We start from the raw sequence: 60,948 nt of genomic DNA, 5'->3' as shown, positions 1-60,948 counted from the left end.
ATGATGTCTAGGAGAGGAGGAGAATAATGTCTAGGAGAGGAGGGAGATAATAATATCTAGGAGAGGGGGATAATGATGTCTAGGAGAGGAGGAGATAATGACATCTAGGAGAGGAGGAGATAATGATGTCTAGGAGGGGAGGATGATAATGATGTCTAGGTGGGGAGGAGGGTAATGATATCTAGGAGAGGAGGAAGATAATGATATGTGAGGAGGAGGATAATGTTGTCTATGTGAGGATGAGGATTATGGCGTCTAGGTGAGGAGGATAATGTCTAGGCCAGCAAGCAGTATATGGAAAATATGAGGTCTTAATGCATAAAGTAGTTAATCCTGTAGTAGTTCATTTCATAGTAGTTCATTTCAAGCTCTAAGCCATTCTCTGTTGCTCGCTCTCTTTCTCTCCATCTCTCTCGTGTGGCCAATGGCCATCAGTGCGTAAAGAAGGTCACTTGTGTTTAGTAACACTTCAGAGTGACGCCTGTGAGTGAAATGTTCCTCTCTGGACATACACGCAGGCACAGAGGCTGGTATCCTAAATGTTAATGTTACCACATGGACACCTCTGTGCCCCCCTCTCACCCTAACCCCAGGCCCTTTCTGTCCCCTCAAACTCGGCACCTGCGACTTTATTGGTCAAATGCCAGCGGATAAAATAATGGGCATTTTTCTGCAGAGAAACTCTGCCGTCTGTGTGTGTGAGCGTGTTTAGAAGAGTTTAGGAGTGTGTGACCTGATGGTTTGGAACTCCTCAGAATTTGAGCACCGTGTTTCTGTGTGCTTTTGTGATGTTAGTCCCTGTTCTGCTGTGTCTGTCAGAGCAGAGGGCCAACACTAGAGGGCGATGGAGGGCCAGACACATCTCTATCAGGACAGTGACCCTAGAAGAGACTAGCCCTGTCTGAGGAACACACTGCACACACAGACTAATAAAACGAGTCATTTACAGTAGTGATGTTGTTTTATTGAACAATCGTGTAGTGTGTGCTAATAGACAGTAGAGTGTGCTAACAAAGTGTGTGTTGCATCCTGGGATCTGGTGCCAGAAAACTATGTTCCGCATTCCAACCCCAATATAAAGTAATAACACAGTGAAACAACACTTCCTTGAGTCTCTGTGCCATTCGGCATCTCTCATTGGAATCCAATCAGGACCGCGTGTAGTTTATCATGTGAGGGTCCCTCTCTTTTCCACAAAATAGGACATGAGAGAGACCACCTGACCGAAGGGGGTGGGGGAGAGCGAGAGGGGGGCAGGAATGTGACTTACCCTGTGTGATGTGATTGTTTGCAGAGAAATGGGTTGACCTTGTCCATTGCTACCACACAGACATACACACAGTCACACACACACACACTCATTCCCTTTGGTCTGGCTGTAGGTGTGTGGGACAAAGCTGTGGAGTGCTGGAACACTTGGAACCACTTCCTCCATAAAGACCTAGCGGTTAGGAGCGTTGGACCAGTTACTGGCGTAACCGAAAGGTCGCTGGTTCGAATCCCAGAGCCGACTACTTGAAAAATCGGTTGATGTGCCCTTGAGCAAGCCACTTAACCCCAATTGCTCCTTTAAATCGCTCTGGATAAGAGTGTCTGCAAAATGACTAAAACGTTTTTTTTTATGACTTGATAGAGGAAATGTAGAAGTAAGGATGGGACAGTGTAGTCCAACCATGGCCACAAAAAGGCATGTATTTTACCTCTGTCTATGTCTCTCTCAGCTTCTTAGTTCTATAATGTTAGTTCTAACATGGAGCAGTTTGTTTGGTTACTCAGCTTCTATACTCTCACTGTTGGAGAGTTGAAAACATGCCTACTGGAGTGAAATGACAGGCCCTATCACATAGGCCTGACCTAACCTTCTATTTATCGACTGAGATTATGTTCTAGAAGTCTTAAGTAAAATATAAATATGGCAAGTTCAAAACAATCATTCTGTTTGAGACAAATATTTGTGATAAGGTCAATAAATAATTTGAATTGATTCATTTGCCTTTTTTTTTTTCAAACAATGTAGGCTTCAACTATTAGTGTACTTTATTCGATTTCTACACACAGAGATGAAATATAGGTTATATTATCTGCAATTATAAATTCCTAAACTAAAATCTCTTTAAAATCATAGTATTTTAGATGTTGCTTAAGACAACTAAATTGTACAAAACAGCACGTGATGAGTATTAGAAAAGATTTTTCAAAAATGTTAAGTGGTATTCAAGTTAATAGGCTTTCTACATTTATGATTTGGTTATGGGATGTTTCACTCTCTGCCAGTCAGTTTAAGATTAAATAAATACATTGCATTAATATAAACCTAAATCTGAAAATATAGCCTACCATTGAAAAAAAAAGAAGTTTAGGCTTAATTCCTAATCTGATTTTATTTAAGATAGCTCTTTGAATTTAGTGATAGGCCCCTACATTCGTTTATAACAATCGGATATATTTGGTACATTGAAATTATAAAGAACAACAGTTTTCGAATTATGCCATTTATTTGTTTTATAAAACACATTATTAAAAAGATGAATTGGAAATGCGCGTCCCTCAAGCCAACACGCATGTCAAACTATATCCTACCAAAAAATATTCTCACAAATAGTTGCTGTTCGTAATGAATGTTTTTGTTCGAAATTAGATCAGAATGTGATTACACACGGAGGCCTACAATTATAGCTATGAAAGTAAACCATCGGTCTAGAGAGTACTGAGAAAGAATCAGACTTTATTTCATCTGAATCATACAAATCATACCCGTTCACAACTGCACATGCAACCGCAGCCAGAAAAGACGACCGACCATCACTTGACCAAACATGAAAATGCCTATTCTATAAATATACTGTGTAAGTGTAGGCCAACTATCTCGAAACGATTGTTTAACGGAATTCAAAATATTATACACAAAATATTTCAATTTTTTTCTATATCACACCGAGGCTGATGTTTCTGATTCGCAGCGCAGGATTATGATTGTAGATGTTAGTAGGTCTCTATCTTTTTCTCTCTTTCTCAGGGCCCAAGGCCCCAAATATAAAAGAGAACACGTACAGGTCAGAGGGCGTGAGGAGAGAGGGGCGAGACAGAGGCCTGAGTTCCACTGCACTTTACGTTTAGAAACAGTTGTCGTCTGATATTCGCAGAACACTCTCACATCACCCGGTTATCAATAGAATGTTGATCTTTGTCCATCAGTCATTTCCATTCATTTCTCTGGCAGTTGAAATGCCACATACTGGTGGCAGTATAGTGTAGGCTTAATGTTGACTTTATATCTTTGTGATTATTCACAGTGGGGTCAGTTATGTGAGCAGTGACGTGTGTGGTGCACGCAGCGACGGAAATCAATGCCAACTCAACAAGAGCCACAATCTCAATGCCACTACACGACAGCACATGCTCTAGGCATATGTGCATGCCCCGAAGCACATACGCATGGATTGCTTCATATGAGACCATTGAGGACTGTTGACACACTAGACCTCCGCTACTGACCGAATAGACAGTAAATGTCCCAGCGCGGAACTGCCAACTGAACACGGTAAAATACAACAATTGTTGAAATAACCTACTACTGATCTGTTTTGGAGACCATGCTTGATCGACTGGCTATAGGTGTTTGTCTTTTTTTTTTTTTTATAGTGTCAGGCCTTTTACTAATATGCCTAATATTGGCTTAAATCATATGCTAGGCTATCACTTTAGGAAATAATTGTTGGATTGAAGAAAACCTTGCGCTTTAGAGCACTCGGGACACTGCATGCGTAAAAGCCAAAATTCTGGTGACAATCCTGTAATAACGAGTTTATTGCTGTGACAAATGACCGTTTTGAGGAACAAGAGCATTATCGAAGCAGAATGTCAAGGCTACAGAGTCATCGTCGGTAACCTATGAGCCGTAGCCAAGAACATGTGTGAAAAGCAAATCAGATTAGGTTATAATTAGGCTATGTTTACGCGATGTTGGACTATTTTCTTACACCAATGAGTCCAGGCTATAATTTCACACTAAAGTAATAGGCTATATTGCTGCAAGCCTATCCTATTTCAGTGTGTGTGTGTGTGTGTGCTCGTGGATTGATTATTTTATTAAAATCAGAGTCAAGTATATTCCACCTAACGGAGAGAGCAGAGCTCAAACGAGCGCCTGTTTACCTCATGCTGACCCCTTCAACTCCGGTTGACTCTGCTCAAGAGCTGCACTGTAATGGATGCGACCGGTTGATTATCTCGATTCTTAATACAGACGCAGCGCCCTGCAGTGAAATGCTGTGTGGAGGATGGTAGCCTTTGAGATAATATACATGTAGGTTATCCTAGCTATTATATAAGAAAGGGAAAGAGTATAATTAAGCAATAAGGCCCGAGGGGGTGTGGTATATGGCCATTATACCACGTTTAAGGGCTGTTCTTTACACACAACGCAAAGCGGAGTGCCTGGACACAGCCCTTAGCCGTGCTATATTGGCCATATACCACAAACTCCCGAGGTGCCTTATTGCTATTATAAACTGGTTACCAACGTAATTAGAGCAGGAAAACACATATTTTGTTATCTCAGTGGTATAGGTCTGATACCACAGCTGCCAGTCAATTAGTATTCAGGGTTCAAACCACACAGTTTATTATAGTATTTATATCCTGAGATCATGCATGCATGTATTTACAGAAATTGCTCCCCTCTTAAATAGGGATAATAGTACCTTCATGCTCTTTACATCAAACCAAATCCTCATAAACCGACCTCCATTTTCTTAAAATAATCCCTGACCATGCAGGAAATAAATTAATCTCTCTCCTCTCTCTCTCCTCTCTCTCTCTCCTCTCTCTCCGTCTCTCTCTCCGTCTCTCGGTCTGTCTCTCAGATTCATAGCATCTTTATTAGCATGAATGACAAGGCCACTGTTGCTAAAGCTCTCTGTCTCTCTCTCTGTCTCTCTCTATCTTTCTTTCAGATTCAGATACCATAGCATCTTTATTAGCATGAATGACAAGGCCACTGCGCTCTCTGTGTCTGAGCGAAAGGGGGGTGGGGTGTGTGAGGGTGGGAGGGAGGGAGAGCAATCTTATAGGCCTACATTATTTCAGTAACTGGCTATGACGCGAGGGTATGATGGGGGGTGGGGGCTGAAAAACGTAGGGGGTGCCTTGAAATGGGTAATTCCTGATTTGAGGGTCAAACCGAGCTCCAGCTCCGCACACGATAGACTGCTGCATGGAGATAGAGGGAGAGGAGTGGGGAATGCGGGAAAAGACTGGGGGTCTCTGGTGGACCAGGCTGGCTTCGGCAACCGTCAACGGTTAGAGTCAGACATAGGGAAATTCATTCAGACGCATGGTACAATCCAGTTTTAAAATAGTAAACGTATATAGCCTAACCTTCGTCCGGTGTGATTATTCCCCATAATAATGCGTTACTGACGGAGGTCTGACGGAGTGTTCTATTTAATTCGGTGAACTCTGTGGGTCTGCGTGTTTGGAGAATTTCGGATTAGGTGACACAGCGACTCTGGACCCTGATCTAACAAACACACACACACCAGGATGACCGTGGAACTCTGGTCTCCAGGACCGAAACAGAACAGCGCATGAGGTACACAGACCCGAAGAGTGTGTGAGGAGTGTTTAAGTGAATGTGTGCGGCTGGATGAGGTGTTGTTTAGATTCAACGGCTTGGCTTTAGACGGCTGTCTCTATGTCTTCAATATTCGGGTCCAGAGTTAATGTAGAGTGCAGACCTGTGTTCAAATTTTTTGAAAGTAATTGAAATAGCCTAAAGACATTTCGAAGTAAGTATTTGGATCATTTTTATTTGAAAATATAAGTAGGCTAGTTGAATATTGGAATGTTTTTGGAAACACTTGGAAAGTGTTTGAAAATACACAAATACACAGACAAGTGTATTTTCAAATACAAATATTTAAATAGCATTTTAACCAAGGTCCGTTTGGTCCAAGGGGTATTTGAAATAATGGAAACAAGTATCCTATTTCAAAATAGTGTAGTTTCGGGCTATTTACATGAATTTACTTGCAAATACTTTCAAATAATTCCAATATAAGTAGCTAATTTGGCCACATTATTTGAAAATACTCAAATACAGGGAAAATAAGTATTTCAATAACAAATAGGCCTAGTAAAAACGCATGTATTTGAGGCCAGGTCTGGTACAGTGAGGTGCAGTCCGGGATTTTACCAACAATAAGCCAAACTGGACCCCTCTTCGCTCGTCTATAAACATTGTTTGGATTTAGTGTCACTGTAAATTTTATTGTCAATAATTTATAGAAAACAAAACAATGTTTTACCAGTGGGCCCTGATCATTCACAGCTATAATAATAGCATCTTTATATAACCGTCTATCTATTAGCTTACTAATAGCATATTTAATCACTAGTAGGATATTGTTACGCGTTATTAGTAACGATATGCTACATACATTATTATGATCACTAAGCCTATTCCTATTATTGTTATCTTATTATTAATTAGGACTGTTATTCTATTATTATGATGATGATAATGATTATTACTATTGTTATTATTACACGTTGTTAAATATGCCCACGCTGTGATTTAGCCAAAACACATTTTTAAATAATAGATTAATAATAGATAAAGCCTTAGCCTACTGATATTTAACAAGACTACATGTTGCAGATGACTATCTAAATCAGAATTATATACATTTCATTAACTATCTAAATAGACATTTAAATGTTTATTTAAATGTATATTTTAATTGTGCTTATTTTTTCTCATTTGTTTCATTTGATTATCTAGACCATTTATGTATGAGCTTATTTCTTTAGGCCCAAGATGTTTTCAAATGCACAACACAGCTTATTTTGTAATATAGTTTTAGTTTGAATCTTGTCATATTTTCTGTGAAATTTTGACTGAGGTTTATATTGAATTCAAATCATTATTATCATCTCTGTTATCCCAGGCCTGATAGGTTAATAATAAAGTGTTAACATACTGTATTTTAGGCCTATCAGATAATAGTGTGTTGTGTTGTGTTGTGTTGTGTCGTGTCTATCCCGTCAGTGTGTCCCTTGGTGTCAGGTACTGTAGAGTGTGTGATGGCTAACGGCGGGGACCCGTTCGCCATCCCAGAGCGCATGGACACAGACACCGAATCACCGAAAGAGAACAAACCCGAGAATCACACTAGCTCCAGCTCTCCACCGTCACCGGAGACCTCGTGCACACAGCAGGTAACTTCCAGTTTGTGAGTGTGTAAATGTAACATTTTTCAAAACATGAAAACGATGCACTTGTATCTTTTTTAAATTGTGGGTGATCACGATTTATGCATGATTTTCTCTTCTAAACCGAGGTGTGAAAGTAATTGTTGAAAATAATGTAATTAAGTTAATAGTCTATAGTAGGCCCATAGCCTATTGAAGAGAACAAATTAAAATACTCTGAATAATATAGGCCACTAATTTAAACGATTATTCGCCCAAATTAAAAACTAAAGTCGACGAAGTAGCGCATTTAATTTCAAAGCAGAAACAAATAGCCAATTTTAGGAACGCGGGGCTGAATATGACCTAGATTTGGTTTCTAAACAGTGGGTTGGTTACCTAGAACATGCCCAGAGCAACACTGACTGACTGACTCTCTGGTTAAATCTGTGTCAAACTCAGTTAGTGAAAATATCGGGCTTTTCCTATAAATGTGAAACCTTCAGTAGCCTAGTGTAGGCCTATGCAGCATCTAATAAATAGGCTTACAATAGTTATTGTTATTAATATTAATATATGGCCAAACGTATTGTCATTTTAATCAAACCGTTCCAATAGTTCAACAGTCTCATTAAGATAAAATACATTGTTATTGGTCAGGCTGTAAAGGCTTACGTTTGTTTGTTTTTTAAACTGTTTTTACAATGTTCAGTTAAGTTTATGTAGGCCTATCGGTAGGATCGTCCTTCAAGGAGGGATCGGGACTTTGGTTGAAATATTTAGTATATATATCTCTTATCTCATCTGTTCTCTGTTCTCAGGGGATGGAGGGAATAAAAGTCTACCTGCACGAGCGCGAGCTGTGGGAGAAGTTCCATGAGGTCGGAACAGAGATGATTATCACTAAAGCGGGAAGGTAAATGCGTGCTATATGTGTTCTTGCATTAGAGGAGAATTAACATTCGTGTCCATTATAGGCTACAATTAAGCCTATAAACTAGTACATATGGTTTTCTGTCTTTTTACGTTAGGCTTAGGCTATAGGTTTTTTGAGCTTCCGTTAATTAACACTGAACATTTAGGGAAAATACAAATGTGTCCACTAGGCCTAGACCTGTTAAACATGTAACATTTGTGTGATTAGGCCTACTGTTTGTAACGTTTTGTATTTATAATTAGGCCCATAACAAATAGGCTATTGGCCGGGTACACATTATCAAGTAATACAATTTTCTCATTAGCCTAATAAATGATTGGGGAAACCTCTTTCTCAAAGCTACGCCTCCAAATCACCTCCTGTACGTGTTATTCTACGCACATATTTTTTCTTGCTACTCACACTTCACCCCCCCTTCACGTTTCTCTCTTTACTCACCCTCTTTTCTGATCGAACCATGATGATGTATCCTCCCACTGGACACAAACTGGTTGGTTGAATCAACGTAGCTAGTAACTTGTCAATGTATTGTGACGTGGAATCTACGTTAAAATACATAGGATTTGAACAAAAATTCATCAACTGTTGTTTGGAAGGTGACATTTCAACCACAGGATTATGTCATCATTGTAACCAGTTTTCAACATAGACAAACTTGTATGAAATATGTTGAATTTGTACCTTTGACACAACATGATATCTTCAACACATAGACAAACCCTGTTTAAAATATGTTGAATATGTACCTTTGAAACAGCTTTGGAGCTTCAATTTACAGTGAGCTCCAAAAGTATACAGCAATATCAATGGAATACATTTAACTCTGAAAGTGTTAAATGTACACTAATTTCAGTGAACATATGAGTCCCACTGAACTAGTGTTAAAATAACACTTTTGAAAGCTTAAAGATTTAACTCTGTTACAGTGTTCCCAATTTAACTCTTAAAGTGTTCAAATGAACTTGGTTGTGGTGTTTGCATAGCTCTACTGTAGAGTAATATGCAACACCTACAGCGTAAAACACTTCATTTAGAGTAAACTGGACTCACTTTGCTTAGTGCTGATGCTGTTAAACCTTCTCAGTGTAAGAAATGAACACCTCTAGTGTTACAGTAGATACTTTTTAGGTGTTGTTTTAACACTATGGTGTAAAGCCTAATTTGCATATTTCCCGGGTGCCTTTTCTTTGAGTGAATTGTAGAGTTTCCACCCATGACTGTATTTGTTAGTGACAGAGACATGGTTATTTCATTTTAAAGGCCTGTGGCATTCACCAAGTGAGTACCTAGTCATATGTGATCATTCAAATTAAACTCTATGACAATACAATACATATATCATAAGGCCTTACTTTGATGGCTTACCCGTACACAGTGGTGTTAGGATATTCCTGGTTTACAGGCCACATCAGGCCTGCAAGTCACATTATGCTGGCTTGCAAAGTGATGTGTAATTCCTATTGGAATCCAGTCAGAGTTAGGATATTCAACAGCTGGAATTTTTTAATCACCTGCAACCTGCATTCAGAATGACTTTCAGGTTTAGGAAAGTTGAGAAGAAGACTACCTAAACCATTTAAACTGGAACAACCATTTCAGTAACAGGTACAATAAATCTAACTAATTGATTGTATGTTATTTATCTTTGTGTAGTTTAAGATTAATAAATCAATCAAAAGCAAAAACACAGATATTAAAAATAATCTTAAAAAATCTACCTGCAGTAGAGCATGCTTGGAGATATGATAACGATAAGCGGGGTTTTGGTGGGACTGTTTTACTCTTCACACTGTACAAAACAACTCTGGTTATTAACACCAACGCTGGGGGTTCTTTTACACCACTTAGGGTTAATTTCACTCCTACAGAGTGAGTTTAACTCCTGAATCAACAGGAACATGTTTACACTGAAAAATCATAGTTGGCCAATATGCTGTGTATGAAGACTGTGACAAATCTTTGTTGTTTTGGCTCTGTGCTCTAGCACTTTGGATTTGAAATGATATGATGACGATGAGGTTAAAGTGTAGACTGTCAGCTTTAATTTGAGGAAATGTTCATCCATATCGGGTGAACCATTCAGAATGTACAGCACTTTTTGTACATAGTCACCCAATTTTAGGGGACCAAAAGTATTGGGACAAATTCACTTATGTGTATTAAGGTAGTCAAAAGTTTAATATTTAGTCCCATATTCCTAGCACGCAATGATTCCATCAAGCCTGTGACTCTACAAACTTGTTGGATACATTTGTTGTTTGCTTTGGTTGTGTTTCAGATTATTTTGTGCCCAATAGAAATTACCAGTAAATAATGTATTATGTCATTTTTTACTCACTTTTATTGTAAATAAGAATATGATTCAAAATACTTCTACATTCATGTGGATGCTACCATGATGACTGATAATCCTGAATGAATTGTGAATATTGATGAGTGAGAAAGTTACAGAGGCATGACTACTTTAATACACATACATATAAGTTCATTTGTCCCAGTACTTTTTGTCCCTTTTGGAGCTCACTGTATATCCTTCATCAGAAAAAAACAATAGGCTGAGCAGCACTTCCTACTGGAGAGTTGTTCTATCTAAGAGCTATTCATTTGTTCTCCCATCCAGAGTTTTAACCAAGCCCTGCTTAGCTTTGATATTTATCACTGACTAATACCAATGTACTATTGTGAGAATGGTTATTGAGAGGTCTCTAAATAACAAAATTCACTATAGCTATCAAAGTCATTCCAAAGGGTAGGTTTAACAGAGCAAATTAAATTAAACTGTACTTTAGAGATCATCAATGATACTATTTAGGCCTATATCGCATTTGCAAAGTCATCTAGAGCTATGTTTCAATTCAACCCAGGGTTCAACAGAAAATTGACAATACATACAGTGCCCTCAAAGTATTCATTCCCCTCAACTTTTTCCATATACAAAGTGTGATTAAATTGTCATTTTTTTGTCAACGATCTACACAAAATAATCTAATGTCAAAGTGGAAGATTTAAAAAAAATAAAACACTAAATAATTTTGATTAGTTAAGTATTCAACCCCCTGAGTCAATACATGTTAGAATCACCTTTGGCAGCAATTACAGCTTGAAGTCTTTCTGGGTAAGTCTCTTAAGAGCTTTGCAAACCTGGATTGTACAATATTTGCCCATTATTATTTTTTTATTCTTCAAGCTCTGTCAAGTTGGTTGTTGATTGTTGCTGGACAGACATTTTCAAGTCTTGCCATATATTTTTCAGCCGATTTAAGTCAAAAATGTAACTAGGCTACTCGGGAACATTCAAAGCCATCTTGGTAAGTAACTCCAGTGTATATTTGGCCTTGTATTTTAGGTTATTTTCCTGCTAAAAAGTGGATTTGTCTCCCAGTGTCTGTTGGAAAGCAGACTAAACCTTTAGGACTTTGCCTGTGCTTAGCTCTATTCCTTTTCTTTTTATCCTAAAAAACTCCCTAGTCCTTGCCGATGACAAGCATACCCATAACATGGTGCAGCCACCACTATGTTTGAAAATATAAAGAGTGGTTTTCAGTAATGTGTTGGATTTGTCCCAAACATAATGATTTGTATTTAGGACAAAGAGTGTATTTATTTTCCACATTTTGTGCAGTATTACTTTAGTGCCTTATTGCAAACAAGATGCATGATTGTAATATTTTTATATTCTAAAATACATGTAGGTTAATATTGTGGAGTAACTACGCTGTCGGTGATCCATACTCAGTTTTCTCCTATCACAGCCATTTTAATCTGTAAAATCACCATTGGCTTCATGGTGAAATCATTGAGTGATTTCCTTCCTCTCCGTTAACTGAGTTAGGAAGGACACCTGTATTTTTGTAGTAACTGGGTGTATTAATACACCATCCAAAGTGTGAAAAAATCATATTAAACAACATTATTGCACACAGAGTTAGTTCATGCAACTTATCTGACTTAAGCACATTTTTACTCCTGATGTTATTTTTGCTTGCCATAACAAAGGGTTGAATACGTGTAACCGATGTGAAATGGCTTGGTAGTTAGCGGGGTGTGCGCTAATAGCGTTTCAATCGGTGACGTCACTCGCTCTGAGACCTTGAAGTAGTTGTTTTTGTGGAGTGATGGGTAACGATGCTTCGTGGTAGGAAGCTGTTGATGTGTGCAAAGGGTTCCTGGTTCGAACCCAGGTAGGGGCGAGGAGAGGGACGGAAGCTATACTGTTACTTACGTATTGACTCAAGACATTTCAGCTGTTCATTTTATTTATTTGTAAAAATGTCTAAAAACGTAATTCCACTATGACCTTATGGGGTATTGTGTGTAGATCAGTGACATAACATCTAAAGAAAGGTTCATTCATTTTAAATACAGGCTGTAACACAACCAAATGTGGAATAAGTAAAGGGGTGTGAATAAGGCACTGTATAGGCACAGTATAGGCACTGTATAGGCACGGTATAGGCACTGTATAGGCACTGTATAGGCACGGTATAGGCATGGTATAGGCACTGTATAGGCACGGTATAGGCACTGTATAGGCACTGTATAGGCACATTATAGGCACAGTATAGGCACGGTATAGGCACTGTATAGGCACTGTATAGGCACAGTATAGGCACCGTATAGGCACTGTATAGGCACAGTATAGGCACGGTATAGGCACGGTATAGGCACTGTATAGGCCTAGGGTTTCAAGCTTTGGTTGATTTCAAATGTAATCTTCAAATGAATCATTGGATTCAAGTCTCCATCTTAACCAAAAATCAAGGCAAACGAATAGGACTAAATCAAACTTTATTTAAAGTGCATTTAAAGTTTGATTAGATTTAGTCCTATTATTTAACTTAGATTTTTGTTTGAGGTGAAGACGTCTATATCAATTATTCATTTGTAGACTATCTGGATATTGAATTGTGCCAACGTAACCAAATATCAACATTTGAAGGAGATGTATCTTCTGCTTGGATAGTTCCATCTGTGCCACTGACTAATTCCAGTTTTTCTACAAATTATTCATTGATATGTTGGATCCACTTCTGCATCTCAAACAAAAATCTAAGTTAAACAATAGTACTAAATCCAATCAAATTTGAAATACACTTTAAATAAAGTTAGATTTGATTTAGTCATGTTCTTTAACTTTGATTCTTTGTTGAGATGGAGATGTGAATCCAATTGATCAATTAATAATTTGTAGACAATACTGGAATTAAAACCAGTCTAAATCAGTGGCACAAAATATACAAATGTTGATATTTAGTTGCATTGACAACAAAACACAATTCAATATCACTTTTGTAATGCAATAAATAGCCTATTAACTTGTTGACAAGTTAACAAATGATCCTGAAGTTTGGATTCACATCTCCAACTAAACCAAAAAATAAACTTTAAAGAATAGGATTAAGGCTGTGGCTCAGATGAAACTATCCAAGCATTCAATATCCTTTAAATATTGATATTTGGTTGCGTTGTCAATAGCCTAAAGCTAAAACTATTTTAGAAACTAAAGTAACAGAAAAAATACTATCTTAAAATGGCCACATTTTGAGCTTAGCCTAACGTAACTATACATTTATTTTGATGTAATCTTAGAAAGCGTGCATGATCAAGATAGCATGCAAATGTTACAGGTCTGTGGAGATATTTACAATTGCTATAATAGCCTGCGCAGAATCTCGGAACAGCATTGATCACTTGCACTATGTACTTTTAATGTAATCTCAACTGCAATCCAGGTAATTTGGTTGTGCTATGTGATCCAAATACAAAATATCTGACATTGCATTCCCATTTGAACTTTGTTGTTTTTTTAAATGGTTGAAAGTGCAGCGATAACACATGTAGATGATCACTAAACCAAAAATCTGACATTGTTTTTCCATTGGAATTTGGCTCTGATTTCAGAAGTTTTGAAAGCATAGTGATGACACATTGGCAATTCAACAAACTTCTGTCTGTCTTTTTGAGTGGGTGAATAAAGGTTGAAATCTCATTGATCAACACCTCAACCAAATATTACCCACATTTCCACATTGAAGTGACATGGTGTGCCCAGCGGGCTATGTATCTGCCTCATACTTCTGAACAGTTTAAATAAAAACTCTGCAGTGATTTATGAAGACTGCCTACAACCATATCTGTCTGTTGTATTGGATATTGCACTTGCACAAGAGGGACACAGTCCCTACACATTGCATTGGAGAAAAAACAATCTGCATGTTGTGTGATGATGGAGGCTAATCTTTGTAGTTGTCATACGGAAGCCACTAGCCAGAGTTGCTGAAGAAAACACTGCTACTTTGACTGCCTGTCTGCTTCCTGCTTAGCCAATGTTTACAATGATGATTGAAAATAACTTTAAATCGCTAATTGGACTGTGACTGTGTCTTGCTTGTGTTTGATACGCTGCCTAGATAGCTGCATGCAACTCCCCACTTGAGTTTGTACGAACATGTTGATCATGTGTTTTGTGTTCAACATGTAAATAGCTGCATGTAGCTTAACTCCTCTCCGGAAAAAAGAACATGAAATCATGCTTATGCTTAATATCCTACTGAGGCATGGAATTGAATAGAGAGAACATGTTGACCATATCCTTTGTGTACAACATGAAGTTTGTAGGCTACGCCAGACAGTCGTTCATCGCCGATTTAAGGAGGGGGAAGCGGCTACAGAGCAGTGGGCAGCAGCTACATATTTTTTTAGGAGGGCAGAAATCTCAGTATCTTTAGCCAGAACAAATTGGGCCTCCAGAAAATGTGGAACTGCAGCCACTCCGTAAATTGTTTAGATGTTTCTCGTTTTGTTTCGGGTTTTGCTCACAACTGCAGCAATGGCTGCTATGCCTCAGTGATAGGCTACTGATATTGCTATGATCCTGACTGTCTGTTGTGTTGCTGTCTCGCCAGGCGGATGTTCCCCTGCTACAAGGTGAAGGTTACGGGCCTCAACCCTAAAGCCAAGTACATCCTCCTCATGGATATCGTGCCAGCGGATGACCACCGCTACAAGTTTGCAGATAATAAATGGTAAGCTAGCTATATATCAAAACTTTGTATATTTAAATAGCCTACATTATGTGTTTTGAGCTGCTAAAACGAAATAGTAAAACATTTTAACAGCATTATAGAGAGAGAAACATAACACAGAGCAGGGACGTGGATGTTTAGGCCTGCTTACCCGCTGCCGTGACGTCACAGTCCCTCTCAGTGCCCTGTGCTCTGTGGCCTAGTTTCCTGTGTAAGCCTGCTGCCCGCGCATCACACCTCCTGCCCCTGACTGTCGGGTTCAGTCTCAGTACCATGGGTTCATGTGGCGGGCAGATTAAAGGCTAGGTTTCACTGAGGTCAGCACCAGGCTGCAAGGGAGATGTGGGATACTCATAAATTCAGACATTTCCAACTTGCTTACTCATTGTAGAAAGATCTTACCCGAGTTTCCCTCCTGGGAAGTATCAGATACAACCAATATGAATTTCTATGCAAATAACTTACGCTCATTTTAACTAGGAGCTCCCAGGTTTCCAACATGACTTGAATGCGGCATAAACCCTCTCGTGCTGCGTATGTCTCCTCTCCCTGGTCACATGATGGAGCCCCTTGGCACCCTTAAGGACACGTCATTCATCTGATACAATAGAAGATGGGCGCTCCATTTTCAGTCATATGTTTAGACAAGGGACTATGTTAATGCCTAATGTGAATGTTGTTATGCATGGGTAGATTATTTGTTTGTAAATATCAGCGGTGCTCTGTCATTTCCCTGCCATATTTGACAGAAGTGGAATAACTTCAGCGAACATGTTTGCCAGCTCGGTCCAGTTGTTGCCAGTTGGAGGGCATTCTTCTCTGACAGATTCCAACTTAAGGAGTCATACACATGACAACAACACGCACACACGTTATAGGCTATTGTCATTAAAGTGACAAGGTTGGGATCAATTCAATTAAATTCCAGTCAATTCAGGAAGTACACTGAAATTCCAATTGTCGTCAACGCTTTTCAATGAGGAAAATGTGGAATTGGAATTTGGTTTACTTTCTGATTTGCCTGGAATACTATAAAACAAACCAGAACATTTAGCATGTTTTAAATATACTGAACAGAAATATAAACATGCAACAATTTCAATGATTTTACTGAGTTACAGTTCATTTAAGGAAATCAGTCAATTAATTAATTTGGCCCTAATCTATGGATTTCATATGGGCAGTGGGGGTGGGCCTGGGAGGGCATAGGCCCACCCACTGGGGAGCCAGGTCCGGCAATCAGAATATGTTTTTCCCCACAAAAGGGCTTTATTAAAGACAGAAATCCTCCTCAGTTTCTTCAGCTGTCCGGGTGGCTGGTCTCAGACAATCCCGCAGGTGAAGAAGCCGAATGTGGAGGTCCTGGGGTGGAGTGGTTACACATGATATGCGGTTGTGAGGCTGTTGGACGTACTGCCAAATTCTCAAAAATGATGTTGGAAGCGGCTTATGGTAGAGAAGTTAACATTAAATTCTCTGGCAACAGCTCTGGTGGACATTCCTGCAGTCAGCATGCCAATTACACGCTTCCTCAAAACTTGAGACATATGTGGCATTGTGTTGTATGACAAAACTGCACATTTTATAGTGCCATTTTATTGTCCCCAGCACAAGGTGCACCTGTGTAAGGATTATACTGTTTAATCAGCTTCTTGATATGCCACACCTGTCAGGTGGATGGTTTATCTTGGCAAAGGAGAAATACTCACTAACAGGGATGTAAACAAATTTCTGCACAAAATATGAGAGAAATAAGCTTTTTGTGCTTATGGAACATTTCTGGAATCTTTCAGCTCATGAAACATGGGATCAACACTTTACATGTTGCGTTTATATTTTTCCTACATGGTTTTTGGAAACATGTTCACATGCATGGAATTTGCTTGTACCTCATTGCTCTGATTAACACCTGTATTGGTATGAACATATCCTGATGTAACAGACAGGGGCCAGCGGTGTCTCTTTGTAATAAAAGCAGTTGAAGTGTGAGGAGGATGTTGGTCTAGTAATAATAATAGATACAGCCAGCGGCGCACCATGGCATGTCAGATCTATGTCTCTCCTGTGACAGCACGACGAACACAGTAAATAGCATGGCCAGGTTAGTGTGTGTGTGTGTGTGTGTGTGTGTGTGTGTGTGTGTGTGTGTGTGTGTGTGTGTGTGTGTGTGTGTGTGTGTGTGTGTGTGTGTGTGTGTGTGTGTGTGTGTGTGTGTGTGTGTGAGAGCGAGACACACAGTACGAGGGCCAGGTAAAAGGTCAGACCAGGGCCAACTGACTCTCACATTAGCATCCAATTGTGATTGATATTTGGTTGAGTTGTCAATGTGTGAATTTTGTGTGTATGTGTGTGTCAGGTCTGTGACGGGGAAGGCGGAGCCGGCCATGCCAGGGAGGTTGTACGTCCATCCTGACTCTCCGGCCACCGGAAGCCACTGGACACGTCAGCTTGTCTCCTTCCAGAAACTCAAACTCACCAACAACCATCTGGACCCCTTCGGACACGTTAGTCCTCAACCTCTCTACCCTGTGTGTGTGTGTGTGTGTGTGTGTGTGTGTGTGTGTGTGTGTGTGTGTGTGTGTGTGTGTGTGTGTGTGTGTGTGTGTGTGTGTGTGTGTGTGTGTGTGTGTGTGTGTGTGTGTGTGTGTGTGTGTGTGTGTGTGTGTGTGTGTGTGTGTGAAGGGATAGTGCTGCTGTCTGCTGTGGTTCTGTTAGAACAGTGGTAACCTTAATAATGATGTTAGGTACGTTAAGGGTCATTAGCTCATCCATGCCTGGTGGGACCGTCACACCAATTAGGATTAGGCCTCTCGATGAACGCACACGCACGTGCACACACACACTATTATCTGCTTTCTGCTAGGCCTATTATCTGTTAATACTTTACTATTACACACGGAGCATGGCTACCAGAGAGGGAACAAAATCACTGACACGACAAACATATGCACAGTGCATTGGTACATAAAGACACACATTTGGAAATAAACTATTTAGCTTCAGCATAGCATGCGCTCAGACACAAGGGCACATTTATGGATATTCCTATTGAATATATCCTTCTACAAGTGGGATGGAGTTAGAGCATTGGTTTAATGTATTTGTTTTTGTCCTATTGCAGATCATATTAAACTCCATGCATAAATACCAGCCCCGCCTCCATATCGTCAAAGCAGACGAATACAACAGGTTTGGTTCCAAGAACACTGCCTTCTGCACGCACGTGTTCTCAGAGACCGCCTTCATCGCCGTGACATCATACCAGAACCACAAGGTACCGAAACACTGAACACACAAAATCATTTATGATTAAAAAAATAAGAATTTAAAGTCACATTTTTGTTCATCTTATTTGATCAGATATTTCTGGATTCTTTTGGCATAGATACAGTTCAATTGTCCAGGTCCTGTTGTACAGGCCAGAGTTATCTTATGGGTATATAGATTTGTGTTAGCCATGTGAATCAGTGCATTTTCCCCCGCGATCACTGTTCTCAACTCAACATGTCCAGTTTGATTACATCCCAGTGTTTACGCATCACAGGGCAGCTCTGACCTGTTCCTTTCCTTTGATCATATATGTTATTGTTCCAGCGCCATAGTGAAATCACTCTCACACACATACAGGTAACTGCCAAAATAAAGGAAACACTTGAGTAAATGAGAGATACGAAGTATATTGAAAGCAGATGCTTTCACACAGGTGTGGTTCCTGAGTGAATTATGCAATTAACATCCCATTATGCTTAGAGTCATGTATCAAAATGCCCAGTTGCCTGTTATTTTGGCTACCATGGCTAGAAGAAGAGATCTCTGTGACTTTGAAAGAGGGGTCTCAAAGGAGCATAGGGGGTTTAAATGGTGTGTGTATGTGTGTCTCAGTCACCAGATCTCAACCAAATTGAACACTTATGGCTGTTTATGGAGACAGCGTTTTCCACCACCATCAACAAAACACCAAATGATAGAATTGCTCATTAAAGAAAGGTGTTGCATCCTTCCAATAGAATTCCAGACACTTGTATATTCTTCACCAAGATGCATTGAAGCTGTTCTGGCGGCTCGTGGTGGCCCAACGCCCCATTGAGGCAGTTTATGTTGCTGTTTCCTTCACAGTGCATTCGGAAAGTATTTAGACCCCTTCACTTTTATTCACATTTTGTTATGTTACAACTTTATTCTAAAATGAATTTTAAAAAATATATCTCATCAATCTACACAATTACCCCAAAATGACAAAGCAAAAAGAGGTTTTATATTTTTTGGGCAAATTTATTACAAATAAAAAAACGGAAATATCACATTTACATAAGTATTCAGACCCTTTGCTTAGTACTTTGTTGAAGCACCTTTGGCAATGATTACAGACTAACGTCTTCTTGGGTATGACGCTACAAGCTTGGCACACCTGTATTTTGGGAGTTTCTCCCATTCTTCTCTGCAGATCCTCTCAAGCTCTGTCAAGTTGGATGGGGAGCGTCGCTGCACAGATATTTTCAGGTCTCTCCAGAGATGTTTGATCAGATTCAAGTCTGGACTCTGGCTGGGCCACTCAAGGACATTCAGAGACTTGTCCCGAAGCCACTCCTGCGTTGTCTTGGCTGTGTGCTTAGGGTCGTTGTCCTGTTAGAAGGTGAACCTTCACCCCAGTCTGAGGTCCTGAACGCTCTGGAGCAGGTTTTTGTCAAGGATCTCTATGTACTTTGCTCCGTTAATCTTTCCCTCGATCCTGACTAGTTTCCTAGTCCCTGCCGCAGAAAAACATCTCCACAGCATGATGCTGCCACCACCATGCTTCACCGTAGGGATGGTGCCAGGTTTCCTCCAGACGTGACACTTGGCATTCAGGCCAAAGAGTTCAATCTTGGTTTCATCAGACCTGAGAATCTTGTTCTTTAGGTGCCTTTAGGCAAACTCCTAGTGGGCTGTCATGTGCCTTTTATTGAGGAGTGGCTTCAATGCTGCAGAAATGTTTTGGTACCCTTCCCCAGATCTGTGCCTTGACACAATCCTGTCTCTGAGTTCTTTATTTTTTAATTTTTTATTTCACCTTTATTTAACCAGGTAGGCTAGTTGAGAACAAGTTCTCATTTGCAACTGCGACCTGGCCAAGATAAAGCATAGCAGTGTGAACAGACAACACAGAGTTACACATGGAGTAAACAATTAACAAGTCAATAACACAGTAGAAAAAAAGGGGCAGTCTATATACAATGTGTGCAAAAGGCATGAGGAGGTAGGCGAATAATTACAATTTTGCAGATTAACACTGGAGTGATAAAAGATCAGATGGTCATGTACAGGTAGAGATATTGGTGTGCAAAAGAGCAGAAAAGTAAATAAATAAAAACAGTATAAAAACAGTATGGGAATGAGGTAGGTGAAAAGGGTGGGCTATTTACCAATAGACTATGTACAGCTGCAGCGATTGGTTAGCTGCTCAGATAGCTGATGTTTGAAGTTGGTGAGGGAGATAAAAGTCTCCAACTTCAGCGATTTTTGCAGTTCGTTCCAGTCACAGGCAGCAGAGTACTGGAACGAAAGGCGGCCAAATGAGGTGTTGGCTTTAGGGATGATCAGTGAGATACACCTGCTGGAGCGCGTGCTACGGATGGGTGTTGCCATCGTGACCAGTGAACTGAGATAAGGCGGAGCTTTACCTAGCATGGACTTGTAGATGACCTGGAGCCAGTGGGTCTGGCGACGAATATGTAGCGAGGGCCAGCCGACTAGAGCATACAAGTCGCAGTGGTGGGTGGTATAAGGTGCTTTAGTGACAAAACGGATGGCACTGTGATAGACTGCATCCAGTTTGCTGAGTAGAGTGTTGGAAGCCATTTTGTAGATGACATCGCCGAAGTGGAGGATCGGTAGGATAGTCAGTTTTACTAGGGTAAGTTTGGCGGCGTGAGTGAAGGAGGCTTTGTTGCGGAATAGAAAGCCGACTCTTGATTTGATTTTCGATTGGAGATGTTTGATATGAGTCTGGAAGGAGAGTTTGCAGTCTAGCCAGACACCTAGGTACTTATAGATGTCCACATATTCAAGGTCGGAACCATCCAGGGTGGTGATGCTAGTCGGGCATGCGGGTGCAGGCAGCGATCGGTTGAAAAGCATGCATTTGGTTTTACTAGCGTTTAAGAGCAGTTGGAGGCCACGGAAGGAGTTCTGTATGGCATTGAAGCTCGTTTGGAGGTTAGATAGCACAGTGTCCAATGACGGGCCGAAAGTATATAGAATGGTGTCTTCTGCGTAGAGGTGGATCAGGAAATCGCCCGCAGCAAGAGCAACATCATTGATATATACAGAGAAAAGAGTCGGCCCGAGAATTGAACCCTGTGGCACCCCCATAGAGACTGCCAGAGGACCGGACAGCATGCCCTCCGATTTGACACACTGAACTCTGTCTGCAAAGTAATTGGTGAACCAGGCAAGGCAGTCATCCGAAAAACCGAGGCTACTGAGTCTGCCGATAAGAATATGGTGATTGACAGAGTCGAAAGCCTTGGCAAGGTCGATGAAGACGGCTGCACAGTACTGTCTTTTATCGATGGCGGTTATGATATCGTTAGTACCTTGAGTGTGGCTGAGGTGCACCCGTGACCGGCTCGGAAACCAGATTGCACAGCGGAGAAGGTACGGTGGGATTCGAGATGGTCAGTGACCTGTTTGTTGACTTGGCTTTCGAAGACCTTAGATAGGCAGGGCAGGATGGATATAGGTCTGTAACAGTTTGGGTCCAAGGTGTCTCCCCCTTTGAAGAGGGGGATGACTGCGGCAGCTTTCCAATCCTTGGGGATCTCAGACGATATGAAAGAGAGGTTGAACAGGCTGGTAATAGGGGTTGCGACAATGGCGGCGGATAGTTTCAGAAATAGAGGGTCCAGATTGTCAAGCCCAGCTGATTTGTACGGGTCCAGGTTTTGCAGCTCTTTCAGAACATCTGCTATCTGGATTTGGGTAAAGGAGAACCTGGAGAGGCTTGGGCGAGGAGCTGCGGGGGGGCGGAGCTGTTGGCCGAGGTTGGAGTAGCCAGGCGGAAGGCATGGCCAGCCGTTGAGAAATGCTTATTGAAGTTTTCGATAATCATGGATTTATCGGTGGAGACCGTGTTACCTAGCCTCAGTGCAGTGGGCAGCTGGGAGGAGGTGCTCTTGTTCTCCATGGACTTCACAGTGTCCCAGAACTTTTTGGAGTTGGAGCTACAGGATGCAAACTTCTGCCTGAAGAAGCTGGCCTTAGCTTTCCTGACTGACTGCGTGTATTGGTTCCTGACTTCCCTGAACAGTTGCATATCACGGGGACTATTCAATGCTATTGCAGTCCGCCACAGGATGTTTTTGTGCTGGTCGAGGGCAGTCAGGTCTGGAGTGAACCAAGGGCTGTATCTGTTCTTGGTTCTGCATTTTTTGAACGGAGCATGCTTATCTAAAATGGTGAGGAAGTTACTTTTAAAGAATGACCAGGCATCCTCAACTAACGGGATGAGGTCAATGTCCTTCCAGGATACCCGGGCCAGGTCGATTAGAAAGGCCTGCTCACAGAAGTGTTTTAGGGAGCGTTTGACAGTGATGAGGGGTGGTCGTTTGACTGCGGCTCCGTGGCGGATACAGGCAATGAGGCAGTGATCGCTGAGATCCTGGTTGAAGACAGCGGAGGTGTATTTGGAGGGCCAGTTGGTCAGGATGACGTCTATGAGGGTGCCCTTGTTTACAGAGTTAGGGTTGTACCTGGTGGGTTCCTTGATGATTTGAGTGAGATTGAGGGCATCTAGCTTAGATTGTAGGACTGCCGGGGTGTTAAGCATATCCCAGTTTAGGTCACCTAACAGAACAAACTCTGAAGCTAGATGGGGGGCGATCAATTCACAAATGGTGTCCAGGGCACAGCTGGGCGGATACAGGCAATGAGGCAGTGATCGCTGAGATCCTGGTTGAAGACAGCGGAGGTGTATTTGGAGGGCCAGTTGGTCAGGATGACGTCTATGAGGGTGCCCTTGTTTACAGAGTTAGGGTTGTACCTGGTGGGTTCCTTGATGATTTGAGTGAGATTGAGGGCATCTAGCTTAGATTGTAGGACTGCCGGGGTGTTAAGCATATCCCAGTTTAGGTCACCTAACAGAACAAACTCTGAAGCTAGATGGGGGGCGATCAATTCACAAATGGTGTCCAGGGCACAGCTGGGAGCTGAGGGTGGTCGGTAGCAGGCGGCAACAGTGAGAGACTTATTTCTGGAGAGAGTAATTTTCAAAATTAGTAGTTCGAACTGTTTGGGTATGGACCTGGAAAGTATGACATTACTTTGCAGGCTATCTCTGCAGTAGACTGCAACCCCTACGTTCTACGGACAATTCCTTCGACCTCATAGCTTGGATTTTGCTCTGACATGCACTGTCAACTGTGGGACCTTATATAGACAGGCATGTGCCTTTCCAAATCCTGTCCAATCAATTGAATTTACCACAGGTGGACTCCAATCAAGTTGTAGAAACATCTCAATGATGATCAATGGAAACAGGATGCACCTGAGCTCAATTTCAAGTCTTATAGCAAAGGGTCTGAATACTTGTATAAATACTTATGTAAATAAGGTATTTCTGTTTTTTAGTTCTTTAAACGTGTTTTTGCTTTGTCCTTATGGGGTATTGTGTGTTGGTTAATGAGGACATTGTTTTATTTCATCCATTTTAGAATAAGGCTGTAATGTAACAGAATGTGGAAAAAGTTAAGGGGTCCAAATACAGTGCCTTGCGAAAGTATTCGGCCCCCTTGAACTTTGCGACCTTTTGCCACATTTCAGGCTTCAAACATAAAGATATAAAACTGTATTTTTTTGTGAAGAATCAACAACAAGTGGGACACAATCATGAAGTGGAACGACATTTATTGGATATTTCAAACTCTCTCCAGAAGTTCAGTGAGGATCTCTGAATGATCCAATGTTGACCTAAATGACTAATGATGATAAATACAATCCACCTGTGTGTAATCAAGTCTCCGTATAAATGCACCTGCACTGTGATAGTCTCAGAGGTCCGTTAAAAGCGCAGAGAGCATCATGAAGAACAAGGAACACACCAGGCAGGTCCGAGATACTGTTGTGAAGAAGTTTAAAGCCGGATTTGGATACAAAAAGATTTCCCAAGCTTTAAACATCCCAAGGAGCACTGTGCAAGCGATAATATTGAAATGGAAGGAGTATCAGACCACTGCAAATCTACCAAGACCTGGCCGTCCCTCTAGACTTTCAGCTCATACAAGGAGAAGACTGATCATAGATGCAGCCAAGAGGCCCATGATCACTCTGGATGAACTGCAGAGATCTACAGCTGAGGTGGGAGACTCTGTCCATAGGACAACAATCAGTCGTATATTGCACAAATTTGGCCTTTATGGAAGAGTGGCAAGAAGAAAGCCATTTCTTAAAGATATCCATAAAAAGTGTTGTTTAAAGTTTGCTACAAGCCACCTGGGAGACACACCAAACATGTGGAAGAAGGTGCTCTGGTCAGATGAAACCAAAATTGAACTTTTTGACAACAATGCAAAACGTTATGTTTGGCGTAAAAGCAACACAGCTCATCACCCAGAACACACCATCCCCACTGTCAAACATGGTGGTGGCAGCATCATGGTTTGGGCCTGCTTTTCTTCAGCAGGGACAGGGAAGATGGTTAAAATTGATGGGAAGATGGATGGAGCCAAATACAGGACCATTCTGGAAGAAAACCTGATGGAGTCTGCAAAAGACCTGAGACTGGGACGGAGATTTGTCTTCCAACAAGACAATGATCCAAAACATAAAGCAAAATCTACAATGGAATGGTTCAAAAATAAACATATCCAGGTGTTAGAATGGCCAAGTCAAAGTCCAGACCTGAATCCAATCGAGAATCTGTGGAAAGAACTGAAAACTGCTGTTCCCAAATGCTCTCCATCCAACCTCACTGAGCTCGAGCTGTTTTGCAAGGAAGAATGGGAAAAAATGTCAGTCTCTCGATGTGCAAAACTGATAGAGACATACCCCAAGCGACTTACAGCTGTAATCGCAGCAAAAGGTGGCTCTACAAAGTATTAACTTAAGGGGGCTGAATAATTTTGCACGCCCAATTTTTCAGTTTTTGATTTGTTAAAAAAGTTTGAAATATCCAATAAATGTCGTTCCACTTCATGATTGTGTCCCACTTGTTGTTGATTCTTCACAAAAAAATACAGTTTTATATCTTTATGTTTGAAGCCTGAAATGTGGCAAAAGTTCGCAAAGTTCAAGGGGGCCGAATACTTTCGCAAGGCACTGTACTTTCCGAATGCACTGTATTTTGGCAGTTACCTGTAGTTTCTCTCTCTCTCTCTGTCCTCACACACACACACAGACACACACACACACACACACACACACTGAAACACACACTGAAACACATGAAATACAAGTTCAAATTATGTGCAATACAAAATTCTAAACTATTGAATGCAAATTGAATTCCTGACCACAAATTTAAAATTGTTTAATTCAGTTGCTGTTGGCATTTATATCGCTCCATAGTGAAAGCCCACGTGCGCTGTGATAAACACATCACCACGTTTAACAAGAAAAACACAAACCAAGGGCAAGTTTCCCACCGTGTCATTGTCAATGAAAATACCTATTTTTCACCCCAAATGTTCCTAGAACAACTAAATGTTCCTAGAACAACTAAATGTTTCTTAGAACAACTATATTTCACTTAAGGACTTTAAAGCTGGAGTCCTTGGTGAAACTGCTATGTTCATTTGGGATATTACAACAACAAAGGAATTACAGCATACAACTAACTTAGTTTAGTTCTTTTCCCCTCACCTCTGTTTTGTCCATAAAACAATAACAAAGGTGCTGGGGGCCAACAGCGGCGCTGTTTCTCCTAATGTGGATTCCATCTTTAGACCTGCCAACTGTTTAGGGAAACAGTTTACACTGCGATTCTGCTGGTTCAAAATGAATACTTTCAGAACATGGTTAGTGTATGTGGAATTTCCATGTTGTGTTCCAGAATCTCAGATTCTAGCAACTGTTCAGGTCTAGATTCAACATTTAGTGTCTCATGGATCAGCACAGTAACACAAAGGGCTGGGCAGGGTGTTTGGTGATCTAAGGCAGTGTGCTGTGTCCCTTTCAGATCACCCAGCTGAAGATAGAGAACAACCCGTTCGCTAAGGGCTTCAGAGGCAGTGATGACATGGAGCTGCACCGCATGGCTAAGATACAGGGGTGAGTACAGATTCTCTCCCTCTCTCTCTCTCTCTTTCACTCTCTCTCCCTCTCTCCTTCTCTCTCTCTCTCTCTCTCTGAAAAGGACAGTCTATTTTGTGCATATTGTGTGAGGCGGTTTGAGTAAGTGTCCTCTCAGAAATCGACTGTAAACTTAGGAGAAGGGAAGAGGAGGGGAGGAGAGGGGATGAGGAGGGAGGACTGGGGAGTCACTGTACTGCTCTAGGTGAAGACTGAGGGAGGTGAAAAGAAGAGAGGGAATGGACTGGGGTGTTAGAGAGACTGAGAGAGACGATGAGAGCAGAGAGAGAGATGAGGGAGAGTATCTGGAGTGGCATGCGGACGAGAGTTTATTTTTTAGAGTAGCATTTTATCTTTCAGCACTGTGTGTGTGTGTGTGTGTGTGTCCCCTACATACCACTGAGGTCACCGAGAGGCCAGTGTTCAAGAGAGGGAGAGAGTAAATTACATCATAACATGCAAATCTATAATATAAAAATAATGATCAAACTGGGAGGGAGACTACAAAAAGAAAGGAATACTGAGTGTGTAAACCGGGAGGGAGACTACAAAAAGAAAGGAATACTGAGTGTGTAAACTGGGAGGGAGACTACAAAAAGAAAGGAATACTGAGTGTGTAAACTGGGAGGGAGACTACAAAAAGAAAGGAATACTGAGTGTGTAAACTGGGAGGGAGACTACAAAAAGAAAGGAATACTGAGTGTGTAAACTGGGAGGGAGACTACAAAAAGAAAGGAATACTGAGTGTGTAAACTGGGAGGGAGACTACAAAAAGAAAGGAATACTGAGTGTGTAAACTGGGAGGGAGACTACAAAAAGAAAGGAATACTGAGTGTGTAAACTGGGAGGGAGACTACAAAAAGAAAGGAATACTGAGTGTGTAAACTGGGAGGGAGACTACAAAAAGAAAGGAATACTGAGTGTGTAAACTGGGAGGGAGACTACAAAAAGAAAGGAATACTGAGTGTGTAAACTGGGAGGGAGACTACAAAAAGAAAGGAATACTGAGTGTGTAATTGAGGTTTTTGAATCACAAATATGGAAATATACAGTATATTGAAGAACGGGTGGAAGTAAATTATTGTGTAATATTTTAGCAAGCAGCTTAGACAATATTTTCAAATCTACGTTAATTAGACTGTTTGCCTAAAATATATTCATATATCTGCTCACTGGGCACACACTGGTTGAATCAACGTAGTTCCAACGTAATTTGTCAACGTATTGTGACGTGGAATCAATGTGGAAAATACATTGGATTTGAAAAAAGTCATCAACCAGCACTGTTTTCATCTAATTTCAACCAGCATTATAAACATTGAAATTAGGGTAAAACTTCAACTTAAATACATTGACTTAACCTGACTAACAGATGGTACATCAATAAAAGTGTATTATTAATATTATGAATTTGGCCTCCATGTGGGCTAATGATAACTACTTCTAAACTTCCAAAGATCCAATCAACCATGGATAAATGATAGTATACCTACCTACATGTAGAAATGATGGTGTCCTTTGTTGGGCAAATCAGATGTCAATGTAGCCGACATAAACGCAACCTCACTCGAATTTACTTTCACATACAGATTGCCTAAGAAAGGTTAGAGGAGTTACCTTCAACTATTCAATGTTATTTAGGTAGTCTACGGAAATGACTATGGAAGCTGATTAATGTCTAAATGTGTTGAAATGATAGCTCATCTGAAACAAGCACAGCTAGTTTCCAAAGCTAAGCAGGGGACATAGAGGTAGGCATCTGGATGGTAGACTTGTTATCAAGTGCATTACCCCTCATATACCATTTAAAGAGTCACTGTTCAGACAGAAATCATTGGACTGTGACTTAACATTTTATTTCAATATACCTCTTTATTTAGGTTGATAGCTTAACTGTTGAAACAATGATGTTTATTGAAACATACCATTTTACTATCATTGAAACAAGGTCAAAGGCAATTTAAATGTATACATATTTCTGATGATTATGTTGCAATTAGATTAATGTAACAACCTGTTAGTCAGGTTATGTCAATATATTTAAGTTGAATTTTTACCCTAATTTCAATGTTTATAATGCTGGTTGAAATGAGATAAAAACAATACTGGTTGATGACTTTTTTCAAATCCAATGTATTTTCCACATTGATTCCACGTCATAATACATTGATAAATTACATTGAAGGTTAATTTAACCATTTAACCAATACTGGAGGCTGTCTCATTACTGTGCTTGGACTAAAAGATGATTTGAAAATATGTTGCAAATAGTATATATCTCTGCTTCCCCCCCCCTCTCTCTCGCCCTCTCTCTCTGTCTCTCTCTCGCCCTCTCTCTCTTGCTCTCTCTCTCAGTAAGGAGTATCCGGTGGTTCCTCGTAGCTCAGTGCGTCAGAGGGTGTGTCCTAGTGGTAGTCCGTTTGGGGGGGAGGCGAGGGGGTTGGGTTTGCACCCCTATTCCTGTGAGAATGGGGTGAGCAGCACCACCCAGGACCTCCTCATCCTCCCTCCAGCCCCCTACACCCTCCCCCAACCAGACACACACGAACACATGCAGGTGTACCACTGCAACAAGAGAAAAGGTACGCTATGCTGCATTTGTACGATTACTGTCACTGTAAACACTGGAGCAGTTTGTATTGCCCCTTAGTCTCTGAAGTGATTTGTTTCTATGATCGTCGTTGTTAGTGGAAGACCAGTCCCCTTTATAGCGTGTTACTTAATCTTACACCCCCCCCCCTCTCTCTCCCCACAGCGGATGATAGCTGTCCTACAGCAGAGAATCACCAGTACAGGAAGCCCTACATCGTCAGTTCTCCCAGCAACGACGAGTCTTACTATCAGCCGTCTGCTTACCCTCATCCCCCTCTCCCTCCCTCCGTCCACCCCCCTCCCCCTGGTCTCTCTGACTCCCCATACAGGTCAGAGGCGGGGCAGCGGCAGGCGTGTATGTTTGCTGGCTCAGAGCCCAGACTGGACAACCTCAGCTGTACATCCTGGTCCTACAGCTGCCCATTGACTCCACCCATGGCCCCCATGACCCCTACTGACCCCTACACAACCTTCCCCCACCAGCCCTACTCCTCCAGTCCCCGGAACACTCAGCTGAGCTCCATAGCCCACCAAGGCTCTCATCCTCTGGGGGACTCTCTCTCGCACGGCCAGACCCAGAGCTCCAGACCACACCAGACACCCCAACACCCCAGCCCACCCCTCACAGAGTACCACCACTACCCCTCCTCCCCATCTCCTCCTCAGTACCACACCCTTCACACGCATGTCAGGGGAGGGGTCTCCGAATGGAGCGAGACCACCTGATTGGACCACAGGTGTAAGGGAAAGACTCTGATTGGTGGCTTGGGGTTATGTTTATGTGAGGTGTTCTCATTTTATGTGTGAAGAGATTTAATTGGCCAGTTGTGTGTTTCCCTGTGCCATGGGTGGAACGTTAGATTGTCTGTGTGTTACGTTTAAGTCCATCCTCCTCTGACTGGGACCTCTCTGGAAGGAACTGATGTTAGAGGAACTTGGTGGATAAGCATTCAAACTAGAGGGACAGGAAGAAAGATGATGCCATCAACTAAAACGTTCCAAGCTTCATTCCTGAGACTGTTTTTAATACAGTATGTGACCTGTCTGTCACCCTGTCACCCTGTCCCCTGAAGATGTGAGACTGTCTCTCTATGGCCGTGGTTCCCAGTTGGTTTGTGACCCACCGAAATCCCTGTGATCCAACAGACAAAACCATATTTCTAATCTGTGTGTCAGCTCAGCTCAGGGCTGCTGTGAGTTAATGTCAGCTGAGAGGGGCTGCGGAGGCCACAGGCAGAGCAGAAGAGAAATAAACTGTTAGTTTACACCAGGCTGCAGGGAGGAAGACCTGCACACACACTGACAAACACAGAGAACTTGTTTAGAGGCTGCCGCATGGCAGAAGACCTGTACACACTCCCATTGCATTTAGGGTATATGCACATCTCATCATCATGCAGCTGTCACTGCTGGCCTCTCCTTTACCCCTGAACTGACCAAACAAAACTCTCTGTTTTTCTGAACTGACCAATCAACACTTTCCGTTTCTCTAAACTGACCTATCAATCAATACTGTCCTTTACCCCGAACTGACCAATAAACACTCACCGATCAACACTACATTTCTGTCTCTCTCTGCCCCTCTCTCTCTGTCTGGGTTTCTACCCCCCCCCCCCCTTTCAAGCCAGTAGAAGGGAGTCATATAGTCACAGAAGGTTGTGTATAGTCACATTTTAAAACATATTTAGACATCATATGATTATTGTTCTTGTCTAGATATTGTTTTATTTTCCTTGAGAGTCAGTGGGTGCATTAGTTGGAACCATGTGATGGCCTGGTGTTTTACACTAACACAGGAAGAGTTCGTATTGGTTCACAGAGGATCAGTTCGTAAGCACTGTATGTGCAGAGAGAGAGTTGTGTGTGTGTGTGTGTGTGTGTGTGTGTGTGTGTGTGTGTGTGTGTGTGTGTGTGTGTGTGTGTGTGTGTGTGTGTGTGTGTGTGTGTGTGTGTGTGTGTGTGTGTGTGTGTGTGTGTGTGTGTGTGAAAGCAATACTTTAAAAAGAGACGTCCTGTGATCATTTGAGAATTGTTTGTACTTTATTGTATTGTTGTTGTTTATAGTATTTATTGGCCTTGAGATTTTGGCTGGTTTTGTTGTAAGATGGTGAAATTACACAGTGTTGGTTGAATTGTTCAAGTTGTTTGTTTCCCATTGAAGTTTTATTTTTTTGCTTTTCTCCCTCCCGTCTCCTGTCATTTCCTTTTGAATACAATATTTAACATGGTTGTAATAAATGGCTTGTTACTTTTTCTGTTCTGATGTGTGTGTATATATACAAATGTATTTACAGAACTTAAATACATTTGAAGATGACAAGAATACATCAAATGACTCAATCTGTTGACATGTTTATGTTCCTTCTGAAGAGGCATACATCACACACACACACACACACACACACACACACACACACACACACACACACACACACACACACACACACACACACACACACACACACACACACACACACACACACACACACACACACACTAAGGCTGAGTAGGGAGTAACTCCTACAGTGCAGGTTAAAGAACATTGAGCTGAGCTGTGTTGATAAAGGAAGTTAAACAGAGTAGTCTAGTTCGAGTGCAGCTGTGTGTGTGTGTTTTCTCTTATCTGACAGTTTGTTTGGCCTCTCCAGTCTCCTCCAGCTGTACCCCCTCACACAGATGACCTGCTGCCCAGAGAGGAATGGGGATGACTGGGCAGGAGCGGGCATCACCATGAGGACTGTTGGTGGTCCTCCATCTCACTCTCTTGTCCCTCTCTCTTGCCTCCTGAAGTGATTCTCGTTAAGGTGTCGTGTTTCTGCTCCTCAGTGGGGTTAAGGACTCCTCACACCTGCCCACAGCTCATAGAAAGGATGAGACCGTTACAGCACACACAAAGACACTCAGACACACACAGTTCATGGGAGAGAAACGTGTACATACGTGTGTGCATGTCAGCTTGACTTTCCCCAGCAAGACTTTGCCACAGCCAAAATGTAAACACACTCTTACTCTCTATGTCTCTCTCCCTCTTTCTCCCTCTCTCTCTTTCTCTCTCTGGGGTCGGGGTTAAGCACACAGCTCCTTTGAAGGTCCGTACCTCCTTAACCCTTCCTCTCCTGTGTTAGAGAGTGCTGAAAGGAGGAGCGGGGGAGTGGAGAGGCCCCTGATCCATCTGTTAAACAAACACAGTGGAGATGAATCACCCTACCACAAGCTCCTAGAGGAATGTTCAGTACACTACCGTAATAATACAACAGGGCTCTCCAGACAGAGATAAGAAACAACCAGATTATGAATGAGAAATGTCTCTCTGCAACTGTTGAGACCATCAAAGATTGTGTGTGTGTGTGTGTGTGTGCATGCTTGTGTGCATGTGTATATTATAAAAGCTGAATGTTCAGTCTGGAGACTGTCTTATGATCAAAGAGCCTAAGTGGTGCTTATCGGTATCTCCAGCCAGGTCACCCATGATACAAATCAGTATTCGACGTTCATCCATGTCTGAGGATGTCGGGAGATGATGTGGAGACCAGCCACTAGGGGCAACAGTGAGCACTTACCTTCAAAAAGATGTTCTATTGTGGATGGGGATGGTGGATGGGTGTAAGCATTTGCCTCTGATTCTGAAGGTTGCAAGTTGGAATCCAGCGATAGAAAGTTGGTTTTTAGATTTTGTTTTAAGCCTATCCCAAACCTTAACCCTTACCTTAACCATTCAGAGACTAACCTTAAGATTTAGGAGTTAATGCCTAAACTTAACCCTAACCTTAAAAAATCTGAGTTAATGGCTAATCTGAACCTTAAACACTTCAAAATTTGACGTTTCCAACATCAAAATTTGACGTTTGAGAAGCATGGATGAAAGTCTCATTCTAACGTGAGACTGAGAGCTAGTTGGTTATCTCTCCCTGCCTCTTCCCTCCCTTCCTCGCTCCCTCTTTATTCCCCTCTCCCTCCATACTCCCTTACTTCTTCCCTCTCTTTCTTCCCCTTTCCCCTCTCCATTCCTCCTTCATCCCTCTCTCTTCCCCCTCTTCCCCTCTCTCCAGCCCTCTCTGTCTTCCCCTCTCCTCCTTCCTTCTCTTTCTTCCCCTCTACATCCCCCTCTCCCTCCTTCCTTGGTTTTGGTTTTACACAAGTATTAGATCTAATTATAATCTGACATCAATATCTTCAGTTTTACCCATCCTCTTTAAGAACACAGGCATTTGTGCGATGTTCAGCCCTTAATGACATCATTTGGGGGAAATAAGTCATTAGAAATGGAGTGTAATTGAAAAAGCTGATTATGTTCCACTTACAGCAGTAGGTCCTAGAAGTCAGTCACTTACAGAAGTAGAGTGGTCTGGTGGTCGTCTGGCTTTGGCGTCTAACTCAGGCTCTGTGTGTTTAAAACATAGAATTAGCATGGATAGAGCTTAAGAGAAACAGGTGTGCTACGCTACAGTAAGGCTGGAACAAAAGTAACTGCTCGTAAGTAAGTTGTATCTGCCAACAGTTACCCAGGCTACATTAGCTAGCTAGTAGCTATACACATATTTTACAGTTAGTCACTACAGCTGCTGCATGCAACAATGATATCCTACTTACAGTACCATGACCATGGCAGTTCCACATCATTCGACCCAACATTCCAAACAGTATGTATCAAATATAGTACACCCACCAGGCAAAGTTGATTAGAAGGATAATGTCTGTTCTATAAATTCTAATTCCATGGTTTAAAAGCCCTGAGAGTGGTAATGTCATTAAGCTGTTCATAGTAACGAGCCCCAGACTCAGGCTAATAACCCCAAATGAGACTTTATGGCTGAAATAGTCTTGGTTGTTCTGGAGTAGATCTTCATATGGATACAAAGCTGTCAGGGATAAGAGAGGGCAAAGAGCACAGGGGTGGGTGTACACACAAGCAGTTGTCATTGGGCAAGCAGGCATGCATGTGTATTGTAGCTGTACTGAGATATGATGCAGGTTGGCTGATGAACTGCGCCCTGGCAGGGAGACAGGACTTCATTTTCAGACTTTTAGCTCCATTACAAGATGCTCATACAGAAGCTCTCGTCTATTTGTGTTTCTGTGAGTAGGGTTAATGGGATTGTTCTGGATTTTGACAATAAGGAAATCTACTTCCCTAGAGTCAGATGAACTCGTAGATACCATTTTGCATCCAGTATGAAGGAAATTAGAGGTTGTTTTGCAAGCCAACGCTAACTAGTGTTAGCACAATGACTGGAAGTCTACAGGAACAGCTAGCATGCTAACTGTTCCCATAGACTTCCAGTTCCAATCATTGCGCTAACAGTAATTAGCAATTGCACTAACGCTATTTAGCAACTTCCTTTAAACTGAACACAGATACATAAAAATGTTATCCATGAGTTCATCTGACTCTGGGGAAGTAGACGGGGCTTCATTGCCAAAATCCCAAACTACCCCTATAAGGATACACAAACAGACAAAAACACAAAACATAGTGGGGGTGAGATCTGGTAAATTGTGCACGGGATAGATAAATACTGATCATCATTACGCTGAACTCATCATTAGTCCTCCCCCTCTCTCTCGCTCTCTCACACACACACACACACACACACACACACACACACACACACACACACACACACACACACACACACACACACACACACACACACACACACACACACACACACACACACACACACACACACACACACACACACACACACATAGACACACTCTCTCTTTCTCTCACACACACACATAGCCACACTGGCTCAGTCTGGCACACAAACACAACTCTGGAACCATGGAGGTGCTATATAAACTTGTAATCAATTTCTCTCTCTCTCTCTCTCACACACACACACACACTGTGTGAGCTGCAGCATGAAGACAATAGGAGGGGTTGCAGGTCAATCAGACAGGTCAGGGAGGTCAGACTAACTTCATTAGAGAATCTAGAAAGGCTGTTGTAATACCTCACCACTGGTCTAGTGCAGTGGTGGTCACTAAATACCCGGGCTGTGACGTGGTTGGAGTTGTCAAAAAAGCAGCATGACAGAAATATGATGCCAAGTTTTAGAACTACCCGTAGTTTCTTTGGGAAGACATACACTGAGTGTACAAAACATTAGGTACACCTGCTCTTTCCATGACATAGACTGACCAGGTCAATCCAGGTGAAAGCTATGATCCTTTCTTGATGTCACCTGTAAAATCCACTTCAATCAGTGTAGATGAAGGGGAGGAGACAGGTTAAAGAATGATTTTTAAGCCTTGAGGCAATTGAGAAATTAATTGTGTATGTGTGACATTCAGAAGGTGAATTGGCAAGACAAAAGAGTTAAGTGCCTTTGAACAGGGTATGGTAGTAGGCGCACCGGTTTGCCAGGCGCACCGGTTTGAGTGTGTCATGAACTGGAACGCTGCTGGGTTTTTCACGCTCAACAGTTTCCTGCATGTATCAAGAATGGTCCACCACCCAAAGGACATCCAGCCAATTTGACACAACTGTGGGAAGCATTGGAGTCAACATGGGCCAGCATCCCTGTAGAGTCCATGCCCCGACGAATTGAGGCTGTTCTGAAGGCAAAAGGGGGTGCAACTCCTAAAGTGTTCTTAACGTTTTATACACTCAGTGTATAACGCGATCTGGGCATTTGAACAACAGCATATTTCACTTTTGCATGTCAAAACCCGAATGACTACTGCGGCACATGACACTGTTTTGAACAGATTAGATTATACTATTTAGAATGAGCAGCCAGCTCACGAACAAACGAGTGCACGAAGGAGAACGCAACAAACATGCAGATACAATCATTGAAAACACATTATCTAACTGGGGATAGCTAGCTAACATAATGTCACAAATCATGATGACCTAGCCAGCTAACTTTCATTCTGAAATAACTTCATATGTCATAAGTTATTCAGATATTAGCTTAGAAAGACTTGAAATTGGCATGTGAGCTAACTAGCTAGCAAGCTGCCAGATAGCTATAGCTAGCTAGCTGCTTATCAAAAGGTAGATAACTGGTTCTAACATTTTGCAAACTATTTCTCAATGTTTCTCAAAATTACTGTAGCTGGCTAATTAATTGATCATAGTCCACACTATGTTTCCCTGTCACCTACAGTAGAACCTGATAAACAACATGGGGGGACACAATATAATTGGCCAGCCACCGTCATGTTTTTCTGTCAAATCAAATCAAATCAAATTTATTTATATAGCCCTTCGTACATCAGCTGATATCTCAAAGTGCTGTACAGAAACCCAGCCTAAAACCCCAAACAGCAAGCAATGCAGGTGTAGAAGCACATAAAAATGTTATCCATGAGTTAATCTGACTCTGGGGAAGTAGACGGGGCTTCATTGCCAAAATCCCAAACTACCCCTATAAGGATACACAAACAGACAAAAACACAAAACATAGTGGGGGTGAGATCTGGTAAATTGTGCACAGGATAGATAAATACTGATCATCATTACGCTGAACTCATCATTAGTCCTCCCCCTCTCTATCGCTCACACACACACACACACACACACACACACACACACACACACACACACACACACACACACACACACACACACACACAGACACACTCTCTCTTTCTCTCACACACGCACATAGACACACTGGCTCAGTCTGGCACACAAACACAACTCTGGAACCATGGAGGTGCTATATAAACTTGTAATCAATTTCTCTCTCTCTCTCTCTCACACACACACACACACACACTGTGTGAGCTGCAGCATGAAGACAATAGGAGGGGTTGCAGGTCAATCAGACAGGTCAGGGTCAGACAGGTCCTACCAGATCCACAAAGGTTCCAGCTTTTGTATCCCTCTGTCTTTCAACTCTTGTTGGATGTAGATGTCTGGTTTATCTAGATGTCTGGTTTATCAAGACCCAGGCTCCCATGACTGTTATGATTATTCATTTACAAGTAAATTACAATTATCTTTTTGCTTTAGCGCCATCTGTACCTGATAGAGCAGATCTAGTCTCGCGTGCGGAAGGAAGTAAACCATCTGGTACGAGAGACTCATTTGGAGGGAGACTAGAGCAGACCCAAAAGTTCTGACTGAAAGCACATTTGAGCGTCCCAGGATGATCCATTTACTTTGTACTGCTATAATTTATGCTGTGAAATCCTGCGATTTCATTGGGGCAGTTCCCACTCAGAGCAAATAGTTGGCAAAACAATCCAAGTAATGTTCTCACGGCCTATGCGCCCCGGAGGCGGAGCTGCTGCAGCCAGTCACTGAAGAGCAGAATAGTAAGTAACTGAACAGCTTGTATTGAACAATATAGTTTTGAAAGAAGAAAAAGTACACATTTACTGCACTTTTATGAGCATTTAAAATATAATCCATCAATTATATAATACATATTTTTTAAATATATGTGTACTTATTTTTACCAATCACAAGTGGGGCGCCACCCCTAAGGCCCTAATGGAGCAGGCCGCCACTGGTCAAGTGCTCTATATAGTCCATACAGTCTGCAGTATAGATGCATGTATGTGTTAAACAACCCTAATCCTGCAGGTTTAGAGGGTCAAAGGCTGTTCAAGTGGTGGACTGAGATCCATCCTAATTTCCCATCTGTTTGCAGCATGGAGCTCTGTGAGGAGGCCCAGTGACCAGCCGGCATGTCTCCAGTGCGGTGCTCCATGAGGAGGCCCAGTGACCAGACTGCATGTCTCCAGCGCGGCGCTCCATGAGGAGGCCCAGTGACCAGCCTGCATGTCTCTAGTACGGCGCTCCATGAGGAGGCCCAGTGACCAGCCTGCATGTCTCTAGTACGGCGCTCCATGAGGAGGCCCAGTGACCAGCCTGCATGTCTCTAGTATGGCGCTCCATGAGGAGGCCCAGTGACCAGCCTGCATGTCTCCAGTGCGGCGCTCCATGAGGAGGCCCAGTGACCAGCCTGCATGTCTCTAGTACGGCGCTCCATGAGGAGGCCCAGTGACCAGCCTGCATGTCTCCAGCGCGGCGCTCCATGAGGAGGCCCAGTGATCAGCCTGCATGTCTCCAGTGCGGCGCTCCATGAGGAGGCCCAGTGATCAGCCTGCATGTCTCCAGTGCGGCTCTCCATGAGGAGATCCCCTAATGCACAAAAAGACAAACCACCTCTAATAGAGTCATGCTCTGTTCACCAGCCCAGAAACTCAAACAAACTACTATTAGACCCTAGAAACGTCCCTCGCATAAACACATGAATAGGCACAGACAGACTGGCAGGCGCACGCGCACACACACACACACACACACACACACACACACACACACACACACACACACACACACACACACACACACACACACACACACACACACACACACACACACACACACACACACACACACACACACACACGAAAGCCAGGGAAGGGGAGTGGAGACGCACCCCCCAGTGAGTAGTTGGAGGGTTGGGGGTCGACGTGGAGCCAGTGTCCAGTCTCATTACAGACAGGGGAGTTGAGAGGCATGCTAATCCACCCATCCCCCTCCACCCATACACCCATACACACACATACACACAACCCTCTTTCACCATCTAGAAAACCAGCAAGTGTGACTTCAAGTAATTGTATTTAATTATATTATTTATTATATTATAACGTCTCATGTCAATCAATTTTAAAGCAACTGCAGATGAGACTGTAACGTCCAGGCCTCAGGCCCTACTTCAGCAGCCAGGCAGCACATGCAGCCAGCAGGCTCCTTCCCCAGCATTCCCCCAGTGTTCCCTGGAGGTTTGTTGTTACCCATGTTCCATGATGTTGGCAAACAGCCCGACAAGACCCCTGCAGAGACACTAACACACAACAAAAACATCAATAAACAAACAAACGCATAAACACACCCCTACACACATCCCCCAATGCACACACACGCCTTCCCTATTTACCATCCCATTGTTGGCCATATTTTCCCCTACTCCCCCCTCCCCTCCCCAAACATACACACACATACACTCCATGCGTCCCTTAAATATGGTCTCTCATCACTAATCGATGAGCCCAAAGAGCATCATTACCATAAACACAGACTTCCTCTCAGGGACATACACGCTTTGTTTGGGCTGTCCTGTTGACCTTTAATAATGGATATCCAAATGTTTATCACCTCCGCTCAGTGGGGGAGAGAGAGAGGAGGAGAGAGGGAAGCATCTTTAAGGAAGATCCACTTTGGTTTTTTAACATTTGTTGTCTTCACTTCTTGTTAGTTACTGCAGATTTAGGCTTTGTGTTCGTGCATCCATCAAAGTAGCTGGAGCTGAGATGTGTGATGAGGTGGAGAGGGACAAGCTTTGATGGGAAAAAGGGAAGGAAGGATTTCTCTATACTACAATGTAATTGAATTTATTTTTGAGACCTGCAAACCTGCTTAAAATGAATAAGAGTTCTGGCCAAATTAGGAGAGGAGGTAAAGTCATTATTATTCCTTGTTTGCCATTATAGTTAAGATCTAATGATGGTTATTGGCAAGAGTGGAGATGGGTTCAATCCGAAGGATCAGGACGGGGCAGCTGTGAGGGCATCAAAAACTTCCCTGAAGTATGTGTGGTGCCTCCACTCATCTCACTTCGGTCTCTTGGTGGACCCACTCTCCACAAGTAGAGCCCCACCAGCCACTATACTTTAATTCAATTCACAAGGTATTACAAACTGACCACAGTACTTAAGTGGCAGTCTTTCTCCAATGTATTTACAATGACATCATCCACAGACGTTGGTACATTAGGGAAGGAGTGGGAGCTTATTAAAAGCCCTAAAGTACAAAGAGGTACTTGCATTTTGTTTTGTGTTCTCTGTTAAATGTTTGCTTAGCCTACATGTTCACACGTTTTATAAATGTAATGTATGCAATAACTATGTATTCATACTTCAACTCTTCCATATCCATGCGATGTCCACCGCCCTCATATGACATGTCTGATAAAATGTTTTATCTGGTGCTTCAATGACAGACGAAACAGACAAGGTTTTGATTCTAGACTTTGATTCTGTATAAGTGAAGGCCAACAAAATCCAATTTATTATATGGAATGTGCACAGGCTTCATGATGCCAAAAAAAGGTTATTGAACATTTAAAGGGATTGTCAGCAGATGTGGTTTTCCCTCAAGAGCTACACTTCAAACAATGAGAAATGCAATACTTAAAGAGGAGCTTGGTTGGAGGGGCCTTTGCAGCCACCTACTGTAGTAACAGAAGATTTTTAGGCATCCTGATAAATAAGAATACACCCTTTTCCCTTATATCCCAGCACATGGACCAAGGTCATTTTAAAATGTTGAATTGTACCTTACAAGGGGAAAAATGCAATTGATTTAATTGTATATCCCCCATGGGTAAATCTGGTGTTTTTAGATAGAATTTAAGATCAGACCCACACTCTATTAGATCAGACCCACACTGGAACTATTCGTTTAGCAGATGACCTAAATCAAGCATTCAGCAAGTTAGACAGAGAAATGGAAAAGGGAAATTCAAGAAGCCTCCAAAGAGGCTGACCAATTCCATCAATAGACAATATTTTCCATGACACCCGGAGATTATTATTCCCAACTACAAAAGGCTACTCCTTTTTTTCTCAAAGTAAGAAAAGCTATTCAAGAATCGACTACAATGTACTGGGCTACAAAATCCATTTCCCACTGTGATTATTAAAACCTACCCTAACCAGAAACAGTGGATGGATGTCGGCATTCGCGCAAAACTGAAAGCGCGAACCACCGCATTTAACCATGAAAAGAGGTCTGGGAATATGGCTGAATATAAACCGTGTAGTTATTCCCTCCGCAAGGCAATCAAACAAGTGAACATGCCGGTACAGGGACAAAGTGGAGTCGCAATTCAACGGCTCAGACAGGAGCCGTTGAATGGCGAGGTGAACAGGCAGTGGCTTGGGTGGTTGTTGTCATTGATAATTTTTTGGGCTTTCCTGTGACATGCTGTACGTGTCCTGGAGGGCAGGTAGTTTGCCCCTGGTGATGTACTATGACTTCAGCAGCAGGCGCTCAGCTCGTGCACAGGCCAGCAGCAATTTCCGCAAATTGCAAATCATTGTTGGCTGACTGCAGCTGCCTGTGCAGGAGCTAAGCGTCTGCTGCTGACGTCACTCACAATGCATTTTTGCAGCCAGTCACGATAACTAACTACCAATACACTGCTTAAAACTATAATTGTTCAGAATGTGTAGGTTTACTAGATAAAAAGAAAATAAATCAAATGTAATTGTTCAAAAATGAAATGTTGTGTTTAAAAATAAAACTATCTGATCATATAAAATGCGTTGTGTTTATATTAATTTTACAAATAAAAATATGTGATAAACAAACAAATCTAAACGAACAAATGTCAAATCATATTTTTCGCCGAGATAGCCAGTCAATCTGAGTAACGTAATTGTGTATTCTACGTAATGACGCAGTTTTACGTTATTACGCAATGATATCGCAACGTCATTTATCAACTTTTAGCAACAAATCGACCTGCCTCTAGCAACTCCCCCTGAATATTAGTTGGCAACACTGCGCGCAGCACTCACTTCTGTCATCATGAAGTGCTTCGAGACCCACTTCAGTTTGCATACCGCCCCAACAGGTCCACAGACGATGCAATCGCCATCACACTGCACACTGCCCTATCCCATCTGAACAAGATGAATACCTATGTAAGAATGCTGTTCATTAAATACAGCTCAGCATTCAACACCATAGTACCCTCCAAGCTCATCATCAAGCTGAAGGCCCTGGGTCTCAACCCCGCCCTGTGCAATTGGGTCCTGGACTTTCTGACGGGCAGTCCCCAGGTGGTGAAGGTAGGAAACAACATCCCCACTTCGCTGACCCTCAACCACAATGGTGCGTGCTCAGCCCCCTCCTGTACTCCCTGTTCACCCACGACTGCATGGCCATCAAATCAAATCATATCAAATGTATTTATAAATCCCTTCTTACATCAGCTGATGTCACAAAGTGCTGTACAGAAACCCAGCCTAAAACCCCAAACAGCAAGCATTGCAGGTGTAGAAGCACGGTGGCTGGGAAAAACTCCCTAGAAGGCCAGAACCTAGGAAGAACCTAGAGAGAAACCAGGCTATGAGGGGTGGTTAGTCCTCTTCTGGCTGGTCCGGGTGGAGATTATAACAGAACATGGCCAAGATGTTCCAATGTTCATAGATGACCAGCAGGGTCAAATAATAATAATCACAGTGGTTGTAGAGGGTGCAACAGGTCAGCACCTCAGGAGTAAATGTCCGTTGGCTTTTCATAGCTGATCATTCAGAGTATCTCTACTGCTCCTGCTGTCTCTAGAGAGTTGAAAACAGCAGGTCTGGGACAGGTAGAATGCCTGTGAATGCCTCCAACTCAATCATCAAGTTTACAGACGACACAACAGTGGTAGGCTTGATTACCAACAACAGCGAGGCAGCCTACAGGGAGGAGGTGAGGGCCCTCGTAGTGTGGTGTCAGGAAAACAACCTCTCATTCAATGTCAACAAAACAAAGGAGATGATTGTGGACTTCAAGGAACAGCAGAGGGAGCACCCCCCTATCCACATCGAAGGGACAGCAGTGGAGAAGGTGGAAAGTTTTAAGTTCCTCAGCGTACACATCACAGACACACTGAAATGGTCCACCCACACAGGCAGTGTGGTGAAGAAGCTGCAACAACACCTCTTCAACCTCAGGAGGCTTAAGAAATTTGGCTTGTCACCCAAAACCCTGACAAACTTCTACAGATGCACAATCAAGAGCATCCTGTCCGGTTGTATCACAGCCTGGTACAGCAACTATACCACCTTCAACCGCATGGCTCTCCAGAGGGTTGTGTGGTCTGCACAACGCATCGCCGGGGGCAAACTACCTGCCCTCCATGACACCTAGAGGGCCTGATGTCACAGGAAGGCCAAAAAGATCATCAAGGACAACAACCACCCAAGCCCCTGCCTGTATACACCGGTACCATCCAGAAGGAGAGGTCAGTACAGGTGCATCAAAGCTGGGACCGAGAGACTGAAAAACAGCTTCTCTCTCAAGGCAATCAGACTGTTAAACAGCCATCACTAACTCAGAGAGTCTGCTGCCTACATTGAGACCCAATCACTGGCCACTTTATTAAATTGATCACTAGTCACTTTCAACAATGCCACTTCAAATAATGCCAGTTTAATAGTGTTTACATATCTTGCATTACTCATATCATATGTATATACTGTATTTTATACCATCTATTGCACCTTGCCTATGGCGCTCGGCCATCGCTCATCCATATATTTATATGTACATATTCTCATTAGGTGGCTTTTACTCGCAAAATATATTGAAATGCACTAAAGACAAACAAAGGGTACAAATGGAAGATTTGCATGTTCATCCCCAGAATCTTTTCACTTGTCTGTTTTCAAAAGAAGGAGCTAAGAACATGAACAACTTCATAGTAAAGAACACTATAACAACATGGAAGGAAATTAAACGCATTCTACAATAACCAATATCACTCCCTAAAAACACACCGTTTTGGAACAATCCTTGGATAGCTTTACAGAAATCACAGAGATAAATTGGCCCACAGCACATCTTCAGAGTCACATCACGTGTAGAACTAACAATGAGTCAATGATTCCTGCTTTCTGGGAGTGCTATAAAGTCCAAAAGTTATGCGCAGTTAGAAAGCTGGCTGTCAGAAGTTGAATAATGTAAATCTACTTTTAATCTGTCTATCTGCATATTTAAAGACATGTGAGATACCCAATGAGTCGGACAATATTATTTTTGTCCCTTGTATTGAAGAAGCGATTTCTTAAACACTGGAAGTCAAACGATACTCCAACGTTAAGTGAATGGAAGAATCACATTCTTTATTATTTCAATATCATTTGTAAAAAATCTGGCTACAGACAGAAACAACATAAAACAATTTGAAGTCATATGGGCCACAGTCTTACAAGCATAAGAAATAACATTGGGTGTGGTTACTGTGGGAACATGTGGGTCTGAGCAAGTGTGATGGCTTTAATGTTTGTGGAAATGTATGTATGTAAATGTCAAGTTGTCTATTATTTTTGACCATGTATTGTTAAAAAATATATATAATAAGTTAAATAAAATATTTTTTAAAAAGGGATGTGTGATGTGTGTCTCTGAAGTGTGTGTATATTCATGGCTGGAGGTTGATGTGTGTGTGCTGGTGTCTGCCCCTCCTCTCCTCTCCCAAGGGACAGCAGAGTGACAGTGGGAGACCCAGGGATGGATGGAGCAGAAAACGACAAACAATAACAGATGATCAGCCTGAGAGTCAGGAGGATGCCTTCAAATATTAATCAGCTGTTAAAAGGTCTGGTGGCGTTTACATGGGTGTGAGGTCCCCATCTCCTCAACCTCACACTGTCATCCCCGACAACACACTTTTATTTTAATAGCATCGCTACATTAGCATTAACAACTTTGTATGTATCATGTGTGTGTGTGTCCGTATGAGTGTGTGTGTGGCATCTCCATGCATGAGTGGCCTGTGAGTGTGTATTTCATCAAAAATACATACAGCTGCGTCTCCCTATTCCCTCCATCGCTATATTGTTATTTTTTCCCTCCAATGGCTCTAGGTCACGACAATATGTGTGTGTGTGTGTGTGTGTGTGTCACGTTTGCATTTGTAGATGCATTTTCCTGGTCCTGCTGCTCTCCTCTCGTCTGTCTCACCATCTTCAACACAATATGATCAGTAGAGTTACAGTCAACTGGTAGGCATAACATCATACTGTATTTCCATTAGATGATTGTTAATAACATTCCCATCTGTCTCCTGTTATGTTGTAATGTAGTCTAACAAAGGTGACGACTGAGCTGTTTACTGTCTTCAGTCTGAAGATGACAATGCTCTTTGGATCACAGGTAGCAACTAGTCAGTGAAGATCAGTTATAGTCACTAAAAACGACTGGATGTATTAGCTGTGGCACAGTCCACAGAGAAATGTGTGATATCAGGTGTGAGACAGCATGAAATCACGAGATTACACTTCTCTCGCTTTGTCAGCAGCCGTTGGTCAGATGGGGAAAATGCACACGCACACACACGCACGTCTATAAACTCAGCAAAAAAAGAAACTGACCTTTTTCAGGACCCTGTCCTCCAAAGATAATTTGTAAACATCCAAATAACTTCACAGATCTTAATTTTAAAGGGTTTAAACACTGTTTCCCATGCTTGTTCAATGAACCATAAACAGTTCATGTACATGCACATGTAGCACGGTCATTAAGACACTAACAGCTTACAGACTGTAGGCAATTAAGGTCACAGTTATGAAAACTTAGGACACTAAAGAGGCCTTTCTGAAAACACCAAAAGAAAGATGCTCAGGGTCCCTGCTCATCTGCGTGAACGTGCCTTAGGCATGCTGCAAGGAGGCAAGAAGACTGCAGATGTGGCCAGGGCAATAAATTGCAATGTCCGTACTGTGAGACGGCTAAGACAGCGCTACAGAGAGACAGGACGGACAGCTGATCATCCTCGCAGTGGCAGACCACGTGTAACAACACCTGCACAGGATCGGTACATCCGAACATCACACCCAAATGACAGGTACAAGATGGCAACAACAACTGCCCGAGTTACACCAGGAACGCACAATCCCTCCATCAGTGCTCAGACTGTCAGCAATAGGCTGAGAGAGGCTGGACTGAGGGCTTGTAGGCCTATTGTAAGGCAGGTCCTCACCAGACATCACCGGCAACAACGTTGCCTATGGGCACAAACCCACCATTGCTGGACCAGACAGGACTAGCAAAAAGTGCTCTTCACTGACAAGTGGCGGTTTTGTCTCACCAGGGGTAATGGTCGAATTTGCATTTATCGTCAAAGGAATGAGCGTTACACGAAGCCTGTACTCTGGAGCGGGATCGATTTGAAGTTGGAGGGTCCGTCATGGTCTGGGGCGATGTGTCACAGCATAATCGGACTAAGCTTGTTGTCATTGCAGGCAATCTCAACGCTGTGCGTTACAGAGAAGACATCTTCCTCCCTCATGTGGTACCCTTCCTGCAGGCTCATCCTGACATGACCCTCCAGCATGACAATGCCACCAGCCATACTGCTCGTTCTGTGCATGATTTCCTGCAAGACAGGAATGTCAGTGTTCTGCCATGGCCAGCGATGAGCCCGGATCTCAATCCCATTGAGCACTTCTGGAACCTGTTGGATCTGAGGGTGAAGGCTAGGGCGATTCCCCCCAGAAATGTCTGGGAACTTGTAGGTGCCTTGGTAGAAGAGTGGGGTAACATCTCACAACAAGAACTGTCAAATCTGGTGCAGTCCATGAGGAGGAGATGCACTGCAGTACTTAATGCAGCTGGTGGCCACACCAGATACTGACTGTTACTTTTGATTTTGACCCCCCTTTGTTCAGGGACACATTATACCATTTCTGTTAGTCACATGTCTGTGTAACTTGTTCAGTGTATGTCGCAGTTGTTGAATCTTGTCATGTTCATCCAAGTATTTACACATATTAAGTTTAAGTTTAAGTTTGAAAATAAACCCAGTTGACGTTTCATTTTCTGCTGAGTTTATATAGGCTAAATATAGACCTTATAGATATGTAGGTAGGCTATAAATAGAAGTAGAGAGAGACACAGAGATACAGAATGGAAAACAGGCCACATGCCTTATCAGACACACACACACACACACACACACACACACACACACACACACACACACACACACACACACACACACACACACACACACACACACACACACACACACACACACACTGTAGTGGAGCTTCTATGTCAGTAGTTTACCATTGGGGGCAACAGAGGCTTTGTCCATGTATTGCCATAGAGACAGGATAGTACAGCAGGGTAGAGGGCAGTCCGAGGGGAACGTTTCTCAAGTTTCTAACTGCTGATCAGAAACTCCCACCAGATAAAATTGCCTTGGATCAAGAGGATTATTTTCAGACTGTTGAGGAACAACTCTTAATGAGCATTTGTATGTGTTTGTATGTATGTGTATGTGTTTGTATGTGTTTGTCTTTGTTTTTCAAAAAAAAAAAAAATGTATTGGTCACATACACATGGTTAGCAGATGTTAATGCGAGTGCAGCGAAATGTTTGTGCCTCTAGTTCTGACAGTGCAGTAATATCTAACAAGTAATGTAACAATTCCACAACAACTACTTAATACACACAAATCTAAAGGGATGGAATAAGAGTATGTACATATAAATATATGGATGAGCGAGGCAAGATGACATAGATGGTATAAAATATAGTATATACATATGAGATGAATATGTAAGACGTGTAAACATTATTAAAGTGGCATTATTAAAGTGGCTAACGATTTCAAGTCTGTATGTTGGCAGTAGCCTCTATGTTAGTGATGGCTGTTTAACAGTCTATGGCATTGAGATAGAAGCTGTTTTTCAGTCTCTCGGGCCCAGTTTTGATGCACCTGTACTGACCTCCTGCCTTCTGGATAATGGCGAGGTGAACAGGCAGTGGCTTGGGTGGTTGTTGTCATTGATTATTGTTTTGGCTTTCCTGTGACATGCTGTAGGTGTCCTGGAGGGCAGGTAGTTTGCCCCTGGTGATGTACTATGCAGACCGCACCACCCTCTGGAGAGTCTTGCGGTTGTGGGCGGTGCAGTTGCCATACCCGACGGTGATACAGCCTGACAAGATGCTCTCAATTGTGCATCTGTAAAAGTTTGTGAGGGTTTAAGGTGACAAGCCAAATTTCTTCAGCTTCTTGAGGTTGAAGAGGCGCTGTTGCTGTTGTGCCTTCTTCACCACACGGTCTGTGTGGATGGACCATTTCAGTTCGTCCGTGGTGTGTACGCCGAGGAACTTAAAACTTTCCACTGTCTCCACTGCTGTCCCGTTGATGTGAATAGGGGGGGTGCTCCCTCTGCTGTTTCCTGAAGCCCACGTTTATATTGGAAGTGTGTGTGTGTGTGTGATAAAGATCTGATGATTGTATCACACAGATGATTGAGAAACAGACATAGATCAGAGAGGTGGATCAACAGCTCCAGATAATAATCATAGCATTCATAAAAACAAAGTGACAAAAATGTGACTATCGGAGTTAACATACTGTATGTACCTGGGATAGTGTGTTTCACAGGAGTTTAAGATGGAGATTTTGAAGAAAGGCGGAGAGATAAGGAGGAGAAACTGAAGGAGTCTGCTCAAATTTGACAAATTCCTCACATTGGGTGGCTAACACACACACAGACACTGGAAAACCCATCACAGTCACATTTGCCATCTTGCAGGAGAACGAGGCAAAGCGAGGCCATGTTGAGAAGAAGTTCGAAAGAGAGGGATGCTGTGCGTCAGAAAGAGGGAGGGAGAGACAGAGTGCGCTCCTGGAGGCTTGCACACTGAGCAGTGCATGTTGGAGAAGATTGCCCTCTACTGGACCTTCCTGGAACAGGTCCTCAGACTGATCAAGGTACCCAAGACTGGCACTCACTACGGCCTTTTCACATTACTACTCTGACCAACTAAGCTGAGGATGCAGCGTCTGAGAGATTTCCGGGAAAATTACCCAGAAAGTTTTCGGGAAAGTTACCTGGGAAAATTACCTGGGAAATTACCTGTGTGTGAAAACTGATAATATCAGGTTGTTCATTTGTGCCAATTTGAAGTTTGAAGTTTCTGGGAAAGTTACAGTTAATGACCTGAAAAGTTATAATGGCTTAACCTTTACAATTCACCCCTCCTGAGAAAAGTGTTTATCTATTAAACTTTTAGGTCTCTGGACATCCCGCTAACATTCTTAACTTTAAAAAAACGTTCATATTTCTTGTGGGATCAGCGCACTTGCTTTCTCTTGGAAATGTGGGCTGATTAATCTACCAGCTCATGTTTGTTGCAAATGGAATTTCCACATCCTGGTTCAACCCAAATCCTAGCTTCTACCACAACCCTAACCCTAACTTCATGTTCACATCCCGGTTCAAACCTAATCCTCAACCACAAGCCTAAACCTAGCTTCATGTTCAAATGTATAACGTGTGCATGTGTACAGTTGAAGGTGGAGGTTTACGTACACCTTAACCAAATACATTTAAACTCAGTTTTTCACAATTCCTGACATTTAATCCTAGTAAAAAGTCCCTGTCTTAGGTCAGTTAGGATCACCACTTTATTTTAAGAATGTGAAATGTCAGAATAATAGTAGAAAGAATGATTTATTTCAGCTTTTATTTCTTTCATCACGTTCCCAGTGGGTCAGAAGTTTACATACACTCAATTAGTATTTGGTAGCATTGCCTTTAAATTGTTTAACTTGGGTCAAACATTTCGGCTAGCCTTCCACAAGCTTCCCACAAATACATTTTGGCCCATTCCTCCTGACAGAGCTGGTGTAACGGAGTCAGGTTTGTAGGCCTCTTGCTCGCACATGCTTTTTCAGTTCTGCCCACAAATCTTCTATGGGATTGAGGTCAGGGCTTTGTGATGGCAACACCTTGACTTTGTTGTCCTTAAGCCATTTTGCCACAACTTTGGAAGTATGCTTGGGGTCATTGTCCATTTGGAAGACTCATTTGTGACCAAGCTTTAACTTCCTGACTGATGTTTTGAGATGTTGCTTCAATATATCCACATAATTTTCCTGCCTCATGATGCCATGTATTTTGTGAAGTGCACCAGTCCCTCCTGCAGCAAAGCACTCCCACAACATGATGCTGTCACCCCCATGCTTCATGGTTGGGATGGTGTTCTTCGGCTTGCAAGCCTCCCCCTTTTTCCTCCAAACATAACGATGGTCATTATGGCCAAACAGTTCTATTTTTGTTTCATCAGACCAGAGGACATTTCTCCAAAAATGTCACCATATGCAGATGCAAACCGTAGTCTGGCTTTTTTAGCAGCGAAGGAGACACTTCTATTGGGCCAAACCAAAGTGGTAACCTTTAATCTTTACCACAGGATGGGTGGGACCGCAGGGTAGGAAGAGGGAGTAGCCATCGATGACACAGTGACACAGCTGGAGAAAATTTCTGATGTCACAGCTGGAAAAGGTCAGTGATGTCACAGTGATGTTACAGATAGAGAAGGTTAGTGATGACAGCTAAAGGTCAGCTATTGCCACGTTAACTTGCTAGTCGGAACTAGGAAACTCTGGCATTTCCGACTTGCTATAACTGGTTGTAGTTATACAAGTGCCACGGTCAACGAATCAGCAAATTGGAAATTTTAGAGTTTCTTAGCATATGAACATGGCATATGTCATGGTGATGTCAGAGCTGGAGAAGGTTAGTGATGTCACATTGATGTTACAGTTAGAGAAGGTTAGTGATGTCACAGTGATGTAGAGTAGAGGGCAAAATAATTTGCTTACAGTAAAATCTGAATGTATTTTGCTCTCCAGACCCAGCTCTTCATTCAGGAACAGTCTGCCATAGTTAACAACCTCAAACAGAGCCCTTCTCAGCTTTCTACTAAAGCCAGTTTACCAGGTGTAGGATGATCAAGTGGACAGACAGAGGATACTGCAGGGATGATTGTTCGGGGTTGGCATTCCATATCTGGTGCTGTTTCCACACATATAATAATGTGATGATCATCACTGTGCAGCAAATGTGCCATGATGACAATACTTCTGCAATTAGTCCAAATTTGAGATTTTTGGTTCCAACCGCTGTGTCTTTGTGAGACGGATGATCTCCATATTTGTGGTTCCACTAAGCATGGAGGAGGAGGTATCATGGTGTGGGGGTGCTTTGCTGGTGACACTGTCTGTGATTTATTTTGAATTCAAGGCACACTTAACCAGCATGGCTACCACAGCATTCTGCACCGATATACCATCCCATCTGGTTTGTGCTTAATGGGACTATCATTTGTTTTTCAACAAGACAATGACCCAACACACCTCCAGGCTGTGTAAGGGCTATTTGACCAAGAAGGAGAATAATGGTATGCTGCATCAGATGACCTGGCCTCCACAATCACCCGATCTCAATGGGTGATGGTTTGGGATGAGACTGTTGGTTTGGGATGAGACTTCAAGACTGTTGGAAAAGCATTCCAGGTGAAGCTGGTTGAGAGAATGCCAAGAGTGTGCAAAGACAAGGGTGGCTACTTTGAAGAATCTAAAATCTAAAATATATTTTGATTTGTTAAATATTTTTTGCTTACTACATGATTGCATATGTGCTATTTCATACTGTTCATGTCTTCACTATTATTCTACAATGTATAAAATAGTAAAAAATAAAGACAAATCCTTGAATGAGTAGGTGTGTCCAAACTTTTGACTGGTACTGTATATACGGTGCATTCTGAAAGTATTTAGAACCCTTGACTTTTTCCACATTTTGTTACGTTACAGCCTTATTCAAAAATTGATAAAAAATAAAATAGCATTCCTATTACAGCCATTAAACTCTGTAAGTGGTGAAATCCCTGGGCGGTTTCTTTCTTCTCCGGCAACTGAGTTAGGAAGGACGCCTGTATCTTTGTAGTGACTGGGTGTATTGATACACCATCCAAAGTGTAATTAATAACTTCACTTCACAATAACTGCTTTTTTTTGTTTTTTAACATCTACCAATAGGTGCCCTTTGCGATGCATTGGAAAACCTCCCTGGTCTTTGTAGTTGAATCTGTGTTTGAAATTCACTGCTCGACTGAGGGACCTTACAGATAATTGTATGTGTAGGGTACAGAGATAAGGCATTCAAAAATCATGTTAAACACTATTATTGCACCCAGAGTGAGTGCATGCAACATATTATCTTGTTAAAGCATTTTTACTTCTGAACGTATTTAGACTTGCCATGACAAAGGGGTTGAGTACTCATTGACTCAAGACATTTCAACTTTTCATTTTAAATGTATGTAAAAAAATTCTGAATAACTAATTCCATTTTCACATTATGGGGTATTGTTTGTAGGCCATTGACAAAACATCTCAATTTAATCCATTTTAAATTCAGGCTGTAACACGACAAAATGTGGAAAAAGTCAAGAGGGAGTTAATACCTTCTGAAGGCTCTGTACATATGAAGTGGGTAAAACAGTATGCAAACATAATTAAAGTGACCAGTGTTCAATGACGATGGGACCAGCTCCGCCACACTACTCCCTGCAGGGAGCCACTATTGGGAGGCATGAGGAGCTACTGCAGGACATTTTGGAAGGGCTTCGTTCCCTGACGGAACTCCACAACCAAGGGTTCATGGCTATTATGGAGCAAATCAGTGAGTTAGCTCATAGACAGCCCGCCACCTCTGAGACCTCCCAACCACCCATTAACCTGTCTATTATTAGTGGTGGGTTTGTACATGCGATATTCTGGTTATACTGGAACCTGCCCGGGTTTTCTTTCTCAGTGCTCCCTTATTTTTGAGCTACAGCCATCTTCAGTCACTTTGGACAGATCGAAGATAGCGTATATTATTACGCTACTGTCGGGAGTTTGGGAGCAACAATCAGCCATTTGTCGTCATCTGGAGAGTTTCATGGCAGAGGTAAGGAAGGTGTTCAATTCTCCGGTATCCGGAAGAGAGGCGGCCTGAAAATTACTTGAATTACGTCAAGACTACCAAGTGTCAAGTGTGGCAGACTACGTAGTAGATTTTCACACGTTGGCCACTGAGAGTGCCTGGAATTAATCTGCGGATATCTGGTAACCACATTGAGTCAATACAGCTTCTCCTCATTGAGTCTCCTCATATCCCTGTTGTTTTGGGATTTTCTTGGCTCCAGAAGCACAACCCCAATATTGACTTGACCATGGGTTCAATCCCGGGTTGGAGTCCGTTCTGCCATTCACACTGCCTAAAGGCAGCGCAGCCTTCCCCGGAACGTCTGCCTCCAGGATTAAGTACGGCCTCGGATCTCTCCGCCATTCCCGCAGAGTATCATGACCTCCTGGAGATTTCAGCAAGGCTCGTGCTACCTCCCTTCCACCACATCGTCCTTATGATTGTGCTATTGACCTCCTCCCGGGCACCACACCGCCTCGAGACCAGCTATATTCCCTGTCTGGCCCTGAGACCAAGGTCATGGAGGAGTACATTGAGGACTCTCTGGCTGCTGGGAGCATTCACCCTTCTGCCTCTCATGCCGGCGCAGGGTTCTTCTTTGTGGGAAAGAAATACAAGACCCTGCGTCCATGTATTGATTACCGGGGCCTCCATGACTTCACGATCAAGAATCGGTACCCGCTACCTCTCCTCGGCTTTCAAACCTCTCCAGGGGGCTACCATCTTTTCAGAGCTGGACCTCCGGAATGACTACCACCTTGTTCAGATATGCAAAGGAGATGAGTGGAAGACGGCTTTCAACACAGCCAGTGTTGAAAACTGGTCATGCCGTTTGGACTCACCAACGCACCTGCTGTCTTCCAGGCCCTGATCAACGATCTTGCCCGGGACATGTTGAATCGTTTTGTTTTTGTTTATCTCGATGACATCCTGATTTTCTCCCGTTCTGCCCAAGAACATGTTCTCCATGTTCGACAAGTCCTTCAGCGCCTCCTGGAGAATCAGTTGTTTGTAAAAGCGGAGAAGTGCAAGTTCCAACGCTCCACTGTCTATTTTCTGGGATACATCATCACTGAAGGGAATGTTCAGATGGATCCGGAAAAAGTGAGAGCGTTGGTGGATTGGCCCATTTTTACCGCAGTTTCATTCGGGGCTACAGCAACCTGGCAGCTCCCCTCTCTGCGCTCACCTCTCCTAAGGTACTGTTCACATTGAGCAATGATTCACTACTGCCCCCATCCTCATCCATCTGGATCTGACCCATCAGTTTGTGGTGGAGGTTGACGCTTCCGACATGGGAGTAGGGGCCATCCTTTCCCAGCAAACCGTCCAGGACCAAAAGCTTCATCCCTGTGCCTTCATATCCCATCGTCTCAACTCTGTGGAGAGGAACTATGACGTTGAGAACCGGGAACTCCTAGCAGTTAAGATGGCTCTGGAGGAGGGGAGGTACTGGCTGGATGGGGCGGAACATCCATTTTTGGTGTGCACTGACCATAAGAATTTAGAATACCTCCGCACTGCCAATCGCCTTAACTCAAGGCAAGCCCGTGGGGCCCTGTTATTTACCAGTTTCAATTTCACCATCTCCTACTGCCCAGGGTGCAAAAAGCACATCTTCTGGATCCATGGACTGCCCGTGGACATGGTCTCCAACCGGGGTCCACAGTTCTCGTCCAGGTTCTGGAAGGTATTCTGCACCCTCATTGGGTCGTCGGCCAGCCTGTCTTCTGGATTCCACCCCCAGTCCAATGTCCAGTCGTAGCGAGCCAACCAGGACCATGAGACTACTCCTGCCTGGTCTCCGCCACCTGGAGCTAGCAGCTTGTGTGGGTGGAATGCTCCCACAACACCATTCTCTGCTCTGCCATGGGCCTATCACCATTTGAGTGTTCCCTGGGATATCAGCCCCGCTATTCTCCGAGCAGGAAGACGAGGTCGGCATACCTTCTGCCCAGATGTTTGTCCACCGCTCTCGTCGTACCTGGAGGAGAGCCCGGTCGGCCCTCCTCAAGACCACCTCCAGGTATCAACGACAATCGGATCACCATCGGACCCTAGCTCCGCGGTATTGTCTCGGGCAGAAGGTATGGCTATCCACCTGGGACCTGCCTCTCCGGGTGGAATCCAGCAAACTCTCCCCCCGGTTTATCGTCCCATTTCTCATCTCTAAAATGATTAGCCCCTCTGCTGTTCATCATCTGTTACCCCGTGCCTTCATGTACACCCCACCGTTCATGTGTCCAGAGTTAAACCCATGTCTCACAACCCTTTGTCTCCTGTTTCCAGGCCCACCCCTCTCTCCCATCTCATCGACAGCCAACCGGCATACACGATGAGGCTGTCTCCTGAAGGGTCGACCTCGGGGCAGAGGGTTCCAGTACCTGGTTGACTGGGAGGGTTATGGCCCGGAGGAGAGGTGCTAGGTCCCCACCAGGGACATCCTGGACCGAGGCCTCATCGTGGATTTCCAATGCCGACACACCGGTCAACCAGGTATGCACCCAGGTAGGACGCTAGGTGGCGCCCTAAAGGGGGGGTATTGTCATACCCAGATCTGTTTCACCTGTCTTTGTGATTGTCTCCACCACCCTCCAGGTGTCGCCCATCTTCCCCCATTATCCACTGTGTATTTATACCTGTGTTCTGTTTGTTTGTTGCCAGTTCGTTTTGTTTCGTCAAGCCTACCAGCATTTTTCCCTCTGTTCCTGTCTCTCAATTGTTCCTGTTTTCCCGGTTTTCCCTTTTCTGCCTGCCCTGACCCTGAGCCTGCCTGCTGTCCTGTACCTTTGCCCCACCTATCTGGATTACTGTCCCCTGCCTGCCCATGACCTGAGTTTTGCCTAACCCTGTTGGATTAATAAACTGTTGTTAATTCGATGTTGCATCTGGGTCTTACCTGAAACGTGATAACCAGCACTCCATTGTATGTTTATACCATGGCCACCATCCCTCTAGCTACCCCTTATTCCACACTATGCCTTTTATACCCCATGGTACCTCACCCTCGGCAGTGATGGAAAAAGTACTCAATTGTCATACTTGAGTAAAAGTTAAGATACCTTTAATAGAAAATGACTCAAGTAAAAGTGAAAGTCACCCAGTAAAAAAATACCAGAGTAAAAGTCTAAAAGTATTTGGTTTTAAATATATTTAAGTATCAAAAGTAAATGGAATTGTTCAAATGTACTTAAGTATCAAAAGTATAAACCATAGCCAGGGGCACACTGCAACACTCCAACGCATAATTTACAAACAAAGCATTTGTGTTTCGTGAGTCCGCCAGGTCAGAGGCAGTAGGGATGACCAGGGATGTTCTCTTCATAAGTGTGTGAATTGGATGATTTTCCTGTCAAAATGTAACCAACTTTTGGGTGTCAGGGAAAATGTATGGAATAAAACGTACATAATTTTTTATTTAGGAATGTAGTGAAGTAAAAGTAAAAGTTGGCAAAAATATAATTTGTAAAGTAAAGTACAGATACCCCAAAACACTACTTAAGAAGTACTTTAAAATATTTTTACTTAAGTACTCTACACCACTGAACCTCGGACACTTTGGAACTCTCCATTTTATCTCTATCAACCCACCTTACCTTCACCCATTTTCCCTATGCTACTTCCTACACTTGTTCTTCTCCCAATTTGATCAAATGTGGACTCCATAGCACATTTAAAGTGTTGTGGTGTCCTGATTTTTAAAACAATTTTTCACCTGTGTAATGCTGACCTGCTTATTATGGTAATTAGTCTGAATGCAGTGTTAAATGTCCTTCTCACAATTGACAGCAGCAACATGGATGTATCTGTGTTTAGGCATGGCTTCCTTGTTTTGAGTCTTATGTGTGTTTAGTGTGTTGACCTAGTATTTTATATTTAACCTACTTTACACATCCAGTTGTTTCTCCGTTTGTAACTCACACATCAAACATCTAAATATGCTGTTTTACATTGTGTTATTTGTGCTGGTCTAATTCCTAAAATGGAAAAGCAGAAGAATTGGGGCTCTCTCAGATAGTAATAACAGTTCATATAGTTCTCTTCAACGTCTCAAGTTTGTGGCATTGATTAATAAATCTCTTAACATATAAACATCTGACTTGATGAATTGATGAATTGATGATGAATTGAATTGATGATGAATTGATGATGATGTATGAAAGGCATACATTGGGGCAAAAAAGTATTTAGTCAGCCACCAATTGTGCAAGTTCTCCCACTTAAAAAGATGAGAGAGGCCTGTAATGTTCATCATAGGTACACTTCAACTATGACAGACAAAATGAGAAGAAGAAAATAATCCAGAAAATCACATTGTAGGATTTATAATGAATTTATTTGCAAATGATGGTGGAAAATAAGTATTTTACTCAGTTATCAAAATGTTACGCCAGGGAAAGCCTACATGAAACACAGACCTTGTTTGAAGTGGTTCTACAATCCCATATGGGAAAAGTTAATGATAAAAAAACGATTGGAACCATTTCCGTGTTTGACTGCTAGGTTTTATGGGTATTAAAACACATCCTCGAGCTCTCTCAGCTCCTCCTCTTCACAGAACCCTGTCATGTCCTCCAGGGGGACCAGACAACACAGAGACAGACAGAGAGAGAGAGAGACAGAAAGAGAGAGCGAGAGAGAGAGAGAGAGACTGGGGATTTACTGAGCATCACTCAAATCGTATTATTCACTGCCACTCAGCGCAAGTGAAAGATATCTTGTGATTTTTTAGGGTTAAGGCTGGCGCCTGTTTCTCTCCCATGTCAGCATCATGCTTCTGAATACACTCCTCTATTTCTGTCTCCACTTTGTTCTTTTTCTGCCAGAAGGGGAGGAGAACAACAACATTGACTAAAGTTAAATTTTCACAGTGCAGGATCTACTGCATGCATAGAGAACACCTACAAAACTTTTTAGATAAGGGGCAGGGGCTAGGTGTCTCCCACCTTGGTTCTCAGCAATCAGGGCCTGGTTTCCCAAAAGCATCTTAAGGCTAAATTCATCCTTAGAACCTTCATAGGAGCAATCTAGTGCCTTCCACAGACAACTCGCATAACAGCTTATGCACCGAAGATCTCCGCTAAACATAGAATCACATGATTTATCCGTCTCTCTGTGACCGCCCATAACATCAGGATAAAGTTGACTACAAATCCAAAGTTGCCAATGTCTTTGCAATTGATACAAACAAGTGACATATAAAAAGTCGCTTTGAATGAAAACCAAGAAGACTGCATTAAAATGTAAACAGTAAGCTATAGGCCTATTTCAAACATTTAAATGCATTTCATGTTCAATCAATTAACTTCTACTTTGCTACTTCTAGGCTACTGTTTGTAATTTTGTAAGGAGCCTAATTTGCATAATATTGTGTGACAGGCTGAGAGACATTAAAATGTGTAAACACATTACATTATCCCCTTCTTAGACTGAAACACACCCTGTGTTTAATAACATGGATAATTTTTTTTTACAATTACTCTGGAATCTGTACAGTAATCATATATATTCAGAATGCATTGACAATACATTCACTGCAGAATTCACAACACATTAAGTGTGTGCCCTCAGGCCCATACTCCACTACCACATATCTACAACACAAAATCCATGTGTTAGTGTGTGTATAGTGCGTATGTTATCATGAGTGTATATGCATGTGTCTGTGCCTATGTTTGTGTTGCCTCACAGTCCCCGCTGTTCCATAAGGTGTACCAAAGACTGGGGGCTCTCCTTCAACATCACCGACGTGAGTAAAAGTGCTTTGAGAGACTAGTCAAGGATCCTATCACCTCCACCCTACCTGATAATCTAGACACACTCCAATTTGCTTACCACCCCAATAGGTCCTGAGACGATGCAATCGCCACCAGACTGCACACGGCCCTATCCCATCTGGACAAGAGGAATACCTATGTAAGAATGCTGTTCATTGACTACAGCTCAGCATTCAACACCACAGTACCCTCCAAGCTCATCATTAACCTTGAGACCCTGGGTCTTGACCCCGCCCTGTGCAACTGGGTCCTGGACTTTCTGATGGGTCGCCCCCAGGTGGTGAAGGTAGGAAACAACATCTCCACCCTGCTGATCCTCAACACTGGGGCCCCACAAGGGTGCGTTCTCAGCCCTCTGCTGTACTCCCTGTCCACACATGACTGCGTGGTCATGCATGACTCCAACTCAATCATCAAGTTTGCAGAAGACACTACAGTGGTAGGCTTGATTACCAACAATGACGAGACAGCCTACAGGGAGGAGGTGAGGGCCCTTGGAGTGTGGTGTCAGGAAAACAACCTCTCACTCAATATCAGCAAAACAAAGGAGATGATTGTGGACTTCAGGAAACAGCTAGGGAGCACCCCCCTATCCACATTGACAGGACAGTAGAGAAAGTGGAAAGTTTTAAGTTCCTCGGCATACACATCACAGACAAACTGAAATGGTCCACCCACATAGACAACGTGGTGAAGAAGGCGCAACAGCACCTCTTCAACCTCAGGAGGCTGAAGAAACTTGGCTTGTCACCTAAAACCCTCACAAACTTCTACAGTTGCACAATTGAGAGCATCCTGTCGGGCTGTATCACCGTCGGGTATGGCAACTGCACCGCCCACAACCGCAAGGCTCTCCAGAGGGTGGTGCGGTCTGCACAGTACATCACCGGGGGCAAACTACCTGCTCTCCAGGACACCTACAGCACCCGATGTCACAGGAAAGCCAAAAAGACCATCAAGGACAACAACTACTCGAGCCACTGTCTGTTCACCCCGCTATCATCCAGAAGGCAGGAGGTCAGTACAGTTGCATCAAAGCTGGGACCGAGAGACTGAAAAACAGCTTATATCTCAAGGCCATCAGACTCTTAAACAGCCATCACTAACATAGAGAGGCTGCTGCCAACATACAGACTCAAATCACTGGCCACTTTAATGAATGGATTTAATAATGGTATCACTAGTCACTTTAAATAATGCCACTTTAATAATGTTTACTTATCTCATACGTGTATAGTGTACTTTATACCATTTATTGCATCTTGCCTATGCCACACAGCCATCGCACATCCATATATTTATCTGGAGATATTCTTATTCCATCCCCTTACATTTTGTGTATAAGGTAGTCATTGTTAATTTGTTAGATTACTTGTTAGATATTACTGCACTGTCGGAACTAGAAGCACAAGCATTTTGCTACACTCACATTAACATCTGCTGTGTATGTGACAAATAAAATTTGATTTGTATTTTTATCTGTTTTTTAAATCTGATTCTATTGCTTGCATCAGATATCTGATGTGGAATAGAGTTCCATGTAGTCATGGCTCTATGTAGTCCTGTGCACCTCCCATAGTCTGTTCTGAACTTAGGTTTGGTGAAGAGACCTCTGGTAGCATGTCTTGTGGGGTATTCATGGGTGTCTGAGCTGTGTGCTAGTTGTTTAAACAGACAGCTGGGTTATTTCAACATGTCAATACCTCTCATAAATACAAGTAGTGATGAAGTCAATATTTCCTCTACTTTGAGACAGGAGAGATATTATTAATGTTTGCTCTCTGTGTACATCCAAGGGCCAGTTGTGCTGCCCTGTTCTGAGCTAACTGCAATTTTTCTAAGTCCCTCTTTGTGGCACCTGACCACACGTCTGAACAGTAGTCCAGGTGCGAGCCTGTAGGACCTGCCTTGTTGATAGTGCTGTTCAGAAGGTAGAGCATCACCTTTTTGGGAGACAGACTTCTCCCCATCTTAGCTACTGTTGTATCAATGTTTTGACCATGACAGTTTACAATTCAGGGTTACTTCCTAGCAGTTTGTCATCTCAACTTGCTCAATTTCCACATGATTTATTACAAGATTTAGTTGAGGTTTAATGAATGATTTGTCTCAAATACAATGCTTTAAGTTTTTGAGATATTTATGACTAACTTATTCCTTGCCACCCATTCTGAAACTAACTGCACACTTTGTAATGTGTAGTGTCTTCACTTTCCAGTAATTCTAGCTGCCTTATCTGATCAAGCTCTGTAGCATGCTAATTGCCTCTTCCAACATTTTTGGCATTGCCTTGCACAGGTGCATACGAAGATCACTGTACCCAATTAATGTAATTAAAGGGTCTCATGCAGCGAATCACATGTGCTCTCGTTGTCAGCCTTTGAAGCTAGCCTGCTTAAGATAAATCATGTTCAAAGTCACGAATACACTCACGCACGTTATGTTTTCTGTCCTGAGAAAATGCATGATTCCAGTCAGAATGCTCCAGTGGCTTAAAATGTTGCTGCAAAGCCACTTTCAAGCTGTTGTAATCGTTCTTGGTATCCTGAGGTAAAGTACTGCAAAATCGCTGCACATTTCCCCTCAGCAAAATCATAAGAAAGATGCAGAGAGCCAGCCATTCACTTGC

General features: G+C 42.6%; 1 protein-coding gene across 2 annotated transcripts; it reads left to right on the top strand.

Moving 5' to 3' along the window:
• The first annotated feature begins 3,372 nt into the window (after positions 1–3,372).
• Positions 3,373–31,265, top strand: LOC109872155 (T-box transcription factor TBX5). 2 transcript variants are annotated; one of them, XM_031804429.1, is made up of 9 exons: positions 3,373–3,541; positions 7,052–7,221; positions 8,016–8,110; positions 15,037–15,156; positions 17,513–17,660; positions 18,278–18,430; positions 26,309–26,400; positions 28,777–29,003; positions 29,177–31,265. In XM_031804429.1, exons 2-9 carry the CDS (start codon positions 7,087–7,089, stop codon positions 29,737–29,739), a joined length of 1,533 nt encoding a protein of 510 aa, XP_031660289.1. In that variant the 5' UTR covers positions 3,373–3,541; positions 7,052–7,086; the 3' UTR covers positions 29,740–31,265. The 2 variants fall into 2 exon arrangements, with proteins under 2 accessions (XP_031660289.1, XP_020318863.2); XM_020463274.2 differs by lacking the exon at positions 3,373–3,541 and adding an exon at positions 5,168–5,593.
• The last annotated feature ends 29,683 nt before the right edge of the window (positions 31,266–60,948 follow it).

This window comes from Oncorhynchus kisutch, linkage group LG3, assembly GCF_002021735.2.
Source record: "Oncorhynchus kisutch isolate 150728-3 linkage group LG3, Okis_V2, whole genome shotgun sequence".
NCBI lineage: Eukaryota > Metazoa > Chordata > Actinopteri > Salmoniformes > Salmonidae > Oncorhynchus > Oncorhynchus kisutch.
The sequence above is the reverse complement of the archived record's forward strand: the minus strand, read 5'-3'. Positions and strand labels throughout refer to the sequence as shown.

Coding starts and splice junctions, on each gene's coding strand:
- LOC109872155 (XM_031804429.1), top strand. CDS start 7,087: ATGGCTAACGGCGGGGACCCGTTCGCCATCCCAGAGCGCATGGACACA. Junction 17,661..18,277: donor ATCTGGACCCCTTCGGACAC/GTTAGTCCTCAA, acceptor GTCCTATTGCAG/ATCATATTAAACTCCATGCA. Junction 18,431..26,308: donor CATCATACCAGAACCACAAG/GTACCGAAACAC, acceptor TGTCCCTTTCAG/ATCACCCAGCTGAAGATAGA.